The sequence below is a fragment of the Panthera onca genome, chromosome A2 (assembly GCF_046562875.1).
Source record: "Panthera onca isolate mPanOnc1 chromosome A2, mPanOnc1 haplotype 2, whole genome shotgun sequence".
Lineage (NCBI taxonomy): Eukaryota > Metazoa > Chordata > Mammalia > Carnivora > Felidae > Panthera > Panthera onca.
Genome location: NC_138340.1, coordinates 16,326,435 through 16,394,402, shown reverse-complemented (window position 1 = coordinate 16,394,402; position 67,968 = coordinate 16,326,435). Strand labels below are relative to the sequence as shown.

Sequence of the window (67,968 nt, the reverse complement as noted above, 5' to 3'; positions counted from 1 at the left end):
AGAATGAATGTTCGGGGGGCGCCTGGGTGGCGCAGTCGGTTAAGCGTCCGACTTCAGCCAGGTCACGATCTCGCGGTCCGTGAGTTCGAGCCCCGCGTCAGGCTCTGGGCTGATGGCTCAGAGCCTGGAGCCTGTTTCCGATTCTGTGTCTCCCTCTCTCTCTGCCCCTCCCCCGTTCATGCTCTGTCTCTCTCTGTCCCAAAAATAAATAAAAAATGTTGAAAAAAAAAAATTTGAAAAAAAAAAAAGAATGAATGTTCGGGGCGCCTGGGCGCCTGGGTGGCTCAGTCAGTTGAACGTCCGACCTCAGCTCAGGTCACGATCTCGTGGTCCATGAGTTTGAGCCCCGCGTCGGGCTCTGTGCTGACAGCTCAGAGCCTGAAGCCTGCTTCGGATTCTGTGTCTCCTCCTCTCTCTGCCCCTCCCCTGCTCATGCTCTGTCTCTCTCTGTCAAAAATAAAATAAACATTAAAAAAAAAAAGAATGAATGTTCTTCATTGGTAGTTGTAAAAAAAAATCATCATACCACTATCAGGTCAATGTTATCCGGTGTCACAGCTAAATATCCTATATTTTTGCTTAACTTTGCCTCTATAAGCTATCAGCTTTTTTTTTTTTTTTTTTTTAAACGTTTATTTATTTTTGAGACAGAGCGTGAGCAAGGGAGGGGCAGAGAGAGAGGGAGACCGAATCTGAAACAGGCTCCAGGCTCTGAGCTGTAAGCACAGAGCCCCACGCGGGGCTGGAACTCACGGACCGCGAGATCATGACCTGAGCCGAAGTCAGACGCTTAACCCACCGAGCCACCCAGGCGCCCCGCTATCAGCTTCTTAAGAGGAATGTTTCGAAAACTGGTTTCCCAGGAAGTCGGTCAGCTGTTATTTTACCTAGTAAGGGCTTACTGCATATTCTTGGTTATTTCTCTGTCCCGTATGTAATCTTTGCCTTAGATGTCAGGACCTGAAAAAATTGCTATCCCACCTTTCTTTTGCATCAGATTTGTCTGGTATTTCGTTTTCTATCCCTTTATTTTCAACGGATCTGTATTTCTTTGTTTTAAAGTTATGTCTTCAGATAGTACATTTCTGGAGCTCATCATTTTTTGAGCAATGTGAAAGTTCTTCCTTGTCCGATTTGTTGAACCGGTTCGCACTGAATTGCAAATGCTATCGAATTAGGACTCAATACTGCTCTTTGGTGTTGTATTTTCTATTTATGATGCGTAAGCCAGCAGATCTCTATTTTAAGGTCGATAAAAGCGGTGGCATCTAGATTGGTTTTCGGTGAATAACCGGGAGGTGGGAATCTTGGAGGTCTAGCTGGCTGGGAGTTGTGCCCCGGTGGAGGGGGAGGGGGGGTAGAGGGGGGACCCGGGTCCGGCCAACGCGAGGGCAGGGCCGCGGGCCGCCGCGAGGGGGCGCGCGACAGGCTGCGGGCACCAGGATTCCCATGGCGTCCCGCGGGGGCTTTCTGGGCCTCCAGCTCTGCCTCCTGCTCCTCCAGCCTCTGCTCGGTGGGGCCGATGGGCGGCAGGCAGCGAGCAGGCGGGGAGGGGGGCTGGGCTGCTGGCGGGGAGGGGTCGTGGTGAGGGTGCGGGGGTGGGGGGGTGGGGAAGCATAGACGAAGGGGGAAGGGTAGGCTAGGGGTGCGCTCAGGCCAGCTCCTGTGTCACTGGTCTTCCCCAGGTAAGGATTACCGCCCCAGCCAGGGTCCTGCGTTGACCTCAGGAAGCCCAGAGACGCCGTCGCCTCCAGGGCTCCTGGAATCCTCGATGCCAGTATCCACCTCAACCCCTGGGCCTCCAACACTCACAGTGGGAGAGGCTGCAGAGTCCACCCAGACCACTGGATCCCAAACGTTCTCTCCTCAAGGTACTGCTTCTGTACAGGTTGGCACAGGCCTGCCTGGGAGGCCAGAAGGGAATGCTGCTTGGCTGGGTAGACCGCGGGGTCACAGTCTATCTTGGAGGGTTTGCGAGAAAACCTGGCTCTGCCCCCGGAGGCATCCGGAGGGGGTGGTAAGGGACAACGGCTGCACTTCCAGTACTTTCTCTCTCTCTCTCTCTTTAATGTTTATTTATTTTTGGGAGAGAGAGAGAGAGAGAGAGAGAGAGACAGAGCATGAGTGGGGGAGGGGCAGAGAGAGGAGGAGACACAGAATCCCAAGCAGGCTCCAGGCTCTGAGCTGTCAGCACAGAGCCCGATGTGGAGCTCGAACCCACAAACCGTGAGATCATGACCTGAGCCGAAATTGGACACCTTAACCAACTGAGCCACCCGGGTGCCCCATCCAGTCCCTTCTCTTTAGTGAGCCAACCAGGATGCGGCCACAGGTCTATGAGGATAGTTGGGGGAATGGCGGCCCCCAGGAGGAAGTGGCCCTGGCACGTGAGCCTGCAGATCAATAACAAACACATATGCGGAGGCTCCCTCATTGCCAGCCGGTGGGTGCTGACCGCTGCCCACTGCGTCACTGGGTGAGTGTCCGGGCCCCGCGCTTGGGGCCCCTGGTCAGGCTCTGTGACCTGGAGCCAGTCTTGTCCCCCTCCCTGAGCTTCTTCCTCTTCCTCGTCTGGAAAGGAAGTCCCAGCCCCCTACTTTTTATTCAGCCTGGAATGAGGCCCTGGGAATTAGCCTTTCCACCAAGTTCCCACACGCTGCTCTGGTAGTGCTGGGACCTCCTTTGGAGAACCACTGGAGACAGCGGTTAGGGTCTGGGGCCGGGGTGTGGTTTGCAGGCAGGCCGGTGCCTGACGGCTGGCTTAGGAGACAAGGGCCAGGCTGGGAAGAACCTGGAAGGCGTGGGAGGGGATCGACGTGAAGGGCATCTTCCCACAGCCATGAGGACTATACAGTACGGCTGGGAGACAAATCGTTATATCCTAATTCCAAAACGACACTGGTGGTTCCAGTTGAAGACATCGTTTGCCACCGCTTTTTTGACGATACAACTTTGAGGCACGACATTGCCCTTGCTCTGCTGGCCTTTGCTGTGAATTACTCCTCCTACATCCAGCCTGTGTGCCTCCCTGAGAAGTCTTTCCAAGCAGAAACTGGGACGGAGTGCTGGGTGACTGGCTGGGGCCGACCGGAAGAAGGTGAGACTGATGGGGTGGGGGGGCAGCTGAGGGGGCACCCTGGTGCCCTGGGGGTGGCCCACAAGCCAGAGGGAGGGACAGGGAGGCTGGTTCTTTCCCAGGAGGACATACTGCCGGGGTAGCATCCGAACTGCGTTAAGAATGGGTTGGAGGGGCACCTGGGTGGCTCAGTCGGTTGGGCGGCCGACTTCAGCTCAGGTCATGATCTTGCGGTCCGTGAGTTCGAGCCCCGCGTCGGGATCTGTGCTGACAGCTCGGAGCCTGGAGCCTGTTTCAGATTCTGTGTCTCGCTCTCTCTCTGCCCCTCCCCCGCTCATGCTCTGTCTCTCTCTGTCTCAAAAATAAATAAGCGTTAAAAAAAAAAATTAAAAAAAAAAAAAAAGAATGGGTTGGAATGTTAGCACCCGGAGGCTCCGGGGCCCGGGTACCAGAGATGGTGGGTTCTCTCCAGCACGGATTTCAACTCTAGGGGGACGAGCTGTCCCTCCGGGAAAGTACCTGCTGTGGCCATGGGACAGTACCTACTGCCCCAACGTCCTCTGAGGAGGCACTGAGTGTGAGCGCCCCGAGCCAGAGCCAGAGCGGGTTTGGGGGGCTCTCTCCGCTCATGCAGACCCTGACTTGTCTCCTCGTAGTTTTAGCACCGATGTCAGTTCTTCTGCAGGAGACAGAGCAACACATTCTTCACCACAAGAAATGCAACTGGATATTGCAGACACAGTTAGGAACGTTTCGCAGCATGGTGAGAAAAGGGATGATCTGTGCCTATCGAGCAGAGAAGAAGGGTATCTGTAAGGTCAGTTCATGGCTCCACTGTGGCCCCTGCAGTGAGCATGTCCCCTCCCAGTTTCCTCGTTCGCAAGCGGCACGGCCTCCTCCTCCCTCGTGGCTCCCCTGAGCTGGCCTGGCCTGTTCCATCAGAGGGGAGCAGTCCCTGCTGGCCTGGGGGCACCGCCACAGTGTGGGGAAGCTGGGGCAGGTAACGCTAATACCAGAAGTTCCTTTAATTGAGTTCCTCCTCTGTGGCACTTACGGTGTGAGCCAGTGTGGGTATTGACCCCCAATAGCTCTGTGAAGCCACATCATAACCCCGCGGCATAGACGTCGTAGCGATTATACAGATGAGGTGAGGTCCAAAGATGTCAGCTCCAGGTTCCCCCGTGGGTGCTTGCAGGACTCCTAGAGGATGAGTGTTTGGGTTTCTTGGAAAGAGAACAGCATTGTAGGGAGAGGGATCAGCATGTGGAGCAGCTCAGAGGTCCCAGGGAACGTGTCACATTTAAGGGAACGTTTTCCAGGTCTGGACCAAATGAGGTGGCAAATGTGGCCAGAGAAGAGGGTTGGAGTCAGAGTACGCGTGGCCTGGGGTGCTGGTCCAAGTTTCTAGACGCCGTCTGGGCAGGACTGTGGGCTAGACGTTTGTTTCCATCATCTAGGCGATGGTGCTGAGTCCCGAGCGGGATGTGGGAGGGTGAGGGGGTGAAGGAGGTGTGTCCAACATTGAATCATGAGCTCTGGGTGACTGAGTGCCGTTGAGGGAGGGGGCTCGGGAGAGGTTAGGAGGGCTGTCTGTTTCTGTCTGAGCTGGTTGGTGCGGGTCCACCAGAGCGGGTCTGGGAAGGACGTGCGGTGCTCTGGGTGAGGTGGGGGGGTATATGGAATGTCTGAGACTGTCTGGACACAGGGAAGTGATGCATGCATGGTGTTGGATATGTGGGTTTAAGGTCGGGGAATTTCAGGTTACAGGTGAGGATTATGGGATCCCCCCCCACACAGGGTCGATATTCAAAATATTTCACATCCTTTGAGGCCCAGGACCGAGCAATCAGAGTAGACACCAACCTTAGAGCTGGAGGAGGACTCTGGAGGCTGTGCCAGGAGATGCCCCTTTGGTGGCTGGGTCATGGGAGGCTTGGAGAGGATCATGGGGGTGCTCAGGGTCAGTTGAGGAATAGGGGTATTCAAAGAGAATTCAATATATTACCAGCACTGTTGCTGTACTGGGGCCTACTGGCTGTACATCCCTGAGCACCTGGGAAGGAGGAGGATTTCTCAGAGGATGTTAAACGTTTCACTTAGCTTTCGACTCTCAAATGTTCCCAGAAGCCAAGGGCTGGTGCAGGCTCAGGGGAGGTCGTGGGGAAGCCCCATGCGTGCCCATCTCCCCGGGCCCTGCAGTGTAATCTTAAGCCAGTTCTGATGTTCATTCTCTTCTATCCCTGTGTTTTGTTTTGTTTTGTTTTTTCTTTCTCCAGGGAGATTCTGGAGGCCCCCTGGTCTGTGAATTTAATGAAACATGGGTCCAGGTGGGGATTGTGAGCTGGGGCATTGGCTGTGGTCGCAGAAATTTTCCTGCAGTTTATACAGAAGTTAGTTTCTATAGGGACTGGGTCACTGATCTCTTGAGTCAGGCTTGCTCTTGGGACTCAGCAGGCTTTTTCATACTTCTGTGCCTGGTGCTGCCCCTGGGCATCCTGGTGGCCCCATGATCACCCCTGCCCACTCCCCTCCTGTTTCTGACTCTTAACACTGGGCCTGTCCTCCAACCTCCCCCTCCTCCTCATTGCCCTTTCCTCCAATGCTGGTTGGGATCCACTGACCCCGTAGAGAGCTACCCAGTAGAGAGTGGCAGTAAGCCCGGAGCCCTGAAAGTGTCCCAGCCTGAAGCCCCAGTCACCTGCCTCGGCCACACCCACACCTTGGCTGTGCTCTGCCTGCTGGGAAGGAGGCAGCCGACCTGCCACGTGGAGCCCGGTGCTTCCCTGACGCCTTGGAGAGCTTCTACCAAAGAAGAGACCTCGTGAGCAGTGAGACAGCATTCGACCTGGCTGTGGCCTCAGGCTTTCACCTGAGCGTGAGCTTGGTGATTGTGCAGGCGGTGTCACCACGGCCCTGCTGAGGTCTGAGGCCTGGGGGTTCCACATCTGACCCAGGTGTCTGGGACTGGGCGAAGTTCCCCCCTACCCAGTGCAGATCCACCTGGATCCTGCTGGGGCAGCCCCGCGATGGGGCCCCCTTTCTTGAGTACCCAGTGGCCACATCCAGGCTCACCCCAAGTCGTGCGGAGACATTAAGGAGTGTGGAGATCTTAGATGTCAATGAATAAACATTTGCAATGCATTCTTATTTGTTCTGAAGTTCCGGTCTCCTGAACGTTGTGGGGTTGCCTATGACATGCTCTGTAGAGAACTAGTTTCCCACGTGGCAAAGAAACTACTCGTGGTTTTCATGGAGCCCTTGAGGGAGCCGTAAGTCCCCACCTGCTCGGGTGGGAGTCCTCTGCATGGTTTTAGCTCGCTGGGTCCTGCTCCCTGGACTCAGTATGTTTGCCCGGAGCTTCGTAGCTTAATTACCAGCCCCTGGAGCTCAGAAGAGAGGATCACAAGAGACCAAAACTGGAAGCAAGAATGAAGTTAGAACATGAGAAATATTCCTTCTCTTCTGCCTCTTCCACTTGCTGCTATCGCTGCCCATTTTATTAACAAGCATTTGTACTCTCAGAGGGAGGAAGGCAAGGGAGATTCGGTGTGGGAGGCACTGGTTCATTACCCTTATTCTCTGGTCCGGTGTCCCAGCATCTCTCTGTCTGTGTCTGGCTTCTGATCAACTCCTCCCAGTCTCCTGTCCCCTGTCCTTCCAGGGGTCAATGTTTTAGATCCCATATATCCGTGGGCTCAGAGGGCAGTCCGTGTCAATCCTATATGTTGTGGGAGGAAGGCTGGGGTTGGGACCGAGCTTATTAATAAGTATTGAACCATCGGCTTTAAGAAGCCACTGAATATAAGTGGGTTAACCCAATAAATTTAACTTCTTCCTAAGACATCCTAATCAAGTGTTCTTGGTCTGCAGGTATCTTTCCCCCCATCTTAAGGCTCCACTCAGCCTTGTGGTTCATGCTTTAACTGCATCAGATTTCCCCGGAGAGCTTGTTCAAATGCAGATCGCTGGTTCCACTCCTAGAGTTCGTAGTCCTGTAGGTGTGGGGTGGGGCCTGAGAACGACATCTCTAACAAGTTCCAAGCACTGCCTCTGCTGCTCTGGAGAACACTGCTGTCATTAACAGGAGGAGAGAAGGCAGCCTCCTCTTGACTGCCTTGACATGTAAGTGACACACATCACTTCTACTCACCTGCTAGTCATGGGAACTCATTATGTGGACCCCCTTAGATACCAGGCAGGGGAATGTGGTCCCCGGAGCTGGACCCCTCCCCCCATCCCCCAACTAGACAAGAGAAGGTGGAATCTTGGTGGTCAGGTCCCAATCTCTGTCACACCCAGCGGATGTAGAGACCATATCCTTCTGGAAAAATGCTCTGTGAAGGCCCAAGGCCCGGTATACGCCATCATCTCTTTCAAGACCATCCCCTTGGTGGTCTGTGGAAGAGGAGGCATGTATTTCCTTCTCACGACTTCCCCAAGAGTCCTTGTTCCAGTAATAGGTCCAGCTCAAACACCACTTTCCTAAAGACGCCTTCCCGGGTTGCCTAGCCTTAATGTTCCTTTCTTGTGCTTTCTGTATCTTTTCAGACTCTCAAATCAATATAAATTGTCAGCCTTTCGAACGCACCGAGCCCGGGGAGGGGACCAAGGGTGCGGTCAGAGGCTGGGCGACCAGGTGGCCTCACAGGTCCTGGGAATTCGGGCGGGCCTTCACTACCCAGACTGGGGGGGACGCTGTCACCAGCTTAAAGCAATTGGGAGTGTTTTCATGGGCTTGGCCACCCGGGGGGCAATCACAGATCAGGGGCTCCGAGGTCATTTTCGAGGAAGAGGCACGAGGTGTGCCAGCGCAGATGCCGGAAACGCGCCCGTGGGCGTCGGGGAAGGCTTGGCGCGTTGTCACGTGCTGGGGGCCCCATCACATGACTGGACCCCCGTCACGTGCTGGGGGTGCCCTCGTGCGTCAGGGGCGCCCTCACGTGTCGGACTCGCGGTGCCGCGTGCCTGGGCCTGCAGGTGGCACCTCCCGGGCCTCATGGCCGCCTCGCCGCCACCCAGCTGCGCTGGAGCCTCGGGGCCCTGGGGCCTGAGCCGCCGCCTCCTCCTGCTGCTGCTGCTGCCGCTGCTGAACTCGGGTGAGGCCGCGCCTCCTCCGCGGCCGTGCGTTCCGTGTGTCCGTGTGTCTTCTGCCACCTCCCCCCGCCCCCCAGTCCCCGCTCTGCCCCTCCCAGCACCCCCCCGCCCTTGAGGGTGGCCCCTCGGCGTGGCCCGCTCTTTGGCTACCTGGGACTCTGTGGACCCCGCCTCCCCACGGTCACCCGCCCTCCACCGCCACCCCTCAGGATGGCGCCAGCCTCCTGCCGCCCTGGCCTCCCTCAGGTGCCACCCGACCTGCCGCCTCCTGGGGACCTGCAGGGCGGAGGACCCCCTGCATTTCCTCTCTCCCCATGCGCAGCCACTTCCTCCCCAGCCCACGCGGGCCTGGTGGCCGAGACCGAGCTGCCCTCCCGGGCGTGGTCGGGCCTCCCCGACCCCAGGCCGCTGCGCAGGCGCTGCAGGCCAGAGGCGCGTGGTCTCCGCGCGCTGAAACCGGGATGCCACGCCCCCTCTTCGCCCCCGGCCCACTCCTCCCGTTGGTGCCCCTCTTGTCCTCCGAAGACGCAGGCCCCCAGGTGCTGTCCTCCTTGAGTGCCTCTAGCCCCCAGGGGCCCCTCCGAACCCCACTATTCAGCACCCCCCCACCCTTTCTTTATCAATCAGAGATACACCTCCTGTTCAAGGTCAGGATGCTGACCCTGCTCTGGACCGCAGGCCCTCTCCGCGCTGCGCTGCTCGGTCATTTTCTTGGAGGTCTCCAACCTCTCCCTCCCTGTCTGCCGAGCTGCCTCTCCCCGCGCCTTCCCCTCACTGCCAGGTTTCTCCAAGTAACAGTTTCCACTTGGTGCTGCCTTCACTGCTTCCTCGCTTCTCCCGTAATCCGTAGCCGTTCCGGCCATGCCTCTGTCCTTGTCCCTGACTTTTCTACCACTTCCTCCGTCCTCACTTTTTCCAGTCCCTTGGTTTCTCCAGCCATAACTCCTGATTCTTCTCTGCCTCAGGGTAACTCCCTTGCTCCCAACTCCTTGGGGTCCAAAGCTGAGGCTCTCATCTGACTACAAACTGGGTTCTCTTATTCTCTTCTCCTCAACTCGGTGGATAGGAGGCATTGTTCCCTAAAATCCGAAAGTGGGGGTTACCCAAGACCTAGCCATCTGCCCGCACCCCACATCCAGCTCACCATGCGTGTTCTCACTGCCACTTCCTCATTTAGACTGCCTCTTTTCTTGCCTGTGTCCTGCGGAGCCTCTGGTGGGATCACACTGCCTGGTCGGTCATCTTCCTACTTTACTCTTCACAATAGAAGCCTGACCATGTCACCCTTCCTCTGGCCTCCCTCCTCCCACAGGGTCTCTTTGCTTCTCGGCCTGGCTTCTGAGCCTCCCCCCCTCCGTGACTGACCCCGACTTTCCTGCATGGCATCATTTCTTGTCATCATAGAGCCTTGTCCTTTATCCTCTGGAGGCTCTGGCACACACCGTGGTGTTTCTTTCGCACGGAATGTCATTGTCACTTTTCCGTTTTACCTTCTTTTCATCTTTAAGACCTGGCACAATCACCCTTCTTCTCAGAAGCGTCCTCGTCCACCACTTCTTCTGGGCTCCCCTGACACCTGTGACCTGGTCCCTGCATTGATCGCACACAGGCGACTGTGTGTGTTTACTCCTGTCTCCCCTGCTGGACAGGGTGTTCCTAGAGGGCAAATACAGCCGGTATCTGTTGGAGACACTCTGTCCCCTCCCTGGCCTCGGGCTCCAGGCTGGGAATGGAATGAGGGGGGAGGGAATATTTGGCGAATGAACAAATTAACCGATTCATGACCTCTTGCTTCGTTTCTGTTCCCCCTTTTCTCCTCCAGGTTATAAAGAAAACAATTCCATACCAGGTGGGGAGGGTGAGCCCCTGCGCCAGGAAAACCTCAGCTCCTGGGAGGGTGTGTTCTGAAGAGGGTCACACAGATAGTGTTTCTGGGTGTGTGGGAAGCAGGAATTTAGTCTGACCTGTGTGCTTTCCGAAGGGCCTTTTTCCTTAGACTGCAGGGATGGCGGGCTGGGTTGCTCCTGCTGTTCAAGGCCTTCTGTTGTCACGGGTCCTCCCTGATTTGTTACGAATTGTTCAGTTGCTGAAGTTACCTCTTCCTGCTTCTGTCCATGCCCCGCTGCCATCCTCCCCTTCCCCGTCCTTCCAGCCTTTCCTGCATGTCCAGTGCGTATCTCTGCTTGTGCGTATCCTCGTCAAAATACACATTGTGGTTTTGTGCGCATGTATTTTTAACTTACGTTAAATGGTGTTTCTCTAGATCCCTTTCTGTTTCCTCCAACTTATGGAACACCGTGCGAATACAAATAGGTCAAGGAACACACGCATCATTTTTTCAGAATCAGTTGAGGGTAACATACACGGTGACTCCTTGTCTCTAAATACGTAGGTGTGTATTTTCTAAGAATATTCCTTTACGTAGCCGTAGTATCAACTTATCTACTTATTACTTATCAACCACTTATCAACTTCACACATTTACATGGATACCATACTTTTATCTATTGTCCGTAATCTCATTTGGTCAGCCCTCTGCATTCCTATCAGCCATTTGTGAACAGACCTACTAGATGCAGCTTTTGTCTGTTTTTGCCCATCTCTAACAGATGAAAAATGGCTTCTTGATTTAATTGACATTTTTCTCATTAGTAAGGAGTTTCAGCATGCCTCAATGTGCTTTTGGCCTCTCGAGTTTCTTCTTCTAATAAATCGCCCTTACCCTTGGCATATTGCCTGTTGTTCTTTTTTTCTTGTTGATTTCCTAGAGTTCCATGTATGTTCCTAATGAAAGTCTTGTGCTGATTTTAGGTAATTGCAAACATTGCCTCCCAGTCTGTCATTAACTTGATTAATCAAAGTAATCAGTTTGATGCTTTATGGATTTTTTAAAAATGTTGATTTATGTTTGAGAGAGAGAGAGTGCGAGCCAGGGAGAGGCAGAGAGAGAAAGGAGACAGAGAATCTGAAGCGGGCTCTGCACTGACAGCAGAGAGCCCGACGTGGGGCTCAAACCTACGAACCGTGAGAGCATGACCTGAGCCAAAGTCGGATGCTTAACCGACTGAGCCACCCAGGCGCCCCTGTGGACTGTGTTTTGAAGTTTTGTTGAAGGAGCCCTTTCCCACCCCATGTCACACAGTTCATCATTAACTTTACATTTTCACTTTTTAGGTCTTCGAAGCTGGTAGGAAAGAATCCAGTTTTGTTTTTCTTACTTTCTTTATAGTGAGTCAGTTTTCCCAGCACCGTCTACTCAACATGCATCTTCCACCCACCGATGGTGGTGGCTCCTTTATTTCCATTAAATTCCTATGTTCCCAGAACAACCTCAGGCTCTCTGTTCTTTTCCATTGCTTCCATCTGTCAGTCCTTGTCAATACCACACTATTTTTGTTATTATGGTTTTGGTGTGTGTCTAGATATCTGCTAGGACAAGTGTCCCTTTATGTTCTACTCTCTCAGAGACTGAGCTATTCATGGACCTTTGTTTTTCTATGTCAGTTGTAGAGTGTAAAGTTTCCTAAAATCCTAACTTGGAAAATGACTTTATAGATTAACATTGGGAAGAATGACATCTGAAATGTCTAGTTGTTTATGTAAAAGCAAGGTCTGGCTCCCTTCCTGGCTTCTGACAGTATAGTGTCATTTTGTATGTGTTCCTTAATGTTATATGGTGTTTGCTATAGGTTTGTGGCATCTAACTTTTGTTAAGGATTTTCTTTCCGTTCCTACTTTGCTAAGTAACAGGTGGTGTTTGGGTTTTTTTTTTTTTTTTTTAGTCATTAGTATGTGTTGAGTTTTTCAAATGTTTTTTTCTGCGTCTACTGAGAAAAGCATGGGATCTTTCTCTTGAGAGAAAAAGAACTGTTTATGTGGAGAATGCTCTAAGGGCTCTTCCATTGTGGGACCACCCTTGCACTCCTGGGACAATCACTACATGATTGTGATGCGTTTTTTCAAAATACAGCGTTGAGTAATATTTTATTTATAATTTTTGCGTCTGTGTTCACTCATACGGTCGTACAACTTGATTGTTGGAAGGACGTGTAAACTGAGGCCGTGTAAGCTGTGAGTGGGGGCTCCGTGGGCTCCATGTGGAGGCTCTTTCTTGAATGGCCTGTGTACAGATTTCTGACACAGAAGTCAGGAGCTTTTCTTAGCTCTGAGTAGTGTGGGGGCAGAGGCCTTTTGCATCTGAGAGATACAGCAAGCTTATGGCCTTTTGGAAACATGGCCTCGGGACTTCTTCCAGATCCAAGAGAATGTATTTCTTGTCCTGGGGCATTTTCTATGCTTCTCCCTTGTTTTGAGGTTCCCAGCTAATCTCTCCCTGTTGTCTCAGTATCTCTGTCTCTCCTGTGATGTCTTTATGTCTCTGGCTTGAAGCCTTTTATCTCTGTCATTGTCATTTTTTTGTCTAGCGCAGTGCCTTTCTCTCACCCTGTCTCCCCATCTTTGAAATGAGAACAAGACCCTGAATTTACAGCTTTGTGCAAATTGTCCCGGGGTGGGGTGGGGGGGCATCTCAGTCTCGGGTATCCTCATTCTCCAATATGTGGTCACCGTGTCTCCCCGGCACACTTGTTCCTGAAGTTTGTGGCAGACCCTGGTGGTCGGAAGATTTGGACATGACCCGACATTGGCCCTGGGAGGTGAGCCTCCGGCTGGAAAATGAACACATATGTGGAGGGGCCCTCATTGATCTCAGCTGGGTGGTGACTGCTGCCCACTGCATCCAAGGGTGAGTGTGGCCCCTGTGTCCACGGCCTGGAGACCCAGGGCTGCCATGGGCCCAGCCCATCCTCCTCATTTCCTCTGTGAAACAATGTGGGAGTTGGGAGGTGAAGGGGGAGTAGGAAGGGATATCCGGAATGGGGAAGAGTCCTGCTCAAGGTCTCACAGGGCACCAGGGGCTGAGTTGAGGCAGGAGCGCAAAGCAGCCATGACTGCATCCTGAGCAAGGTGACAGGAAAACCCAGCATACACTCCCCTGCCCACCCCCCCAGTCCTCAGACACCTCCCCCCCCTCCATGCACACAAGAACATACACGTATAGCAACACTTGCACGCTTGCATACACCATACATAGATGAGGCCGGCTTGAATCAACTTGAACAGGGAATGAGGAGGCAGCAGCATCCCTGGCCCTGATGGCCTCCAGGCTGGATTAGCAAGATGGAAAGAGCAGAGCACATCGGGCAGGGCTTCTGCTGAGGGAGAGGGTCTTCGGCGGAGGTAGGAGCACTGCGTTGTTTGGAAACCTGACGTCGACTGGCTGAGGCCGTGTGTCTCCCGTAGCACCAAAGAGTACTCCGTGATTCTCGGCACCCCCAAGCTGAAGCCCGTGGACTTCCCGAAGGGCGTCTCAATCCCCGTGAAGGACATCATCATGCACCCCAAGTACTGGGGCCGGACCTTCATCATGGGTGATCTTGCCCTTCTCCAGCTTCAGACTCCCGCCATCTTCGGCAAGTACGTGCAGCCCATCTGCCTGCCAGAGGCCAGCTACAACCTGAAGGTTGGGACGCAGTGCTGGGTGACTGGCTGGGGCCAGGTGAAGCAGCGCTTCTCAGGTGAGCACGATGGGTTGAGGGTGGGGTGTGGAACCACAGAGGGCGTGCTGCCTTCCTTCTGGGGCCTCGGCTGCTAGACCCTTTCACGGTGCCTCTCAGGAAGCTTGTGGCTGCCACCTCTGGGCAGTTGTTGGATGTGTTAGGACGGTCCTCACGGTTTACACTGCTGGGCCTGCTGTGGGCACTAAGGCAGGTCTAGTGACGCCTGCGCTGGGCACGATCTTTTGTGTCTTACAGAAGCTCGGAGTCAGGGAATCATAAATGTACTCACTCACTCATTCATTCACCTGACGAGCCTCGAGCGTCTGGCGCACCCCAGCCCCCTTGCGTTGGGAACACGAGCCCTACCTGCGGGGCGTCGTAACTGAGTGTGGGGGTGGGGGCGCAGGCTGGCAAGGAAGGAGGCCAAGACTTGGTCAGGTGATCTCGAGATCCAGCCGGGAGGGATCTGGGAGGAGCATCTGAGAAGCCTGAAGGAGGAGCGACTATTAATCAGGTGACAGAGGGCACAGCCGGTGCCAAGCTCAGAGGCTGGAGAGAAGCAGTGTGGGGTTGGGGTCTCCAGCTGTAAGTGGTTGCATTGAAACTTGGGTTGTGGCCTGCTCGGTTCAGAAGCAGCTGCTGCCCAGAGAGAGGGATCCTGAAAGCCTCCGAGGGTGAGGGGCTTGCCAGACATGGTCCGTGCTGCAGGGAGACAGACAGGTGAAGGCGGGCACGGGGGTGTGAAGGGATGTGGCTCAGCCGAGTGTCAGAAATGGCGGTGAGAGGACACTGGGGAGAGGCCAGGGCTGAGTGGAGTCAGAAGTTCTTTCTCACCCCACTGGGCTCCTCCACAGCCAACTCCACGCTGACCCCAGAGCTGCAGGAAGCCGAGGTGTTTATCATGGACACCAAGAGGTGCAACCGGATTTACCGCAAGAAGTCCCTCATCCCCCACCTTGTCCCCCTCGTCCTGGGGAACATGATCTGTGCCACCAATTATGGAGAAAACTTGTGCTCTGTGAGTTTCTGGGCGGTTCTGGCAGCTCTTCTCTTGGCAGTGACTCCCAGGGTGGGGGCAGGGGAAGTTCCCGGGGAGGGGTTTGCTGGGCTTTTCCCTCTCTGTCAGCATCACCAGGCAATGCTCTGCTCCCATCCCCTGTGACTTTGACTTTGCCTGATAACCCTGGGATGGGTCCACAACTGAGGAGCTGAAGGAGGAGGGCCCCATGTAGTGAGGACCTCAAGGAGCGAAAGAATCTTCCAGGCAGAACTCAGGGTGGGCATTCTGGGTCCTCTGGGGTCCTGGGTCCCCACGGGGCCCAGGGCTTCCATTGTTCCTCTCTCTTTGCCTAGGGGGATTCTGGGGGTCCGTTGGCTTGCGAAGTCGAGGGCAAATGGATTCTGGCTGGGGTGTTGTCCTGGGAAAAGGCTTGTGCCAAAGCGCAGAATCCTGGCGTGTACACCCGTGTCACCAAATACAGCAAATGGATCAAGCAGCAAATAAGTAATGGGGCTCTCTCAGGCCCCCAAACCTCTGCCTGGCTTCTACTCCTGTTCTGGCTGCTGCAGCCCCAGATGGGCCCCTGATCTCTCTTCTCTCTTCTCCCTGCTTTGCCTGTGCTTTATGGGTCCAGGTCAAAGTTAGACCCAGTTCCTGTGTCGGTATTCAACAAGAGTCAAGGTGGGGAGAGTGGCCCCCGGGAGGATGGGGCCCTGCTTTGGCCTCCCCATGGGGAGGGATGCGGTGGATGACTAGGCCTTGGGTGACCAGGAAAAGGGACGTGTGGCCTGGAAGAGCTCTGGAATTGGGGACCAGGATAGCCGGGATTAAATTTGTGCAAATGTGAGCTGGCTCTGTTCTTTTTTTTCTGGGCGACCCTGGGAGGTTAGGGTGGGTGGGAGGGCAGGGCCTCCGAGAATTCATTCTGCCAGCAGACTCCCCATAGTGGAGGCAGATGGTTTTTGCTATATCACTAGTCCAGGGCCGTAGAGAAAGGGCCTGGGCCTCAGGCCTCAGTTTCCTCATCTGTAAAGTGGGCCGGCTGGAAGGGGGCAGCCGAAGCATGCCCTGTAGGCTGACAGTAGGAAGGACCCACATAAAGTGCTCCAAATATAGCTTGCTTTCTTTTTTTAAAAATGGCACAAAAAACTGATTATAAAAATTTAGGATTAAGGTTAGGGTTAGGGTTACATGTTTTTTTTGCTTTTAAAAATTTCTTTAAAGATTGTTTACAAGTAATATCTGAATACATTCTTATTGTGATTTACTGAAAGTGTTCAGAAATACATATAAAGAATCCCTCCTCTCAGCCACCCATGCCGCTGTCTTTCCCAGGAGTAATTTCTGCTGACATCCTTCAATAAAATGTCTTTATGATTTTTAAAAAATAAATGAGATCTTATATATGTATTATTAATAGCCTACACTAAAAAATTACACACCTTAAAACACTTTCTATGTCAATACCTAGGGCTATTCATAATTTTATGTTCCTGCCTGGGTTCTGTGCGGGTGTGACATACGTTATTTAACCAGCACCGAATTTTAGGCTGTCCTGACTTGTCAGCATGATGGTGGTGCTGCCATTAACACCCTCCTGCGTGTGCGTGTGCGTGGTGGGGGTGGGGGATGGTATGCTCTGAAACATTTCTGCAGCTGTCTTCCCGAGGGGCTCAGGGGAGGATGGTCATCAAAGAAAACACAAATTTAATAATTTTGGATGAGTACTACCAGATGTATTCCTCCCCAAAGCTGAGCCTGTTTACATTCATACCTACAGTACAGGAGGGTGAATATTTCCCCTCTTGCCAAAAATGGATGTTATTAACCTTTTAAAAATGTGCCCATCCAATGATAGAAAGTTGTATCATTGCTGCTTTTTTTATTTAAAAAAATTTTTAAAAAGTTTATTTACTTTTGAGTGACAGAGAGAGACATGGCATGAGTGGGGGAGGGGTAGAGAGAGAGAGAGGGAGACACAGAATCCGAAGCAGGCTCCAGGCTCTGAGCTGTCAGCACGGAGCCCGACGTGGGGCTTGAACTCACGAGGTGTGAGATCATGAGCCGAAGTCGGACGCTCAGCCAACTGAGTCACCCAGGCGCCTGTATCATTGCTGTTTTAATTTGGATTTTCTTGATTGGAAAAATATCTTTTCATGTGTTTGCTCATAAAAAGATATACTTTTTCTCTAGTAAATCCTCTACTCATATACTTGGCCTATTTTTAAGATTGGGTTGCTTTTCTTTTTCTTATGAAAGGGTTTGTCTTTTCTGAATACTGAGCCCTGCTCAGTTATTTTACAAATATTGTCTTGTCTTCTGGAAATATGTGGAGTAGATGGAATTATGGACTTTTTCCATAAAGACCTTTAAAATTATTATGGAGTCAAATCTGTCAGTCTTTACTTCTTTATGGATTTTGCACCTAGCTGAAGGTGGCCTTCTCCATCTCTAGATTGTAAGAGCTATCTTCCCATATTTCTCCTATTATTTTGATAAATTTATTTTTTTGTGTGTATAACTCTGTAATCCACTTGAAATTTCTGTTTATGTGTGGTGTGAGGTGGGGACCTGACTCTGTTTCCAACTGGAGAGCCAGTTCCATTGATACTATTTCTTGTAGAGTCTGTCTTTTCCCTGCTGATTTGAAAATCTGCATTCACAATAAGGAAGTCTTAATCTCTTCGTGGTATGTTTTTGAAACCTCTGTTATTTTCCCAGTGATCTGTTTGTCCCTAGGGTAGTGCTGTACTGTTTCAAATAGCTTTATGTTATGTTTTGTGAAATGGTAGCAAAAGCTCCCCCTTTTTTAAAAAAAATACTGCCTAATCTACAGTTTATCTTCCGTGTGTACTTTACAATCAGTTTGTCAATTTCCATTAGAGGTGCTGTTGGTATTTGAATCAAAATTAAACACACAGGCTAATACTGGGAGAACTATCATTTTCACAATGTTGAGTTCCTAACCAGGGATGTGGTATATGTCTCCATTCATTCAGCTCTTCTACTCCAGGATGTCTGGAAACATACTGAGTTTGGTTTTTACAAATTTTGGTTATGTTTATTGTGGGTGATATCTTTTCCCATTATATATTTTAAAAAAATATTTGAGAGAGAGAGTGAGCACGCGCATGAGCAGGGGAGGGACAGAGAGAAGAAGAGAGACTCCCAAGCAGGCTTCTCACTGTCAGTGCAGAGCCTGATGCAAGGCTCGAACTCATGGACTGTGAAATTGTGACCTGAGCCAAAATCAAGAGCTGGAGGCTTAACTGACTGAGCCACCCAGGCGCCCTTATTTTTTTCTGACTTTATATGTTAGGTATTTTAAAGCCATTTATTTATTTACTTATTTAAAGTTTTTTGGTTTTTTTTTGAGAGAGAGAGAGAGAGAGAAAGTGGGGGAGGGGCAGAGAGAGAGGGAGATAGAATCCCAAGCAGGTTCTGCACCGATAGAATTCCAAGCAGGTTCTGCACCGATAGAATTCCGAGCAGGTTCTGCACCGATAGAATTCCAAGCAGGTTCTGCACTGTCAGCGCAGAGGCCCATGTGGGGCTCAAACTTGTGAACTGCAAAATCATGGCCTGAGCTGAAATCGAGTCAGACGCTTAATGGACTGAACCACCCAGGTGCCCCTAAAGCTGTTGATTAAAAAAAAAAAAAAAATAGTGATCTTGATTCCTGGTCATCTTGCCAAACTGACTTACTTAATTCAACACTTTCTCTGTTGATTTCTTTTGCCTTATTTTTGGCTAATCAAATTACCTAAAATGGTGACAGCTACGTCTTGTCCTTTTTGAAAATTGTACCATTTATTTCATCATCTCTGCCTGTGACCCTCAACACAGTGTGAAATAGCCACTATGTGGGGGGTAGGGGATATGTGTGTATCTCAGTCTTCGTCTGTTTCACAGATAGTTACTAGTCTGTTTCACAGAGACTTCTCTGTGTCCGGCACTGTTTGGGGCCCTGCGGATGCAGTAATGAACTATTAAGATGATTATATGGTTTCTCTTATTTAATTTGTTCTCATAATGAAATTCATTACCAGATCTTAGTAGATTTCTTAGGTAAATTCCATAACACATTGTGAATTCAATTTGCTGGAATCTTGTTTAGAAGTTCTTCCCCAATGTTGGACTGGTCTACACCTTTCCTTTCTGTTGTACTGTTTCTTCAAGTTTGGTGTCATTGCTGTGCTAGCCTCTTAAAACATGTTGAGAAGCTTTCTGGTATTTTCCTATGTCCCAGAGAAGTGTCTGTAACAGCAACATTATCTATTCCTTAGGTCTGATAAATTGTGCACATAAAACTCACTGGGCCTAATAGCTTTTTAAAGGACAAACGGATCTTTGACTCTTTAAAAACTATCTTGCATAGTTATTGGCTGAGTTGGGTTTCTCATTTCCTTTTGCATAAATTTTAGTATAATCACTTACTTTAGCTTAGATTCTTTTTTTTTTTTTTAACTTAGATTCTTACATTTCAAACTGATGTATAAAATTTGAACCTATGGCTTCTTTCCCATTTCTAACATTTATATATGTACTCTTGACCTTTTCTTAATACTTAAAGATTACAATTGCCAGCTTATTGTGTTTCGTAGGTGTTTTTAGAAATCCATCTGGCATACCTTATTACTTAGCTTCATGGTATCCATCCGTCCCTCATATTACCCCACGTCCTGGTCAGCGGCCCACCCCCTCTGCTGTGCTGCTCATGTTCTTTAGGGGAAAGCTATCACACTCCCAGCTCCCAGAAGGAGTGGCTCATTGGTCTGATCGAGTTAGCATAGTGCAGTGCCCCCGCCACCTGACCCCAGTTGGGTCACCCAGCCAGCGTAAGGCATGGTTAGAAGAGGGGCATGCACACTCTTTCTGTGAATGTGGATGACGAAGCAGAAGGATGTGGGCTGTTGACAACCGTTTTTTTTTAAGTTTTAATTTAAATTGCAGTGAGTTAGCATACAGTGTAATATTAGTTGTAGGTGTGCGATATAGTGATTCAGCACTTCTGTACATCACCTGGCCAACTGTTTTTCAACAAAAGAACCAACTCAGGATGAAGCCACCTCCAATGAGGAGAGGAGACAAATTTTAAGCCTCTTAGTTGGGGACTCCTGAATGGTACACACTAACTTTGGGTTTTAGTGCTCAAATCTGCTGCCACTTTTTATTTCATTAAAGCTCTTTTAGCTTTAGTAATTCTAACTGTCTACTCCTGGGGGACTTTTTTACTGTCCTTTTTCTAACCTCTTGAGTGGTGTGCTTAGTCAGTTATTACAGACTTCTTTGATTTCTGATATTTTCACTTAACTGTGTGAAATCTCCTCTGACTCTCACTTTGACCATATTTCACAGGATTTGGTAGGTACTGACCTCACTGATTCATTTCTATATTGTTTCTAATTTCACGCGACATACATTTTTAAGGAAGATTTTATCCAAACTTTATTATGTAATGTTTGTTTCATGCAGTTGTAACATATTTCTTCTTTTATGTGGAAGTAATTCTTGGGGCACCTGGGTGGCTCATTCAGTTGAGCATCCGACTCTTGGTTTTGGCTCAGGTCATGGTCTTAGAGTTTGTGAGATCGAGCTCTGTGGCAGGCTCCGTGCTGAGCGTGGAACCCGCTTGGGAAACTCGCTCTCCCTCTCTCTCTGCACCTCCCTGCTCAAAATAAATAGATAAACTTTAAAAAGAATGATTATTTTTTGTATAGAATTTATTTCAAAATATTTTGCAACCTGGACTTTCCACCATATCCTATTAATCTGAAAAAGCGATGGTTTGTTATAATTGGGGATTACACAGGGAACAATTAGGCAAAACTTATCAGTAAATATCGTTGCTAACCCTCATGCTATACTTCTTATTTAATGCAAGGTGTACATAGAAGGGTGCTCTTTAATTTCCTGATGGATTGTTTGGGGGAGGATGGGGACTTCCTTTCTTCTCCGCTATTAAAACTTATATCACAATGTGGATTTAATTACTGTTGTGTTTTGGAACTTATTGGGGTTTTATTTGTGCCTAGTATTTGGTCAGTTTTTGGTGAGTGTTTCATGTGTGTTTGAAATGAAAGCATTGTGTCTTTTGAAACAATGTTCTAGCCGTAACTGCCTGAATCAGATTTGTTGATTGTATTATTCAGATCCTCTCAACACTTCAGATATCTTATGTCTATATAATCCGTTGATTTCTGAGAGGTTTACCACAAGAGTTAAGATTTCTTTAGGGGCTCCTGGGTGGCTCAGTCGGTTGAGCCTCCGACTTCGGCTCAGGTCATGATATCGCGGTCTGTGAGCTCGAGCCCCGCGTTGGGCTCTGTGCTGACAGCTCGGAGCCTGGAGCCTGCTTCCGATTCTGTGTCTCCCTCTCTCTCTGCCCCTCCCCCGCTCATGCTCTGTCTCTCTCTCTGTCAAAAATAAATAAACATTAAAAAAAAAGACTTCTTTTTCAGTTCTAGTAATTCTTGCTTTCTCTTTCAAAGCTATGTTGCTAAGAGAGCAAAGTACATGTTCACTGTACCATTGTGGTGGCTTATACCCTATCCATATAAAATGTGCCTTTGATGGTATTTGCTTTTTCAAAGATCTGGATCACAGCATCCATTCCTAACTCTGCTGTTCTAACTGATGAGGGGATATATAATTTTATGTTCTGTATATGTTTCCTAAAGGTTTTCCTTGGATTTATTTTAGACCTCTTGTAGTTTCTTGGTTTGAGCATTTAATTCACTTTCATTCTTTGTTATTCAATAATAAATACCTTTAAGATTGTGGATTTGCCTTGAACACACCCAGTAAGTTTTTAACGCATTGCTCTAATTACTAACATTTTTCTAAAGAGTTTATAGAATGTTATTTCTTCAAAATAAGTTAACGAAGTTTATTTTTAAAAACTTCAGATAAGTTGCTCACTCTTGTTACTAAATCTTTGTTTCATTGATTGCATCATGGTATAAAAGTGTGGCCCAGAGTGTTCAGCTTTTAGGGAAGTTATTGTGGTGTTCTTAGTAGCCTAGTGTGCGGTTGATTTTTATAGAAATTCCATCCCCCAAAGACGGAATTGGAGAAGGCTGTCCCCTACAGGTGAGGTTTTTCAGTTTGTCACATATCGCTGATTGACTTTGCTTTCTAGGTTTGATGCAATGTGATCAGTGGACAGAACTCTACGGTGTTACGTAGTCATTGGCATTTTCATCTTTTCCCAACACAAAGTAACTTTCTTTTTCTGTTTGAAGCTTTTGTCCTGAATCACATTTGTTTGTTTCTTTCTTTCCTTCTTTCCTTCCTCCTGCCTTTCCTCCTTTTTTAGCTTCACACCCAGTGTGGAGCCCAACGTGGGGCTTGAACAACCTTGAGATCAAGACCTGAGCTGAGATCGAGAGTCAGACGCTTAACTGACTGAGCCACCCAGGCACCCCCTGAATCACATTTCTAGAGATAAACGTTGCCATTTCTATTTTCACTTGTATATACTCACTATATTTCTGCCTGTCTTTTTGCTTTCAACTGCTTCGTGTCAGTATGTTTTAGGTGGGTCCCTGATAAGTAGCACATGAGTAGACTTTTTTCCTACCCATTGTAAGAATCTTTTACTTTTAAAAGTAGAGGGTTGTATTCACATTGATAATGATGATAGATATGATGGTCTTCATTGAACTGTCTTATTTTGTTTCATTGATCCCCCCAGAGTATTATTTTCCACAAAGGCAGAAGAGTAGATAGGGTTTTTCTTCTCCGGATTTTCTTTTCTTTCTTTCTTCTTTTTTCCCCCCCTCTCCCTCCTACTCCCTGTTTCCCCCTAGGGTAAATCTGATTATAGGGATAATCATTTCCTTGATTTTCTGCCATGTGTCTCTGTTTTTGGTTTCATACAGTATGTACCTTTTTGTGTCCGACTTCTTTCCCTCAGCAGTACGTTGATGGGATTGGCCGTGTTGCTGCGTGTGGTGGTCCACTTTCGTTTGGGTGAGTAATTGTGAGCCTCCATCCCGCCTTTTTTTTTTTTTTAATTAAAAAAATTGTTTTTGACATTTATTTATTTTTGAGAGAGCATGAGCAAGGAGGGAGGGGCAGAGAGAGAGGGAGACACAGAATGGGAAGCAGGCTCCAGGCTCTGAGCTGTCAGCACATGGGACCTGACATGGGGCTCGAACCCACGAACTGTCAGGTGCTTAACCGACTGAGCCACCCAGGCGCCTCTTCCATCCCACCTTTGGTGGCTGTTGGGTAGTTTCCGGTTGGGGCTCTATTCAGCAGCACTGCCGTGAGCCATCTCTTGGATCTTTCCTGCTGTATCTGTGCATGCCTGTTTGGAGGGCACACAAGCAGAAGGGGACGTGCAGGTTGTGGGGCACATACTTTGCTTTACTATATGATCCCGGAGTGGGGACACCAGTGGCCTGGACCATCCCCCTCCCCCAGCAGTGTTGGGAGCAGCTTCGTTACCCTGAGTCCTCGGCAGCAGTGGTGATGGGGTGCGGCAGAAGGGAGTGGTCCTAAAGGACAGTGTGAAGAGCATGGGAACACTGGGGAGGGACCTCAGTGGGGTGGTGGGAAGGGGACCCAAGTCATTTATTCTGATGACTCATGAAGACCCAGGCCTACAAGCTGCTTCCTCTTAAGAAGCCACCTTCCAAGGCCTCAAACACTGGGCCTCCCTCTACCCAGGAGCTATTTTCTTGAAAATGCAGAACCTGGGGGAAAAAGGAAAACTCCAGTTCCATTTAGCCACCCACAGCAGGAACTAGCCATCCCCTTCTCAGTGCCTCAGTTTCCACACCTCCTTGGTGCCCTGAAGAAGGTTTCATGAAGGAGATTGGACTGGGCACTGGGATCCACAGGTGCTGTCATGGGCTCAGGATTGGGCATAGAGGGGCAGCATCAAGACCAAGGCTGAGCCCGGGGGGTACTGTTGTGGGCCAGATGGCAGGTGCTCTCATGGGCTCAGGGTACCAGAAGCATCATTCCAGGGAGGTGCCTAGCAGCAGCCTCCGTTGTGGTCCCAGCGGGACCTTGCCATGACCGCACTATCTCCTTCTCAGGATCCTGCCGCTGCCTTAGCTGGGTGAGCCCCAAACCCTGGGGCAGAGACCCAGTCCCTGCTACCGTGAATAAACGAACCGTGAGTTCTAGAATTCTCACACAGTAGAGATGCTCTGCCCCACCCTGCCCCCACGTCCTATTATGAGGGCCAGTGTAGGTCAGGCACCTGCTAGCCATGGCATGTGGGCCAGGAGATCTTCAGAGCCTCACATCTCCATTTTCTTCTGCCAAACTTGGAAATTCCCTCTTTTCAGAAGGTAGGGCTTTTGGGACATGGGAGAGGGGCAGGGGAGGGGGTGTCTTTGCCTGGGTTCTGTCCTCCTTTCTGAATTGGCCCATATCCTGATGGGCACATCCTCACCAGACTGCACAGTGTACCAACTTAGGGGCCCAGATAGTGTCGAAGCACTTCCAGTTGGCAAGGGTGACCATGAACACGAGGGAAGAGTCTTGTTAGAAATCGGGGAACAAGCTAACAGACGGGGATCAGATGAGCTTGTTTGGGAGGTGCAATCTAGGAGAACCAGGACTTAGGATGACAATGTGTGAGGTATGAGTGACTGTTCACCCTCTGTAAGGTCTCAACACCCTGTGAGGTGGCCTTTACCAGTGTCTCCATTTCACAACGGGAAACCAAGGCCCAGGGGACTTAGGTGGCTTGTGGAGCCAGGGTTCAATACTGGTTTTCAGTAGACTCTAGCCACTGAGTGTTCCCTGTGTGTGTGATGGTGTCTATGGCGAGGTTGATCCCTGACACCTCACACCCCCAAATAATCCATCATGGCTCCCCTCTGACTGAACCGCTGTCCTTGGTGCTGGCACCTGATGCTGGCATCTCCAGGCTGAATCCTGCAAATCCTTTGTAAGGAGGTGGGAGTCTGTGTTTTGGATGTGAGCTCTGAGGAGTGTTGTTCCCCGAGCCCGGGGAACACACTGAGGGTGTGGAGTGTAGCGGCGAAGCCCAACCCCGCCCCCTAGGACTGTCACTTTTTAGGTGGTGAGGCTCATTCTGCAGGACCTTGGCTCCATGGGGCCCTCAGCTTTGTGAGAAAGGAGAGGGCAAGCCTCTGGAACTCCTCTTCCCTCCCAAAGTGGAACAGCCCCCATCGGGGCAGGCTGTAATCCGAATCACAAGGTAGCCACGGACCTACCACAGCATGTGAGAAGAGCTGGAAATGCGGCTCCCCCTTGGGGGGAAATGGAAAATAGGACAGCAAGCCATTGGATAGGGACATGGGCAAGAATGGAGCCTTGAGAAAGCAAGGCAGGACAAAACTCAGTGGAGATGTGGGGGCCCTTGGGGAAGACCCTGGCTGAGGGTAAAGGTATTTATCCGTGGAAGTCTGTGGCAAGGGAGCTGACCATCTACACCTGATGGTACCAGGAGCCCTGGGACATAGCAGAATGAGCCAAAACATCAATGATGTGTGTGGAGGGGTTTCTGTGAGGCAGGGCACACCAGATGTTTCCACTAATGTGTCGGGGTCATCATAGGCTATTAACCTTGTCTGTTTATCAGTGGACCCCTCCACCGCCGTCGTGGACCCTCCCTAGGCAAGGACAGGCCTTGGTTACTGCTGCTGAGTCCCTGATGCCCTGCTTGGCATTGCACACTGAGCTGCTGAGGGAAACAGACTTTCTGGAATCATGCCAGCTTCTGACGTCGTAAACACATGTCTAGCTTTGCCTCCATGAGGATCTGTGACTGCATGTTAGCAGCTTGTTGGCCAGTCCAACCTTGACAGCAGGCTACATACAAAAAACCCTTTTTATTTGTCTTTAATCTTGGTCTCCAACCTTTGCTGCAGAATCTCTCCCTCTCCTGTCCTCGATGTTCAGTTATTAAATACCAGTCCGAGATGGTCCAGTTCAAGATCTCAGTCTTAAACCAGTTCAGTGCAGCTCCTTCTTCTCCCACTCCTGCTGTTGGGGGTGGGGCGGGGCAAGGAGGGGGTTGACAAGCATCTCTACTCACTTTCTCATATGGTCACAGAGAGCACACCTCGGGGAGGTGACCTGCGAAGGCAGGCGCTGGAGTTGTACCAGGCGACATCACTGTCCATTGCTTTCTGACCACAGCCGTAAGCCGTCCTGCTCACTTGTGCCCCATCACTTATCCTTTGACTGGCAACTCGCTCCTCGGATGAGTCTCCTCCTCCACTGCCCTAGCCATCTGCTTGTGTAAACGAGTGGGCAGAGAGAAACCCTGGGGGTGGTGGCTGTCCAGTTCCCATTGTGTGGGGGACTGCTTTAACATGTGGGGCATCTGTTGCCTCTAGGCCTTTGTCATTTGCAGGGCTGTATGCGAAGCCCTTCCCCACGTGTGTGGTGGCCAGAATGTGGCTCTCTCTTCCTCGATAGTCTGCTGCCGTGTGCAGTGGTCTTGAGAGTCTGCACAGGCCTGGCATGGCCCCCTTTCTACTTTTTCCTTAGAGCCCTGGTTCCAGGCCTGTGGTCACACCAACATCGCCTGCAAGATGGTGAAGGGGAAGCTGGTAGAGGTAGGCAAGTGGCCATGGCAGGTGAGCATCCTGTTTCTGGGCACGTACATCTGCAGCGGCTCCCTCATCCACCATCAGTGGGTCCTCACGGCCGCACACTGCCTAGAGAGGTCAGTCGGGGTGGCCAGCCGTTCCCGGGGGCTTTGCTTTCTGGCGTGGGGGGTGGTGCCCAGTAGATCTGGGGATCTGGGAGTAGGGGTCTGGCTGGGTTACCCTGTGCTCAGTCTGTGTGTCTGCAACCACGTATGGCCTCACTGCTGGCAATCTGCCTCCTACCTATGGCCCTGTAGATCCAAGGACCCCAAAAAGTACTCCGTGAGGGTGGGAGTCCAGCAGGTCTCAGGAAACGGCACTTGGCTCCTGCTCACTCGCATCGTGATCCACGAGGATTTCCACAACCTCCTATCCCGGGACATTGCCCTCCTGAAGCTGAGGGACCCCATCTCCTGGTCCCCCCTCATCCAGCCTGTCTGCCTACCCAACACCAAATTCAAGCTCTCGCTCGGGACCATGTGCTGGGTGATCGGGTGGGGACATAAAAATGAACAAGGTGAGTAAAGGCAGGCAGAGGTCCCAAGACTGCAGCCTCTTCGGAACACAGCTCTGACGTGGGCTCGTTTGTTCATTCCCTTCTTCACTCGTTCAGTCCCTCAGCGAACATTCCCGAGCACTTACGCACGCTACACACTATCCTGACCTTTGCTGATAGGAAGAGATCCATAGTGCTCTAGTGTAAAGGACGCACATGGGCTACGTGGGCCTCAGTTCCCAGAGTTAAATCCAGTGCCAACCCCTCACCTTGCAGCATGGCAGGGAAATTAATCCTGGGCCACTAATGGGATTCCCTGTCTACAAGTGGCACATGGGCCATGATCTCGGGAAGTATTGAGGCACTGGACAGCCATCATACATACTTGTTACCTCAAGGCACCAATAATTCCTGGTTGGTGCCACCCTAGAGTCCTAGAATCGAGGAGTGTTTGTGGGATCCTGCCCTCCAGGGGATGGCACATTTTGGGCTCCTGGGTCTTGACACCTTGGCAGGTAGCCGTGGAGCAGGGTTTCACCCTTGTTGAAACCTGAACTATTGCAGTAGTCTCTCCTGGTCCTCATTCAGGGCTTAGATGCTGCTCTGAGCCCCCTGGGAGGCTTTTGCTTGGTCTTTCTAAGGAGTTTGAGTGTTTCAAAAGTCAGGCTGTGGGATGGGGCCTTTATAAATTACCATCCCGGGACAGTAGCCCTGTCTCGCAACCCTAGTGAATGTGGACAACTTCAAGACGGAGATGTGTCAAATAGTTGAAGGGATGATGAGGCAGGATCTCTCTGTCTCTTCAGAAACCTCAAGTACCCCCTACAGTCTTCAGGAGGTGGCTGTCAGGATCATTAGCAACGGTATCTGCCGTCAGCAGTACCAGTTTCTCTTCTTGAAGAAAGAGAAGAAGTTCATTGGGAAGGACATGCTGTGTGCCTCCTCAGAATTGGGCATGGACTCTTGTCAGGTGCGGGGTGTGTGGCCCACGGGAGGGAGGGGACTTTCAGGGATCGCGTCTGCCTTCTCACACGGCACTGGGTGACCTGAGGAAGATCTCCTTTCCTTGGCCTTCAGTTTCCAAGTCTGTAAAATAGGGTGAAAAAACTCCTTGTGCCTGTCCACAATAATGGTAATAATGGCAATGCTCTTCAGGTCTCTTGGACATTTCTGAACATCAGTCACATGCCCAGATGTGGGCCCGGTGCTGGCAGAACTGGTTTTCATAAATGGCATCGTTCCGTAAGCGTGTGTCTGTCTCTCGCATCTTCGGTTCAACATTGTTTTTGAGATTTATCCCTATTGAAAAGTGCAGCTCTCATTCATTAATTGACATCTCGAGCTAGGATATTCTCTTGTGACCATGGCACAATTTCTACACTCTATTGTTTATAGCATTGAGGTGGTTTTCAGGGATTTTTTCATATCACAAACCGCTGCTCTGAATATTCTTACACACATCTCCCTACTTACGTGTTCCAGAATTTCTCGACAGGATGTGTCCTGCAGGGAACTGGGGGGGTCATAGGCTGTGCATGCCTTCATCTTTAATAGTTTTTGCTGGGGCACTGGAGGGCTCAGTTGGTGGAGCATCTGACTCTTGATTCAGCTCAGATCATGATCTCATGGTTCATGAGTTCGATCCCCACATCAGGCTCTGCGCTGACAGCATGGAGCCTGCTTGGGATTCTCTCTCTCTCTCTCTCTCTCTCTGTGCCCATTCCCTGCTGTCTCTCTCTCAATAGAAAAAAAATATTAAGGGGCGCCTGAGTGGCTCAGTCGGCTGAGCGTCTGACTTCGGCTCAGGTCATGATCTCGCGGCTTGTGGGTTCGAGCCCCGCGTCGGGCTCTGTGCTGACAGCTCAGAGCCTGGAGCCTGCTTCGGATTCTGTGTCTCCCTCTCTCTCTGCCCCTAACCTACTTGCATTCTGTCCCTGTCTCTCTCAAAAAAATAAATCAAACATTAAAAAAATTAAAATTGTTACTGCCAATTGTTTTCCAAAGGGATCGTGTTAGTCCATATTCTTACATCAGTGTTTGAGAATTCTGTTCCATATTGTTGGCAACATTTTTGGTATTGTCAGACTATAAAACGTTTTCCATCCTGTTAGATGAGAAACAGAGCAATAGTATCCCGTTGTGGTTGCAGCGTGTGTCCCCAGTGACCAGTGCAGCTATGCGTCGCTTCCTGTGTGCATTCTCCATTCGTGATTCTTCTTCTATGAATCACTTACTCAGCTGTTCTGCACATTTTCTATTGTTTGCCTTTTTCTTTTTATTATATTTTATATTTTGGATCTTGGTTCTGTGTTCCTTGTGTATATGGCCGATATCTTGTCCCGGTTTTTAAATTTATCTTTTCATTATGTTTACACTGTCCTTTGCTGAGCAGCAGTTTAGATTTTATTGAAGTCAAGACCAGATGGACTTAATATACAGAAAAAAATATATATATGGAACATTCCATCAAAAAACAAAAGACGGCAGCATGCACTTCCTTTTCACGTGCACATACAACATTCTCCAGGAGAGCTTGATCACATGTTAGGCCACAAAGCAAGTTTCAGTGAATTCAAGAAGACTGAAACCCTATCAAGCATCTTTTCTGACCACAACAGTATGAAACTAGAGATCAGTGACAAGAAACAAAACAAAACCAGAACTGGAGAAAACAGAAACGCGGAGGCTAAACAACACGCCGCCAAATAAATAACAGGTCAATGAAGAAATCAAAGAGGAAATTAAAAAATACCTCGAGACAAATGAAAATGGAAATACAATGGTTCAAAATCTTTGAGATGCAGCAAAAGCAGTTTTTTAAAAATTTATTAAGTGTTTAATTTTAATTCCAGTATGGTTAACATACAGTGTTATATTAGTTTCAGGTGTACAATATAGTGATTCAACCATTTCATACATCATGACTCAGTGCTCATTATGATAAGTGTACTCTTAATCCCCTTTATCTGTTCCACCCACCCCCCACCCACCTCCCCTCTGACATGTTTTATTTTAAATGAATACCCTCAGTTAAAGTTACCGCTTTTTTCCAACAAGAACATTTTTTCTACTTGAAGCATATTTCAGAATATATGGTTCTAAAAGATAAATATAAAACATTCCACCCAACAAAAATAGAATACACATTTTCCTCAAGTACACATAGAAGAATCCTCTGGTTAAATCCCACAAAAAGAGACATAATAAATATTACAAATTTAAGAAGACTGAAGTCATACCAAGGATAGTTTCCAACCACAGTGGTATAAAACTAAAGATCAACAACGGTAAAACGAAGCTGGAAAATCTACAATGTGTATATTAAATATTTAATATGTAAATATTAACACACTACTGCACAAGCAATGGGCCAAATAAGAAATAAAATGGCAAATTAAAATATGTCTCAAAAGAAAGGAAAATACAATATTTCAAAACCTATGGGATGCAGCAAAAGCAGATGTTAGAGTGAAATTTATGCTATAAATGCTCGTATAAAGAGGAAAAGTTCAAATAAACAACATTACACCACAAGGAACCAGAAAAAGAAGAAACAGCTGAGATTTAGTAGAGGAAGGAGATACCAAAAAAATCAGAAATAAATAGAGACCAGAATAAACAATAACACTGAAAGTAATGAGCAGTTTTTCCAAAAAAAAATAAACAAAATTGGCAATGCTTTAAAAAGCAGTTCTAAGAGGCAAGTTTATAGTAATGCAGGCCTACATCAAGAAACAAAATCTGAGATGATCTAACTTTACACCTGAAGGAACGAGAATAAGAACAAAGGAAGGAATAAGAACAAAGTAGAAGGAAATAATAAATATTGGAGTGATATAAATAAAATAGAGACTGAAGAAACAATAGAAAAGATCAATGAAACTAAGAGCTGGCTCTTTGAAAATGTAAAATTGATAAACTTTAGCTAGACTTATCAAGGAAATGAGAGAAGACTCAAAATCAGAAATGAAAGAGAAGTTCAACCAACACCACAGAAATACAAAGAAAATGGGTAAATTCCTAGAAACATACAATCTTCCAAGAATGAGTCAGGAAGAAAAAAAAAATTGGAACAGGCTGATTACTAGTAGTGAAAGTGAATCAGTAATCAAAAAACTCCCAACAAACAAAAGTCCAGAACCAGATGGCTTCACAGATGAATTCTATCAAACATTTAAAGAAGAGTTAATACCTATCTTTCTTAAAGTATTCCAAAAAATTGAGGAGGAAAGAACGGTTCCAAATTTATTCTACAAGGCCAGCACTACCCTGATACTAAAACCAGACAAAGACACTATAAAAAAAAGAAAATTACAGACCAATAGCCCTGATGAAAATAGAAGCAAAAATCCTCAACAAAATCTTAGCAAACTGAATTCAATAATACAGGAAAAGGATCATTCACCTGATCAAGTGGATTTGTTCCAGGGATGCAAACATGTTCAGTATCTGCGAATCAATCAACATGATATACCACATTAATGAATGAAGGATAAAAATCATATGATCATCTCAACAGATGTAGAAAAAGCATTTGACAAAATTCAACATCCATTCATGGTAAAAACTCTTAGCAAAGTGTGTATAGAGGGAAGATACCTTAACATAATAGAGACCATATATGACAAACCCACAGCACATCATACTCAGTGGTGAGAAGCAGAAAGCTTTTCCTCTAAGGTCAGGAATGACAAGGATGTTCACTTGCCAATTTTATTTATTTATTTTTTATTTTTAAAAATTTCACCTGGTTTTTACTTTATCTTGCTGCTTTTATGCAACAGAGTACTGAAGATTAGCCACAGCAATCAGACAAACAAAAGAAATAAAAGGCATCCAAATTAGTAAGGAAAAAGTAAAACTGTCACTATATGCAGATGATATGATACTACATATAGAAACTCCTAACGACTCCATCAAAAAACTGTTAGAGCTAATAAAGAAATTCAGTAAAGTTACAGGATACAAAATATAAAGAAATATGTTCCATTTCTACACACTAAAAATGAAGTAGCAGAAGGAAATTAAGAGAACAGCTCCATTTATCATTGCATCAAAAAGAATAAAATACCTAGGAATAGATTTAACCAAAGGTAAAAGACTTGTACTCTGAAAACTATAAGACACTGATGAAAGAAACTGAAAATAACACAGATAAATGGAAAGATATACCATGCTCATGGACTGGGAGAATTAATCATTAAAATGTCCATACTATCCAAAGCAATCTACAGATCTGATGCAATCCCTATCAAAATACCAATAGTAATTTTTGCAGAATTAGAATAAAAAATACTAAAATTTGTATAAAACCACAAAAGATCCAGAATGGACAAAGCAGTCTTGAGAAAGAAGACAAAACTGGAGGTATCACAATCCCAGATTTCAGGCTATACTACAAAGCTAGATTAATCAAAAGAATATGGTACTGAAACAAAAATAGATACAAATCAATAGTTAATCAAAGGAGGCAAGAATATACCATGGGGAAGACTGTCCCTTCAATAAATAATGTTGGGAAAACCAAACAGCTACATGCAAAAGAATGAAACTTGACCACTTTCTTACAACATACACAAAAATGAGCCCCAAATGGATTAAAGATCTAAAGGTAAGACCCCAAGCCATAAAACTCCTAAAAGAAAACATAGGCAGTAAACTCTTGCACATCAGTCTTAGCAGTTTGTTGTTGAATCTGCCCCCTCAGGCTAAGCCAACAAAAGCAAAACAAAATTAAGGCAATTGGGACTACATCAAACTAAAAAAGCTTCTCACAGCAAAGGAAAACATCAACAAAATGATAAGGCAACCTACTGAATGTGAGAAGGTATTTGCAAATGATATTTTTGAGAAAGGGTTGGTATCCAAAATATGTAAAGAACTCATACAACTCAACACCAAAAACCAAAACCAAAAACCCACCCAAAAAAACCCTCCAAAAAACTCAGTCTGATTTAAAAATGAGCAGAAGACCTGAATAGACATTTTTTTCCAAAGAAGACATACAGATGGCTAACAGACACATGAAAAGATGCTCAACATCACTCATCATCAGGGAAATACAAGTCAAAACCACGATGAGATACCGCCTCACACGTGTCAGAATGGCTAAAATCAACAACATAAGAAACAACAGGTGTCGGCAAGGATGTGGAGAAAGCGGAACCCTCTTGCACCATTGGTGGGAATGCAAACTGGTGCAGCCACTGTGGAAATAAGTATGGAGTTTCCTCAAGAAGTTAAAAATAGAACTGCTCTATGATTCATTAATTCTCCTGCTGGGCATTTATCTGAAGATAGTGAAAACACTAATTTGAAAAGACATATGCCTCCCTATGTTTATTGCAGCATTACTTACAATAGCCGAGATACGGAAGCAGCCCAAGTGTCCATCCATAGATGAATAGATAAAGAAGACATCCAGTGTAGTTTTGGACTTTTTAATTTTCTTTTAAAGCTTATTTTGAGAGAAAGAGAGCACGTGTGAGTGGGGGAGGGGCAGAGAGAGAAGGAGAGAGAGAATCCCAAGCTGGCTCTGCACTGTCAGCATGGAGCCCTATGCCGGGCTCGAACTCACAGACCTTGAGACCATGACCTGAGCCAAAATCCAGAGCCTCACATTTAACTGACGGAGCCACCCAGGCGCCCCTTACTTTTTTCTTTTCTAATGAAAGCATTTAAGGCTACACATTCCCCTCTTAGTAAATGCTTTAGCCTAATGCCACATATTTTAATATGTAGCATTTTTACTGTTATCCGGCTCTAAATATTTTCTATAATTCCCATTCTTATTTCATTTTGACCCACGACTTATTTAGAAGTGTGTTTTTTTGATTTTCAAATACATGTGTACTTATTTGTTTTGTTAATGATTTCCAACCCAATTTCTGTGTGGTCATAAAATAGGCTTTATGGCGATACCAGTTATATGGAATATGTTGTAACTTGCCTGGCAGCCTGGTATGCAGTTAAGTTTTAAACATTTATTTCATTATTATCTATTTCTATTAATTTTTCTTCTGCTTCCCTTGGGCTTGATTTGGTTTTCTTTTTCTGTCTTCTTGGACAAAAGGATTTACCCTTTCTAGTTTTGCATTTGACGTATTTAAAACCATAAAATCATCTTTTTAAAAAAATTTTATTTGAGAGAGAGAGAGAGAGAGAGAGAGAGAGAGAGAGAGAAAGGGACAGAGAGGGAGAGAGAGAATCCCAAGTAGGCTCCACACTGCCTGTGCAGAGCCTGGCACGGGACTTGATCTTATGATCATGACCTGAGCCGAAATCGAGAGTTGGACGCTTAACTGAGCCACCCAGGTGCCCAAAACTTATCTTTTAATTAAACGTTGGTTTCATCTCTTAAATTCTGTACTGTTGTGATTCAATTATCACTACCTTATTTAAGAATATATACATATAGTGTGATTTGAAAGGAAATGGGTGCATTGCCTTTAAAAAGTAGTACATAAATGCAAAATTTAGAAAATGAGACTCTCCTATAATCAAACTCTCCAGAAATTTCCACCCTAAGTTATTTAGCTTCTATCCTTAACATTTCTTTTCTATACATATATGAAACCCTAAATAAGTTTTAGGGTTGTTTTCTAGTTTTTATTTATTTCTAACTTTTTTAATATTTATTTTTGAGAGAGACAGAGACAGAGAGCAAGCGGGGGAGGGGCAAAGACACACACACACACACACACACACACACACACGCGCGCGCGCGCGCGCACAGAATCTGAAGTAGGCTCCAGGCTCTGAGCTGTAAGCACAGAGGCCAACACGGGACTCAAACCCACAAACCGTGAGATCATGACCCGAGCGAAGCTGGACGCTTAGCCAACTGAGCCACCCAGGCGCCCCTCTAGTTTTTATTTTTAATGAAAGATTGTATTATAATTTTATTCAACTTTTTTACTTTCACTTGAAATAGACCTTGGACTGTCTTGGACTATCTATATAAATGCCTTCCATTCTCGCTGAATACTGAATAGTAATTCTTTCATATTGCTGTGTCTTGATCTATTTAACCATTCTACTGATAGACATCTGAACTCATTTCAATATTTTTCTGCCATGCTAGAGTAAAAATCTTTGTTCATAGATCTTTGCACATTTGTTCAAGTATTTCTCTAAAATAAATTTTTAGAAGTGTAATTACAAGAGCAGTTGTATGCACATTTAACATTTTAAGAGATACAGACAAATTAGCCTCCTCAAATATTTTGACCCATTTACACTAATACCAACAGTATATGAGTGCCCTTTTCTCTACGTCATCATCAGCATTAGGCATTATTTTTATTTTAACTTTTGTTCCTCTGGGAGACTAAAACTTTTACTTTTGCTTTAATTTCCATGAAATCGAGCAATTTTGTAAATTGCCGGTGCAACAGGATATTAAATAGGAAGTTTCAGTGAAGTCATCAAAATACAGTATGTATCAGGGTTCAAAGATAGTTGTGTGACATTCCACTATGTGTACATACCAAAGGGTCAAGAGAGTAGAGTGGGAGGTGATTTTATGAGGAGGATTTCTCTGGAAAGAGCTGCTCCTGTGTGCTCACCCTTCTCCCTTTAAGGGATGGGGGTGGGGTGTCGGATCTCCTGGGAGGGGTTTCAACAAGATCACTCAGGGAGTGTGATATGTGCCCACTCAGGGGCGGAGTCAGCTGTCAATCTGCTCAAGACCCAGAGAGCAGGAAGTACCTGGGGGATAAGCTGGTTTTCTTGCTTCCCCACCCTCCAGCTTTAACTTCGGCAGGTTCAGGAAACAGGTTAGCAAGATGGGGTTGGAGCCGTTGCTGAAGGGAAGGAACAGGAAGGGAGGGGGGGAGAGGGGAGCGAATCTGGCTTCCTCCTTCCCAGGCGTCCAAAAGCCTTAGACAGCAGTGGGGAAAAGTTCTTACTTTAAATCAAGTCTGGCGTTGTAATTATTGTGTGGGAACGCATATTCTGATTTCTGAACTGAGATATGTTTATGTGACAGTGTCCTCATAGCGCCTATGATTACATTAATCACAGGGAGCAAAACCTGGTTCTGCCCAAGTGTTTACCCAGGGTCAGAGAAAGAACTCACCTTCTAAATCAATTGTAAAATGACAAAGGGAGTCTAGATAAAGATGCTTGCTGTGTTCAGTGTACCATTTACACTTTTCCCTGCCATTGGCTCATGATTTTCTATTAAACTACTTTTGTTTTTATTGATTTGTAAACACTCTGGATATTATATGCTGTAGTAATTATCAGGAAGGAGCATCATGTCTTTTCAACTTAATTTAAAATGGTGTATATATATATGTGTGTATCTATACACACACACACACACACATACATACATACATATACACATACACGTATGGGGAAAGATTATAAAACAAATATGGTACAACATGAACAATTAGTAAATCTGGGTAAAAATATTATACTTGCAACTTCTCTGTGAGTCTCAAATTATTTCAAAATAAAAAAGTTATTAAAAACTTTGGGAACTGGAAATTTTAACCATTTATAACATGGTTCACAATATTTTGCCCTATTTGTCCATCATTTGCCTTTTTTCAGTGTGGATTTTTTTTTCCATAGAGTCATTTAAAATTTTATCATTATTTCCCTTGATGATAGTGATTTTTGTGCTAGGCCTAGAAGTACCTTTCCCACCGTAAGATAAATTATTCACTCATACGTGTTCTCAATTCTTTTCTTTAAATATTTTAATTTTGTTTCATCTGGAAGGTCGAGAGAAGGCATCCATTTTATTTTTCTCTAAACATAGCCAGTTATGTAAATTATCTTTTATTGAATGCTTTTAATGTGTTTTGGGGCAATGAATAGAAATGCCCCCTTTAGGGGAGGCCGGCAGGCTCAGAAGAGTGTGTGACTATTTTTTTTATTTTTTAATTTTTAATGCGTATTTATTTTTGAGAGAGAAAGGGAGACAGAGCGTGAACGGGGGACAGAGCGTGAGCAGGGAGGGGCAGAGAGAGAGGGAGACACAGAATCTGTGTCAGCACAGAGCCTAAGAGCCCGATGTGGGTCTCGAACTCACAAACCATGAGATCGTGACCTGAGCCGAAGTCAGATGCTCAACCGACTGAGCCACCCAGGTGCCCCGAGCATCCACCTCTTGATTTCAGCTCAGGGTCGTGGGATTGAGCCCTGTATCCGGCCCTGCACTGAGCCCTGGGTGTGGAGCCTGCCTGGAATTCTCTTTCTCCCTCTGCCCTTCTCCCTGGCTCACACTTGCTCTCTCTCTCTAGAATATAAAACAAAGTTCCTTTTTTAAAAAAAGCACAGTGTCTCCTGGAAGACAGACTAATTGTTCTGAAATATAGTTCTTACAATGTAGTAGACAAGAAAAATAAGAAGTACACATGTTGAAAAGAAGGAGGTAAATTGATTACTGTTTATAGATGATGGTCTCTGGACCTACAAAATTAAAGAGAATCAACTAGATCCAGAAAGGATGATTGTTACAAGGTAAATACACACACACACACACATACACACACACACACTATATATATATATATACACACACACACACATTTGTAAATATATATATTTACCTTGTATATATATACATGTATTTGTATATGCATATACATATATATTGTGTATATATATATTACCTTATAATATATTTACCTTGTGTACATATATACATATATATATATAGTATGTGTATACATAAATATATAGAAATATAATGTATATATATAAATATGTGTGTATAAATGTATATATATTTAAGCAGAAAATATAATGAAAGAAAACATATTGCTCACAGCAGAGATACAAAACACATAAGCATATACTTAAGCAGCATCAGGCAGTAACTATATGCAGAAAGCTGTAAACCCCTCGCTCTAGACAGAAAGAAATAGAACAAAATAGTCTATTTCCCCTAAGTTAATCTATTAATTTCCACCAACATTGCCACATGATTTTCTTTTTGACATTATTCTAAAATTGTTCAGTTGGAATGAACGTGGGAGAACAGCCAGGCAAATTCTTTGAAAGGAGGATAATGAAGGAGGACTTGCCTTACCACATACAAAAGAAAAACAAGAATTCAAAAGCTACAATAATTTAAGAGTGGTGTTGGCAAAGGAATGAGACTGCAAGAGGCAGAAACAGACCAAAACAAGATGGGAATGTAGGATATAATAAAGGGGCATTTCTTTTCTCTCTCTCTTTTTTTTTTAAGGTTTTTTTTTTAATTATTTTTTTATTATTATTATTTTTTTATATATATTTTTTTATTTATTTTATTTTTTTTTTTTAATTTTTTTTTCAACGTTTTTTATTTATTTTTGGGACAGAGAAAGACAGAGCATGAACGGGGGAGGGGCAGAGAGAGAGGGAGACACAGAATCGGAAACAGGCTCCAGGCTCAGAGCCATCAGCCCAGAGCCTGACGCGGGGCTCGAACTCACAGACCGCGAGATCGTGACCTGGCTGAAGTCGGACGCCCAACCGACTGCGCCACCCAGGCGCCCCTTTTATTTGTTTATTTATTTTTTAAAATTTTTATTATTATTTTTTTTAACATTTATTTATTTTTGAGACAGAGAGAGACAGAGCATGAACAGGGGAGGGTCAGAGAGAGGGAGACACAGAATCTGAAACAGGCACCAGGCTCTGAGCTGTCAGCACAGAGCCTGACGCGGGGCTTGAACTCACGGAGTGCGAGATCATGACCTGAGGTGAAGTCGGCCGCCCAACCGACTGAGCCACCCAGGCGCCCCTAAGGTTTTATTTTTTAAGTGGTCTCTATAGTCACTGTGGGGCTCCGACTCACAACCCTGAGATCAAGAGTCGCACACTCTTGGGGCACCTGGGTGGCTCAGTCAGTTAAGCATCCGACTTCGGCTCAGGTCATGATCTCACGGTTTGTGAGTTCAAGCCCCGCATCAGGCGCTCGGGCTCTGTGCTGACAGAGATTCTGTGTCTCCCTCTCTGCCCCTCCCCCGTTCATGCTCCATCTCTCTCTCTCTCTCTTCAAAAATAAATCAACATTAAAAAAATAAAAATAAAATAGAGTTGGATGCTCAACCGACTGAGCCACCCAGGCATCCCGTATGCCATTTTGTTTTAAGTTTGTTTCTTGTTCAACAGCATAAACCTGGATGCTGTTTTTGTTGGTACATCTGGGAGAATATCCTTTAATCCATTTACCAAAAAGAATGTTGCGTTTTGTTCCCCCACCTTGCATTTTGGGTTGATTTTGTTTTCCACTCCACCTTTCTGCTGTTGGTTTGCAATTTGTCATGTCTCAATTTCAGTCTGCTACCGGTCACCTTGCATTTTCCATGCTCATGTTTAACATTTAATATTAATATATGAACACCCAGAGTTCACTGGCATCTTCAGCTTCCTCCTCAGCAGGATGAGACCTTCCTTTCATTTTCACTTTCTTCACTTCCCTCCCCAGACTCATCCTCTTGTTGAAAAGGGTGAACTGAACTCTTCTGTTCTACCTAAGAGTTTTTAGTTGACTCTCTGGGGCTTTCCAGGCCTACACTCCTATGAGCTGCCATTAGCAATGATTTTGCCTCTTTTATTTCCACGATATTTATTTTTTTCATTGCCTTGGGCACTTCTCCTCTGAACGACCTGGAATGGAGCTGTGTTTTTTCTTGTTGCCGACCTTCTTGGACGCGCTTCTCACACTTGATCGTGAAGCGTGGTGCTCATCTGGCATATCGTCTTTCAGGGAGAGAGCCACTCCTTTCTGTTCCGCTATGGCATTTTTACTTCAGGAATGAGTGCCCTGCTTCCTAAAATGTGTTTTCTGTAGCTGTCAGGATGACTCCATGCTCTGATGGGATGTGCTGAGTCAGCTCCATGAACAGATTCCCTCAGGTCTGTGTCCCCTGCGTGCAGGATCGCCCTCCCCCGCTCATGGTGTACTTTTTTTTCCTTCATAGGTCAGATTCAGATTTATAATGTCTTGTTTTAGAACGTGTTTCATTTGTTCCTTCATCCAACAGACACCCCGTGCTGGGCCCCGGGCCAGGCACAGGACAGTGTGGGTGCAGGGCCCAGGAAGGGTACTGACCTGGGAAGGGAGTGTCCCGTGGGGCACCATCCACACAGCACGACCCACACGGCCTTTGTGTTTTGTCTTCTTCCTCCAGTGAGGCTGGGCTCCTTTTAAAGGCGTGTTGAGAAAGGCACCCTCTGTATCAAGGCATAGAATCAAGACTACGCTTCCCTTGAAAAATATTAGTCCGTGTTCTGGAACATTTGAAACAACATAAATTACCTGCTCCTTGAATGCCGGGGAGAAGTTACCCAGGAAACCACGTGGGCCTGTTTTCCTTTGAGGGGTAGTTTCTGGACAGTATTTCAAGTTGTTTTGCCCATGGTTATTGGACTTACATGATTTGCATTTTCTTAGAAATTACTCATTTCATCCAGAATTTAAATACGTAAAGAGGAAGTTACATTCTTCAGATTCTGAGGGAGTGTATTTTCCCTGGATGCAGTTCTAGCCTCTTTTCTACTCATGCCACAAAGCATTTGCATCTCCTTCTCTTTCTGTTTTTCTTGGAAAGATTTACAAGGTGCTAATCAATTTTGTTGTTTAAAAAAATTTTTTTTAGTGTTTATTTTTTGAGAGAGAGTCAGAGCGTGGGCAGGGGAGGGGCAGAGAGAGAGGGAGACACGGAATCTGAAGCAGGCTCCAGACTCTGAGCTGTCAGCACAGAGCCCGACACGGGGCTCGAACGCACAGACCGCAAGATCATGACCTGAGCCGAAGTCAGACGCTCAACCGACTGAGCCACCCGCCCTCCCCCTATTTTGTTGTTTTTGAAGAACGACCTCTTGATTTAACTTCTCAAGGCTCTGATTTTCTGCTTTCTAATGCATGGATGTTCTCCTTTTTGTCTTTATTAATTCCTTTTCAAGTGTCTTGAGCTGAATGTGCAGGGATACATAATTGATGATAATAATGAATAACTTAGCTTCATTCTTTCTTGTTCGGTAAAAATATTTAGACTGGGACTCTTCCGTGTGCAGTTCAGGCCCCTATCCCCCGGACTTTGCCACATGTGGTATTCTTTTTGCCCTACACAACAATCGTGGGTTTTAATTCTGTTTTTACTTGAACGTTTTTGAAAATTAACTTTTCCTTTGATGGGGTAGTTCCCATTTTGTTATGGGCTCTGGTTTTATTTCATTGTGGTAAGAGAATGTCCATTTTTGAGAATTCTCTCTCTCTCCACTATTCTGAGTTCTCTTTTTCTCTGAGCTCCCAGAGTCCAGTAAATCTCTCTCGGGGAACGGCCCTCATGTTATCATTAGCTTGATTATCAGTGTCTTGATTTTCCCCTTCATCTTTCATATTCTTGCCCTGCAAAGGCACCTACTCAAATCTCTTTCTTACAGCTCTTTAAAGATGTCTGTATCTCTGGAAAATGCATAGTGTTGCTGAATGTGTATTTTAACTTGCATAAATGATATTGTGCTACATACCCCCTCCTGCATTTGTTTGCTGAGGAGTCTCAATTTGTTAGAGAATCCACATGAAATGGTTTTATTTTTTCAAGTCACTCCCCTCCACATGTCCTATGTCAAAGCTTCTTCCCTCCCCCAAACATCATTTGGGGCAGAGTATACAGTTTTCAGTCACTTTTAGTTACTATACACCCTGTCTGATTACAAGTCTCGATTTAAAAATCAATTTGATTTAAACCTTGCCAAGTTCGACCACATCTCCCTCCTCCAGTGCTCCTGGGGGATGAGGGGTTCCCTGCCTTGCCAAACTGTCAGGGAGCTGGCAACTGGAGTGGACACTCTTGTGTCTCCCTCAACTCTTTTTCTACCTCAGCTTTTTTTTTCAACTCTTTTTTTTTAAGTTTATTTATTTTGAGAGAGAGAGAGAGAGCATGAGAGGGCATGTGCACAAGCCGGGCAGGAGAAAGGGAGTGAGAGAATCCCAAGCAGGCTCCACACCAGCGCCGTGGAGCCTGACGTGGGGCTCAATCTCACAAACCATGAAATCATGACCTGAGCCGAAACCAAGAGTCAGACGCTCAACTGACTGAGCCACCCAGGTGCCCCATTTTCCCCCAATTCTATATGCATGATCACTGCTTCCCCATCCCCTCACTTTCAATCTGCATGCATCTTTCAATCTGAAATGAGTCTCTTGTAGGCAGTATACAGATGGCTCTTGTTTTTTTGTCTGTTCCATCACTGAATGTGACAGAGCATTTAGTCCATTTACATTCTAAGTAATTAGTGGTAGCTATGTATGTGTTGCCATTTCGTTAACTTGTTTTATGGTTTTTGTAGTTCTCTGATTTTTTTCTTACTCTCTTCTCTCACAGTTTGCTGGCTTTTAGATATGCTTGGCTTCCTTTCTTTTTGTTTTTTGCATATCTATGACCAGTTTTTGATGTGTGTTTGCCATTAGAGTTGTATGTAACATCTTCTGCATATAGCAGTCTATATGAAGTTGATGGTTACCTAAGTTTGAACCCATTCTTTCTTCTTCTCCCCGCTACCACCCCACATTGTAGGTAGATGGTGTCATACTTTACATCCTTTTATTTTGTGAGTCCCTTGACTGATTTTTATAGATATAGATTTTACTGGTTTTGTGGTTCCTACTTTTCTTACTCCCGCTTATGGTCTTTCCTTTCCACTTAAAGCATCCCCTTTAACATTTTGTATAGGGCTGGCTTGGTGGTCCACCCCCATCAACCTTCAGTTTGTTCTCTGTATTTAAGAGTCTCTGATGGTTTGCCTCCCTCTCTGTTGGTAACTATTTTTTTCTTTCCCTTCCCCCATGGTCTTCTGTTAAGTTTCTCAACTTCCACATGTGAGTGAAATCATATGATATTTGTCTTTCTCTGACTGACTTATTTCACTTAGCATAACACCCTCCAGTTCTATTCATGATGTTGCAAATGGCAAGATTTAATTCTTTTTCATTGCCTAGTGGTAGTCCATTGTATGTATATACCACATCTTCTCCTTTTTTTTTTTAATGTTTACTTATTTTTGAGAGGTATAGAGACAGTGCACGAGCAGGGAACGGGCAGAGAGAGAGGGAGACACAGAATCCGGAGGAGGCTCCAGGCTTCGAGCTGTCAGCACAGAGCCTGACATGGGGCTTGAACTCATGATCCACGTGATCATGACCTGAGACGAAGTTGGATGCTCAACTGACTGAGCCACCCAGGGGCCCCTATACCACATCATTCATTAGTTGATGGACATTTGGGCTCTTTCCATAATTTGGCTATTGTTGATAGCGCTGCTATAAACATTGGGGTGCATGTTCCCCTATGAATCAGCATTCCTGTATCCTTTGGATAGATTCCTAGTGGTGCTATCGTTGGGTTGTAGGGTAATTCTATTTTTAATTTTTTGAGGAACCTCCACACTGTTTTCCAGAGTGACTGCACTAGTTTGCATGCCCACCAACAATGCAAGAGGGTTCCATTTTCTCCACATCCTCATCACCATCTGTTGTTTCCTGAGTCGTTAACTTTAGCCACTCTGACTGGTGTGGGGTGGTATCTCAATGTGGTTTTGATTTGTATTTCCCTGATGATGAGTGATGTTGAGCATCTTTTCATGTGTCTGTTGGCCACTTGTATTTTTCTCTCTCCTGTTCAGCTTGATTGCTTTCCATAATTCTGTACTCCAGGTCACTGATCCATTCTTCTGCTTCCTCTAGTCTACTATTAATTCCCTCTAATGTATTTTTAATTTCATTTATTTGAGTTTTTTATCTCTGATGGATTCTTTTTTGTTTTCTGTCTCTTTGTTGAGGGGGTCACTGGGGTCCTCCAATCTTTTGTCAAGTCCAATGAGTATCTTTATGACCATTACTTTGAATTCTCTATCAGACATATTATCTCTATTTTGTGTAGCTCCCTTCCTGTGATTTTGTCCTCCTGTTCTTTCACTTGGGACATATTCCTCTGTTTCCTCATTTTGTCTGACTCTCTGTCTGTTTCTTTGTGTTAGGAAAGTCAGCTGTGTCTCCTGTTCTTGAAAGTAGCAAACTTATGAAGAAGAGGTCCTGTTGTGCCCTGCACTGCAATATCCCCTGTTCACCAGAACCTGGCACTTCAGGGGTGTCCCCTATGTGTGTTGTGTGCACCCGACTGTTGTGGCTGAGCCATGTTTGCCTTCAGTCTAGTCACCTGCAATGGCCCTCTTTGCCTGTTGTGGGTAGGGTTTGGTCTCTGTGTTGTTAGTGGGTCAGTCTGGGGCTGCCTTCAGCTTGAGTTGAGTCAGTCCAGGCGTTTGCAAGAACTGTGGTAGCACTGAATCGCTGGGTATTTTCCCTGTGTCATCCCCTGAAAACTTTCATCAGTGGGTGGAACCTGCAGTCAGATCAGATGTCTGCCCTCAGTCCACTGCCGGGGCCGCTGATGGACTGGTATGTGTGGTTATCTTCCCCTCTCCCTGGGGCAGGAGTCACCTTGGAGTGGTACTGGCACCCTGCTAGGGTGTGGCACTGCTTTGGATGGTCTCCTGCCAAGGGCGTGTTGGAGGGAGTGTGTCTATAGGAGAATGTGGTGTGGGGTGCCCAATGCCGGCAAGGCCTGTGCTCGTCACTGCAGGAGGATGAGCTGTGGCTGCCTGGGAAAACTGCTGAGGCCAGCTGGGATAGAGGGGGCATGTCCATAGGAGAATGCAGGGGTGAGGTGCGCTGTTTGCAAACTAGGTGGAGAGTGTTCTCAATGAGCTGGTTCCCGCAGGTGTCCATATATCTAGGCTGGGGGGTAGGAGAGGCAGGCGGCACCTGCCAGCCCTTTTGTTCCTGGAGGAGTCTCCCAAAGATCCCTGCCCCTCCAGCACACACTCTGAGATTAGTAAGTACGTCTCCTTTTCATATACCCTAGGTGTTTTTTAAGCTGCTCCTTCTCTGCTGTATCTCCCTGGCTGTTTGTTATGCCATCTCTTTAAGAGCAAAGACTCAGTTTCCTATTACTCTCTGGCTCTCCCAGAGCTGAGCCACTGATTTTTAAAGTTCTATTAAGCTCTACTGCTTGTAAGAACCAACAAAGTTAGGCCCCTCTAGTTTTCAAAGCCAAATGTATGAGGATGATTCATTTTCCCGGTGGGGATCCCCTGTGCCTGGGGTGCCTGGTGTGGGGTCTGCTCCTCTCCCTGCCCTGCACCTGGGGCATCCCTTCCTCCCATAGACAGTATTGCAGGTCAGTTTGGCTCCTGATTGGCTGTCCACCCTTCCTACCCTCTTCAAGGTGACCTTTTCTCTGCATTTAGCTGTGGTGAGTCTGTTCTGCCAGGCTTTGGGTCATTTTCTGGTTTATTTACTCTGATGTGGGTGTTCTCTAGGTGTATCCGTGGGACGAGGTGAGCCCAGGATCCTCCTACTCCCATCACCTTCCCCAGAAATCTCCCAAGTCTCTTTCTCTGCTTGTTACTGTTCAGGGTGTCCTTACATATACTAAATATTGACCTCTAGTTGGTTTTAGACCGAATAAATGCCCTATCTTAATTCATCATCTATCTTCAATGAGATATGGTGTCCTTCACTGAACAGTCATAAATTTGATGTACTTAAGCCCAACACATCTCCCTTCTTCAAGTTTGTAGGTTTTGAGTCTTATGTAATTTTTTAAAAATGTTTATTTTTGAGAGAGAGAGAGAGAGGGAGAGAATGAGTGGGGGAGGGGCAGAGAGAGAGGGAGACACGGAATCCGAAGCAGCTCCAGGCTCTGAGCTGTTGGCACAGAGCCCGACGTGGGGCTCGAACTCACGGACCGTGAGATCATGACCTGAGCCGAAGTCAGATGCTTAACCGACTGAGCTCCCCAGGCGCCCCGAGTTTTGTTTTAAAACATATGCTTCGGGGTGCCGGGTGGCTCGGTCGGTTAAGCGTCCGACTTTGGCTCAGGTCATGATCTCACGGTCCGTGAGTTCGAGCCCCACGTCGGGCTCTGTGCCGACAGCTCAGAGCCTGGAGCCTGCTTCGGATTCCTTGTCTCCCTCTCTCCCTGCCCCTCCCCCACTCATGCTCTGTCTCTTTCACTCTCAAAAATGAATAAATGTTAAAAAATTTAAAAAAACCCATATGCTTCATCTTAAGTCAAAGTCATGATCCTACATGTTTTTAACGAGCTTTACCTTTTTAACTTTTCACATTGAGGGTTTTAATTCCTCTGAGGTTTTGTTATGGCAGGCAGGACCCAAGTTCATTTTTCTTCATCAGTTTCCCCACCATTACAAGAGACCACTTTTCTCAGAACTTTCTGGAACATGTGCCACATCTCCTCACATGCAGACATCAGGCTGGCTCTCCATTGCATGATTGGTCAATTTTCCTATTTTTATGCCAGTGCCACAGTTTCTGTAATCACAGCTTTGAAATATATGTAACTCTCTGCTAGGTCAAATCTACCACCAGCCGGACTTTCCAATTTGCTCTTTTTTCTCAGACCTGTCATGGAATTCATGGCCCAGTGTCCTTCCATATCAACTTTAGAATGCTTTGCACAAGGAGGGGGCTGGTTTGCATTTCAAACCGCTCACTCTGCAAGCAGGAGTATAGGAAAGAAGGTGGTCAAGGGCAACACCTTGGAGGCCTCCCATGAGTTAAGGGAGGACAGAGGTAGAGGACCCGGGGGTTCTGGTCAGAGAGGTCGCAGGAGAAGGGAGGGAGAGGCCAGTGTGGTCCTGAGCCGGGGCCCCGGTGCCGAGCTTTTGTGCCACAGAGCAGGCTCATAGCCATGTGACCAGGGACAGCACTTGCCTAACACAGCTCATGCTAAGCCTGTGGCCCAGGAAGGTGTGAATTTCGGCAGGGCCTGCAGCGAGGCTCTCCCCTCCTGCCGCTTCCCTCACGTCTCCCCCCTCCCCTCCACAGGCTAACTCTGGCAGCCCCCTCGTGTGTCAGGTGAACAACTCCTGGATCCAGGTGGGGGTGGTGAGCTGGAGCTTTCTCTGCAACCGGCGACGCTTCCCAAGCATCTATACCAGCACCCCCCACTTCACCTACTGGATCCAGAAGCAGATCAGTGACATGAGGTTCATCAGCAGGGCCAGCGCTGCCTTCCTGAGCCCGGTCACTGGCCACATCCTGCTGGTGTCCTTGGGCTCCATGTGGCTCCTGTGAGCGGTGTTTCCAGGGCAGGCCCGCCCGGAGGCCACTTCTTCCTCCCTCCGTCTGCCCTCAGGAGAAGTGGAGACCCAGGGGACACGTGACATCAGGGCAGAGCACCCTTGGAGGAGGGTCCAAGAGCTGCTGTGTTCAGAGTTGTTCAATGAAGATGCTCTTGAGTTTTGCGCCACAGAAATCATCATCTTTCTTCTTGACTGTGGCCAGAACCCTCCGGAGCCTCTGCAGCCCCAGGGGGCCTGTCTGTCCTCTCAAGGGGAGCCTTTCCTGAGGGGCTTACTTGTGCTTTGTGCTGGCCATGTTTCCCCTCTCGGGGCTGCGCTCTCCCCTTCTGCCAACTTTGGGGTGGGACTCTGTGACCCCTAAGCCCTGCTTAATCCTGTCGCCACCTCAGCAACTCCCCGGGTCCCCATGGCCCTCCCTGGGGCCTCTGACGAGAGTTTCCCTCGGGCTTTCCTAAGAGAATTTGGCCTCTTCCCAAGAAACTCACAATGACCAGATCTGCATTTATGGACTTTGTTCCAGAACCTGTGAGCCTCTCCCAACCCTTCAGATCCCCCTAAGGGTCTACAGAAGCTGACAGGTTCCTCCTCCCTCCCTGGCAGAGGTGGATGGTGACGGGGGGAGGGGGGTTGGGTGGGGGGTAAGGCAGAGTACTTGCTGGGATGAATCGTGTGAGGTGACTGTGCCCTGAGCTCCCAAGCCGCCTCAGTGACCTCCATCAACGCCCCAGGGAGCCAGAGCCCTGCCTCCGTGCGGAGGTAGGCGTGGGGTCAGCTCAGACCCGGTGGGCCTCAGGTTCAGAGCCCTTGCCCTTTGGGCTCCAAAAGCGTAGCGGGTGTGATTTGCTGTCTTCGCAGAGATTGGGGCACTGAACGGGCAGCCTGAGTGTCACCCAAGACAGCGGGTCCTGGCAAAAGTTAGAATGTCCTGACTTGCTTTCACTGTCACCTAGAATTTCCCAACAGTTTTAAGCCCCCCATAGGATTTCATCACGACACTTTTTAATTGTGTTATCTGTCTGTGTCACAGAGCCATCAAAATGTTCCCCAGGGGCGCCTGGGTGGCTTGGTCGGTTGGGCGTCCGACTTCGGCTCAGGTCATGATCTCACGGTCCAGTGAGTTCGAGCCCCGCATCGGGCTCTGTGCTGACAGCTCAGAGCCTGGAGCCTGTTTCAGATTCTGTGTCTCCCTCTCTCTCTGCCCCTCCCTTGTTCATGCTCTGTCTCTCTCTGTCTCAAAAATAAATAAACGTTAAAAAAAAAATTAAAAAAAAAAAAATGTTCCCCAAATTCCAACCCACCTTCAAGTGGCTTTCTGCTCCCAGAGGCTCTGCTGGTTACCATCACTCTTCCTCTGAGGAGAAACCTCACCTACCTCCTTAGCCGTCTTTCCGAAGTGGATGGATCTATAAGAGAAGAGCATTTGCTGAATGGTCGGGGGGGGGGGGGGGGGGGGTCGCTGCTTAAAATTTTAATCTTCAAAAAATCATTCCTGAAAACCTTTCCATCTGATCAATTGCAGTGCCCCGGGGGCAAAGCCCTACAGTAGTCAGCAGGCTAAGGGGCAGGCGGGTCACTTGAAGACCCTGGAGGCCAGCCCCAGGGGCCGGGTCTCATGTCACCAGTGGAAGGGTGGAAGCAGGCCCCAGCAGGGCAAGTGGGCTGCAGGAGGGAGGAGGTGCAGGAACTGGCTGCGGGTAGCCCGAGGGAGTCCAGAAAGCGCGCGGCCCCGGGGCGCCAGAGGCAGCCCGCGCCCTGGGGCCCTGACACAGTGCGGGTGGAAGGGAGGCCAATCAGTAGGGGGCGCCCGCGGGCCGGGCGGACACGGGGAGCGCCACCGCGGGTGGCCACTGGGGGGCGCCCTCATTCCCCACGCAGCAGACGCCTGCGCGGGATGCCGACTGGGGGCGCCGTCGCGAGAGGAGCACCGCGGCGCAGAAGCGGCTACTCCCCATGGAGCCTCAGTGCAGGACGCGGGCCCGCAGGCAGGGCCCCCAGGGCCGCAGGGCCTCTGCCGTTGTGCTGCTGCTGCTGCTGGTGCTGCTGCTGCTGAGGCCCGCTGGTGAGCCCCGTCCCGCTCCCCGCCCCCCTCCCCCGGGCCCTCCCCGGGCCTCGTCTGACCCCTCTGCGTCCTTCCGCAGGCCGCCTGGCGGACCAGACTCCCGGGACACCCTCCAAGCCTGCTCTGGCCGCCCCTGGCGTCCCCTGTGCACCCACTGCCACCTGCCCCTCAGGCGGGCCTCGCCTTCCTCGCCAGGCCCCCACCGTCCTGTCGCCGCCCTTGACCCTCCAGACCAGCCCTGTTTCTAAAGAAGGCATCAGCTTATTTCCCAGTGAGTACCATGGACTCCCGGGGGGGGGGGGCGGGGGGGGGAGGAGGGTGCGGGGCAGTCTTGAGGACCTCTGACCCATAGGGACGGAGGGCGCGGAGGAGGAAGGGGCAGGGAGGAGTGGGAAGAGACGTTCCTTTTCCAAGGGTTCATTGAGCATCTACCGTGGGCCGGGCCCCCATCCTGGTGAGGTAGGAGGCCAGGAAAGTTGGCGGAGCCTGCGGCGGGCTGCATGTCCCTACGTCCCTGAACTGACCCAGGCTTCCAGCCAAGGACTTAGGGGATCTCCAGGATAGGTTTCAGGGAGCCTTGGGGTGGGAGCCTTGCAGCAGTGGCTCTCCAGCATGTTGAACAGAGACCCGCGGAATCACTCCTTATCCTGGAACTCCCTGCGCACAGTTTAGCTGCCACAGAAAGGCTCTCACACAGGACCCAGTGCGTGCAGACCTCCCCTCTCCTATGTTAGCCTTGGCAAACGCTGGTCCTGGCCCATGCACCCTCATCTCACAATCCACGAATCTCCCTGGAAAAACCCTGGAGGGGGGCTGCTGTGAGGTCGGAGATGTGCGTCTTCAGTTTGAAAACTTTTTCCAAAGTGGCTGCACGCGCTGACACTCGCTCCAGCGGGGAGTGAGCGGTCCGGGGCGGTAATCCTCACCAATACATGGTGTCAGGGACCCTGGAGTTGGCCTGGCAGGTGGGGTGGAGCGGAACCTCACTGTGATGCAAGTCGGCGTTTCCCTGAGGACTCACAGGGCTGAACAGCTTCTGTGTTGGCTGGCTGCTGGGGTTCCCTCCTCGGGATGTGTCTGTTCATGCACGTGGCTCCTTTTTCTCTTGGGTCGTCTGGTTTGTTTTCCTCACTGAGTCACAGGAGGGGTTCCCAGAGGAGGGAGAGGGGTCTGCCTTGGCCAAAGTAGGGGGCGCCAGATGGAAACATGGATGAGTTTCTGGAGGTTCTGGCCAGAGCTCAGGGGCTTGTCGGCCAGGACAAAGGGGCCAGTGCTGCACCAGGCTGGTGGCTGGGAATGCCCTGGGGCCTGGGACCAGAGAGGGGGATTGCTTGGGGAGCACTGAGGCCCTTTGGAGACTGCAGACCTCAGTCCTCACGTGGACAGCATCATAACAGGGTGACCAGTGGGGAAAGAGAACCACCGCATGAGCGTGGGCCAGCAGCCCGAGAGGCGGGAAATCGGGCTGAAGGGAGGGGTGGGAAGGCGACTTGCGATGGGGCTGGAAGGTCCCATCCTGCATCAAACTCTCACCTTCCTCCTCAGCCTGCGGCTCCTCCTTCGAGGAAGACCCCACCCTCAGGGACCCAGAGGCCATGGCTCGACGGTGGCCGTGGATGGTCAGTGTGCGGGCCAATGGCACACATATCTGTGCAGGCACCCTCATTGCCTCCCAGTGGGTGCTGACCGTGGCCCACTGCCTGATCCGGTGAGTCGGGACCTAGGTTGGTGGGTAGAAAGGCGTCTGGAGCCACTGGGGCCCAGTCATTCCTGGCAGCTGGTCCCTCGGCAGCAACTGTGGCCTCTTCAGAACCCCACGGGCCCAGCCTCAGTCCCACTTCAGCTCTTAGCAGGTGGAGGCTGAGTCCTGCAGATTCCTTCTGGGTTCAAGCCGGGTGCTTGCTCCCCTCACCTGGCTCCCCAGTCCTGAGCCTTCATGCCACAGATAGGACGGGGGGGGGGCTTGGAAGCCAGAGGGCAGGCCTCCTTCCTCCTGTCCACAGAAAGGAGCTCCCAATTCTTTTGTTTCACACCCTTTGCTTTACTTACTCATTCCTCCCTCTGTTCGACTCAAAGCCTTTGACGTTCCTCTGGAGCCAGGCCCCGGCCTGGGTGCTGGGGGCAGGGAGGGGACACATCACTCTTCTTGGGGTGCCAGAGAACACAGATGAGAAGACAGGGGAGTCTGGGCAGTGTGGGGACAAGAGAGGGGGCTGCACATGTTCCAGGGGGCCAAGGCAGCAGCCCGGATGCAACATCCATGCTGGCTTCGAGGGCTGACCACGGAAAAGCATGCTCCACGCCTGAAGGCCGAGGTGGAGACTTCAGGGGCATGCCGGGAAAGGAGGCTGGAGGGCGAGGCCGCGGATGCTTGCCTTGATTGAGTGTGTTGGGCCCCTGTCACTTCCAGGGCCCAGCACGGGCTGCCAGACAGAGAGTCCAGAGTTTGGAACCAGAGAAAAATGGTCCACATCCCAGCTCTGCCACTTCCTAACTGTGTAGCCTTGAGCTGTTTGCTGGGCTCCTCTGAGCCTCGGTTTTCCTCTCCACAAAGTCAAGGGTTGTTGTGAAAGCTGGACCACACGGTCTGTGCGCAGGGCCCTGTCCACATCTGTCGTGAGAGAAAGGCCTGGGGGGCTTGAAGCAGGTGGGTGGCCTGCCTGGGTTTGCTCAGAGTACAACAGGGGGGTGGGGGCGGGGGTGGGGTGCCTGGAGCTGATGACAGACCCCCGTCGTGGTTCTCCCAGGAATGATTTTATCTATTCAGTGCGGGCGGGGAGCCCAAGGATTGACCAGATATCTCAGACTACCGCCGACGTGCCGGCACTCCAGGTCATCGTGAACGAGAGGTACCAGTCTCATCGGTACTGGTCCTGGGTGGGCCAGGCCAACAACATTGCCCTTGTCAAGCTTGCATGGGCACTCAAGTACAACACGTACGTCTGGCCCATCTGCCTGCCTAACTTGGACTTCCAGGTGAAGGATCACTCTGTCTGCACTGTGACAGGCTGGGGACTCCCCAGGGTTGATGGTGAGTCAGAGCCTCCCCAGACTGCTTGGGTGGGGAGCGTGTGGGAGAGGACCCAGGTGCAGGCCCGAGTCTGAGACATCTTCTTGTCCGGCTCTCATCTCCTCCCCCTTGGGGGTCTCGGCAGTGAGTGCGCTGTAGCCGTTCAGGCCTTAGAGGCCCCAGAGTGCCCATGAACCCCCCGCCCCAGGCCGGGGCATGTAAACAGGACTTCCTTGAAGGCAGAGGGAGTGGAGAGTAATATCTTGCTGACTGCACGCAGTCGTAGGACATCAGGACTTGAAGCAGGACGTCTTGAAGTGCCATGAACGAGGTTCTGTAAAAAGATCCCCCGACGCCTCACATGGTTGGTTAAGGGCAGTCCGCACCCAAAGGCTGGGAGTCACTCAGAATCCACGTGTGGCTGCCTCCTGCCCCCAGTGGGCCTCAATCCCTTTGTCACCCCAAGGGATGGAGCAAGGCCCGAAGAGCAGGCTGTCGTCCCAGGCCCCCCCAGGGGGCATTTCTTTAGGAGTCTGACGAGTGCCCAGTCCATTTAGGGAGCTCCTCTTTTTCACAAGAGAGGTGCTCTTGCCTGTGGCTTCACCGAGCCAACTTGCCTAAAAAGAGCAGCTCCACCCTGGGGGTGGGGGTGGCTGTGGCTGTTTGTCTTTCCTGCCGTGGCCTGTCTGGGGAACGGCTGGGGATGGTTGGAAGTCTGTCCCCCAGGGGCTCCTGGCTAGAGACAAAGACACACTGGTGAGAGGGAGGAGGGGGAGGAGGAGGAGAGAGAGAAGCACACAGTGCCTGGGGCCCACAGAGGGGGGTCTGGGCTAGTGAGGGCAGAAGAGGCCTTTGGGGAGGGCTTGAGCAAAGCAGGGAGTTGGACCGGAGTGGGGCCGGGCAGGCCTTGGGAGCAGAAGGGTCAGAAGCCAAGCTGCTGAGGCAGGAACGGACCCCGTGGACTAGACTCTGTAGGGGTGAGAGCAGACCCAGCAAGGACAGACTGAGGGCAGCCTGTTCCAAGCTGTCCATGGGGGGCCGTTTGAGAGGTTGGAGGAGCGGCCAGGAGCAGGGAGGAGGGCCGCCAGGCTTGCAGCAGTGAGAGCACCAAGCCTGAGCTGTGGGGGGCCTGCCCCACAGGCATGTGGCCCCAGTTCCGGACCATTCAGGAGAAGGAAGTCACCATCCTGAACAACAAAAAATGCAACCAGTTCTACCACAAGTTTTCCAAAGTCCCCTCTATGGTCCAGATCGTGGACTCCCAGATGGTTTGTGCCGAGGACTCCGACAGGGAACACTTCTGCTATGTGAGTGCTCCTCTTCGTGCTCCCTCACCTCCAAGGGTGCACGGCCAGGAGGGGTGCTGGGGTGCAGGGCAGCGGGGCTGGAAGGGGAAGGGACAGGAGCACGGAGGGAGGGGTGAGAGAGAAGGGGGGGCAGTGGGAAGACGGGGGGTCGGGACCTGGCATGAGAGAGGGGAGATGAACCCCTCTGAGGGAGGGTCTCCTGAGTCTGGATCTCGAGGGCACCCCCTGGGCAGGGTGATGGGGGGCTGTGGGAGAGATGTGCTGTGAGGTCCCTGCTTGTCCTTGAGCTGGGGCAGGTCTCCCTCCAGCCACACCTGGCCCCCCTGACCCTTTTCGTTCCACCACCCCTCCCCACAGGAGAGAAGCGGTGAGCCCCTGGTCTGTCCTCTGGACACCACGTGGTACCTGGTGGGACTGGTGAGCTGGGGCCCAGGTTGCGAAAAGAGCAAGGCCCCGCCCATCTACCTACAGGTCACCTCCTACCGTCACTGGATCTGGGAACACGTCAATGGGCAGGCCCTGCCAGCCCCGTCCAGGGCCCTGCTCCTGGTGCTAGCGCTGCCCCTCAGCCTCCTTGTTGCCCTCTGACACCCTCGTGCCGTCCCCGGGGGGTGCCGTCCTCCCCCTCTGAGCCCAGAATGCTGCAGGTGTAGCTCTCCCAGCCCCGCAAAGTGGGGCAGAGATGAGGTGCTCAATTAAACACTTTTCTTCCACAAGCCTCCTCCTTCCTGGGTGCGCTCGAGTGGGAGGTGAGCAAGCCAGACGGGGGTTTGATGGGGGGACTCCAGACCGTCTCTATTGAAAAGCGCAGAGCCCCCCACCCCCTCCCCGGGTCTGCCTCCATCTCTAGGTTTGGGGTGGCTCTCGCAGAAGGTGGGAGTGTATAGGGACGATACTGGGGTGATGGATGGCCTAGAATGTTCTGTCCGGGCTCAAGCTGGGCTGCCAGGACGCAGAGTGAGGCTGGGGTAAAGGTGCAGCTCTGTCTGGGCCCCGCAGGCGAGTGTGTTCTTTTCTGTGATACTTTCCTTGACTTTGGTGGCTGGAACACACCCTGTCATTGCCCTGAAGCACCGTAGTGAACTCTGATTGTCCAGCCCTGCCCCCTGCCTAGAGACTGGAGCAGGTGCCCACTGGGACCAGACGTTATCTGCCAGCAGCCATGCCTGTCCATAAAAGAGCAGCGGAGGCCCCGGGGCAGAGGCCAGGGAGCAGCTGGCAGGGCAGATGGAGCTCAGGCCTGGACCCCCGAGGCTTTACCAGCTGGTTCTCTGTTTGACTTCAAGTGGCCCCTGCTCCTCTGGGCCTCTGTTGCCTGGGCCACACAGGAGGGTCCTGGCCTGTATGGGTCTAATGACCTTTGCCACAACCTGAACCTGCTGTATGAGAAGCCCGTAAGGCTGGACCCTGAGGGCAGAGTCAGGGTTCCTGCCTGGCGGACTGAGCTCTCAGTGCCCACAGCAGGTCCTCTGCAATTTCTCTGCCCCCTCGCTGCTCCGTGACTCGTGTCTACCTGTAGACTCGTGTCTTCTTGTAGAACAGTGATCCAGCTGTAGGTCAGAATCCAGATTTGACTCCTCCGTGTCCCCAGCACAAGGCTCAGGCCACGGAAGGCCTACTGAAAGCCACAAAGTGGAGGGGAGGGGAGCGGAGAACGGGCGGCTTCCTCCCCCGTTTTAATGCCCAGCAGGCTGCGGCTGTCCCTCTGCCTCTCGGCCGCCACCTCTCCCTCCAGCTCATCCTAACTCAGGCTGGGAGAATAGTCAGGGGAGGGAGCTTCAGCTTGGCCCGTGCCACCCGTCACTGCCATGTCACCCTCCACATAAATGCTTCAGGGATAGGGCGTCCTGAGGGGTCATCTCAGGTCACTCGGGTACGAGAAGGCACTCAGCTTTATTTACAAGTGTCTGCAGGCTGCCGAGGCAGCGAGAGATTTTCCAGCAGCTTCCCCAGCTCAGGAGCCTCTGGTTTCCAGGCTCAGACCTGAGCGCCTCAGCGGAGGTTCGCTGTCATCTGGAAACCCCTCTGAGTGTCCTGTCCCCAAAGATTCAGTCTCTAGGTGACTTGACATCTTGACTCCCTGGATCCCCAAGATGGGGCCCAAGTACCAGCTTTCTTCCCCTCTCCCTTTGGCCTACTGGTCTCAGCCTTCTGCACCCCTGACCCAGCCCTGCAGCTCCCAGCCCTGAGCCCCCAGGCCTTCCGCTCAGGCCCCCAGCAGCCTCCACTCCATTGCAGTTGCTTGGCACAGGGTATCTGCTGGGCTGGAGCCCCTGTTTCTGGGTCTCTCTGTTCACCATCCCGGCCAGCACCCCCACGGGGCCTAGAACAGTTTTCTGGCCACCAGGGCTGCTGTCTAGCCAGGTCTGAGAGCTGAAGCTTCCCCCAGACACCCTCTGCCTCCTTGTGGCTGTTCTGGGCATGGCCTCACACTGCAGCCCATCCAGTTTGGCCATCCCCTTCGGAGAGAGGAAACTGCTTCCCGTCAACCCTGTAGAGCCACTGCTGTTCCTGACGGAAGGGACAGAGGCACGTCCGGGTGGGTGTGATCTGGATCTGCAGGGCAACAGTGGCCAGAGACCACGTTGGCTGAACAGCCACATGGGTGAGGCGACAGGAGCTGAGTCCATGCCGGGAGGCAGGACACCTGAGGCAGTCCTGTCTCTGCCCCTGACAGGCCGTAGCGATGGGGCCTCAGCCACCCCGTCGGAGCTGAGAAGAGGGTGTTCTGCAACCTCTGTGGTCCATGTGTGAGCTTGGAGTCCGAGATGCCTGGAGCCTGGCCTGGACTTGAGCCCCAGGGCTATCCAGCCCCAGCTGCCACCTCCAGGAAGCCCTTCTCATTTTTCTCCTTTCTTCTTCTTGGCCTCATTCTTTTCATCCTCCTCTACCTTGATGGCCACTGTGTCCACGCTATCCTTCTTCTTCTTCTTCTTATCCTCTGTGGGGTAGAGGAAAGGCAGGTAGCGGGAGTGAGGCAGGGTCCTAGGGCCCCCACCAGAGCCTCCCACATCCAGCCCTTCACTTCTTCCTTCCTACCGAACTTCTCCTGCCTGCAGAAGAGCTCCGGGTGTAACTTGCCTCTGGGTCTCTCTCACTCGGGCCCATTTCTGTGCTCTGGTCTCCAGGGACAGGTTTGGGGCAGAGGCAGGGAGCAGGGCCACTCTTGGTGGCAGGACTGAGGGTCTGGCTGGCTCGGCAGGGACAGGCGGTGGTGCGGCTGGGGGCCCCTCCCTGGTCTGCTCACCTCCGGGGATTTCTGTGAGCTCGTTGAGGGGCGGCACAGTCTCCAGTTTGTCCGTGTACATCTTGGCTGCCTTTCGCTGCAGGTACCGGGCTTCGATCTCCTTCCGGGTCCGTGGCACGCGGCAGTTGAAGACACAGCACAGAGTGATAACTGTAGGGACGACAGAGCAGGCCTGGCCGAGGCTGGAGCTCAGACGCCCCAGGAATGGTGCCCACATTGCAGACCTGCCTTCATCTACCTAAATGTGTCTCACCCAAGAGACTCTGGCAGAAGGCTCTGCGTTTGGACAGAACCCCTGTGGGCTCTGGGATTTCCGAGGTCAGCTCAGCAATTTCCAGAGCAGGACTGGCTTCACACGGGGGCCCGCTCTTGGAAGGGCCTCGCGCTTGGCTTAATGCTCTGCCGTCAATGTTCTTAGCAATTTGTGAGCAAGGGGTCTCATACTTTCGTTTTGCCCTGGACCCTAACTCGTGTCATTGGTCTCAGTTTCTGACTCGATTGAGGCCCCTGGAGGGCAGGGCAGAGGACTGCACGGTGACTCACGCTACAGCTACCTGGAGGCTGTCCTGTGTTCCCACCCGGGTCTCTCGGCTCCTAGTAATTCCTAGGTTTTCCTCCCCAGGCTCCTGAGAGGACCTCAGACACTGGAGGACGTAGCTGTGTCCTCCTCAACCCCCCTGAGGACAAGCCTGAGGTCCTCCTGGCCGTGAGAGCCCACGAGAGCCCACGAGAGGGCACAGACCCTGCCCTGGGGCGTTCACCTCCCACAGTTATTCCAGGAGCGGTTTTCCGGCTCAGGGCAGCTGTGCCCACGCGAGCTGGGCCAGGGAACGAAGCTGGACTGTCTAGTGATGGGCAGGGCAGTGCTGGGCTGCCAGGGCCCGGCTGGACTGAGTTTATTTTTCTAAGGCCCCACAGTCTGACCACCTTGGCCCCAGCCTCAGGGGAGGGGACGGGGCTGCTTCCTATTATAAATCAGATGACAAGACATAACTTCCTGGCAGACTCCTGGGGGCAGGACGGCCAAGCGGGACAAGCCAGGCCTATTTTAGGGAAGATGCATCAGACCAGTGTAGCCGGGGCTGGAGCACCCTTTGGAGTCAACTGGTGTGACTCTTTCAGCCAAATATCGTGGCCCCGCTAAGTCTCCCCCAGGTTCACAGAATGAAAAACAAGGAAGGAAGGAAGGAATGCATGCGTGCATGAGATGGCCTCAAAGCCTTTGCTGCTCAGGACAGAACTGGACTCCCGAATGGGTGGGTAGGGGGAGCTAACAGCATCCGGGCACTCTGGGGGGCTGCACGAGGCCCCAGCAGTAGGTCTGTACCTTGCTGTCCAGGGGTAAATGGCAAACCTTTCTTATCCGGAGAGCTGGGTTCTGGTCTTCTCCAGACCCTTGTGTGTAGGCCTATGGCCCTAGTCCTACCACCGGCTTGGGCGGTCTCTTCCAGCCACCCCACCAGGCACGTCCTCTGACCGTGCTTACTCAGGTTCTCCACAGAGGCTGGTCCCAGGCTCTATGAGGCCTCAGCTTTGCAGGGAGCTCAGCCATTGGCAGCTGGAGCAGGGCCCACACACCGCCCCTTGCCTGCCCCACCCAGCCTGGCCCAGTCACTTCTCTTCAACGAAGGGAAAAAAACAACGCGTTTTGGATCGAGTCCCAGGGCCCAGGCAGGGGCTTGGAATGTGAGTCCCCAGGCTGGAAGGACCTCCAGAGGCACCCCCACCCAACCCCAGCCCCTCTGCACGAGGTTCTGGGCCCAAGCAGCCGGGAAAGCAGGAAAGAGGTTTCCTCTCCAGGAGATGCCATCCCTACTCCCCAGGGCCCTGCATGGAGCCTTGCATGGAAGGTAACAAGTGGTGCCCTGCTGCTCAGAAGACTTTGGGACTCTCCCTTCCTCTCCCTTCCTCTTTCCTAGGAAGCAGGGTGAGGAGTAGGGGCTGGTGTGTGTGCTTCATGTCCAAGCCCCTCTTCGGGTCTGTCACTGCAACTTTCTTGTGTGGCCCTGGGCACCTCCACTGTCCGGGGCCCAGCAGAGTCTGGAGAGGCCGTTCTGTGTTTAGAGGCCCCTCAGTGCCTTCACCCCTGCTCCGTGGAGTGCCCCGGAGCTGCTCCCTGGACACGCACCCTGCACTGCTCCTTATGGGCAGATGCTCTTGGTGCTGCGGGTTGGGGGGCACGGTTTCCTCTCTGAGCACCTGGGCTGGGGCTGTAACCACAACGGTGTCAGTAGGGCCTCCAGAGAGACGCCTGACTGATTCTCACCTTGGCTAGGAATGAAATGTAGCCCCTTGGTCAGATCCTGCTCCCACCCCAGTCATGAAGAAATGGTGGTGGGGGTGTGCGTGGAGACTTTCCCACAAGGAGGGCCTTTCTGGTGCCAGGAGAAACAGATGCAAATCAGATGTCCCTGTCTCCCTCGGAGTCCTCACATCTGGGTGGGCCCTCTGCTGTGGCGCTGCCCTCCAGGGGACCTCATCCTGAGCCAGCTCCAGCTCGAACTTATCTGACCTGGGGGGCACGCAGTAAAAGTCCTCTAGGGGTCACCTGAGACCTTGTGTGGAGGCCATTCCGTCTCTGCTCTGCCCGCACCATGCCCTCTGCCTGGAATTCTTGGGGGGGCAGCCTACCCAGCCAAACCGCATGCGTCCCCGCACGCATCCGCAGTGGAGAGGACCCTCCTCTGTGAAGCTTGTGCAGGGCGAGGGGGTTTTCTGTCCCTTCGTTGCCCGCATCTCCCCCAAACCTCTGACGTGTAGGAACCTTCGTCAGACTCTGCTTTGCACCCTGGTGGTCTCCCTATCCACCGACATTTCTCTGCCCTCTTTCTCCAACTCCAGACCCCTGCTCTGGAAGGGCCGAAGGGGGCACGCCAAGCCCATCTCTGTTGCGAGCTGGAGTCAAGCAACTCAGTCCCAGGAGAGGAAGGGGTCCCTTGCTCTTAATGGAGGTGGGTGCGAGTCGTTCCAGGGGGACGGGATCTGACAAGGCAGGGTTTGCAGCCTGGGAGCCACATCTGCCGGGTGTCTGGGGAGCCTCCAGGCTGGGCTGCGGCCAAGGATGGCCTTGCTGGGGCTTCTGGGTGTGGGCCCTTTAAGCCTGGCCAAACTGCAGGAGAAGCATCAGGAGGCCAGCGATAGGGAAAAATGACACGTCCTCATCCTGGTTCAGTGGAGTCCCCTGTAATTACCGTAATTGCCATGTGGCTGTGTCCCAGTTGGGCAGAATACTTCAGGTCACCACCAGCCTGTCAGCCCTCCACAGGGACTTTGTGTAGATCAGGAGGTGCCAGAAACCACAGTGGGCCTCCTGCGGGCGACTGGCCTGCTTGTACTGCCCGGAATTGCTGCTCTGAGCCCCTGGGGGTGGTGCCGGGGGGGGGGGGTGCAGGGGGTGGAGTGGGGTGGGAGAGGGCGGGGAGCAGCTACTCACTGATGGACAACACGAAGAGCGAGAAGATGCCCACTACGTGCCAGAGGCGCATGTCCCAGAACACCACGGTCTCCTTGGTCAATGGGGGAGGCTTGGGCTTGGGCGGGGCTGTGCTGGGCTGCAGGTCAGGAGAGAGAAGAATGAGCCAGGCAGAGGCCGGGGGCTGGGGCTGGGCTGAGAGAGGCCCAGGTTTCAGCAAGGACTCAGCCCAAGTGTTTCGGAATCTCCTAGAATCTAGAGTCTTAGACATTCACAGTCAACGTCCTAGACCTTGGGAAGTTCCGGATTTAGAGCAAGGGAAGAAAGCAGCTCCAGAACCATGGAGCCAGGGACCTGGGGTACAAGGGTACTTGGGATGCTTGAGGACACCAAGGCCTGAAGGGGCAAAGGTGGATGGCTTGTCCCAATGAGGTTCAAGGCCCCTTCGGCAGCCTGCTGGTCTCCTCCTGCTCCAGTCCTGGGCCCCCGCAGGCAGATGGGGTCTCAGGACCAAGGCCAGAGACAAGGCAAGGCCTGTGCTGCCCTGGGGGACTTTGCTCTCAAGCACCCTCGGTGTGGGGTGGGTTGTGGAGCTGGACTCAGGGCCCGTGGCTCGGCTGTCTGGCCAGGACGCCCACCAGGTGACCTCAACAGTCACCTATCCTGCCAGAGTCACCTCTTCTGACCAGAAGGATAGGCCAGAGTCTCCTGGGACAGGACCAGATAAATTGTCTGCAATGAGGCAGCGACACCTAGAGGCCGAAAGCTATAAGCATGACTGAAACAAGCCTGTGCAGAGCTTAGCAGGCCACCTCCCACCTTCCCAGTGGGACACAGCCCTGCCCTGGGTGTCTAGGGACACGGCCCTGCCCTGGGGGTCTAGGGGACACGGCCCTGCCCTGGGGTACTAAGGGGACACAGCCCTGCCCTGGGGGTCTAGGGGAACAAGGCCCTGCCCTGGGGGACATAGCCCTGTCCTGGTGGTTCTAGGCAGGACCTGACCCCTGACCCTGACCTAAGGGGCCGAGAGGGATATGACCCTATCTCTGTCACCAAGTTTGGCTGAGGGATGGAGGGGGAGGCGGTTAGTGCTCAGAGGGAGAGAGGACCCTGGGGCATCTGTGGAATTCATTGTCTCCTGATTAACTGAATATGGACCGACCTGAGGAGTCCTTTCTGGCTCTCTGGGAAGGAAAGGCAACTCACAACTCAACCATCCGTCCAGTCTTTCCCCTGGTACATGAGCATGGATTGGCACCTACCACAAATTCCTCATCTAATGAACACCACCCTTCGGCATGTTTGGGGACACTCAGAGAGGATCAGCAACCTGTCCCAGGTAATGCAGGGCATCTCTGTGCTTGGGACTGATACATGATTCCTCAGCTTTTTTCTCTTAACCAGGGTAAACTGGGGTGGGAGACATCTTTCCTCTAGGCCTCAGTTTCTCCATCTGTAAGTTAAACGTGGGGTGGTTCCAAGGTTCTCTGGGAAGCTCTCTCTACCCAAGTAGAGTGGGAAAATTGACAAGAAGATAACCCTCCTCAGCATCACCCCAGGGGCCTGGATCCGTTTGCAGGGTCAGACACATGTGTGTGGGGTCAGGCACATCTGGGGGTTCAGGGCTCATGTGTGTGGGTTGGAGCGCTTAGGGTTTGGGCACATAGTTGTGGGTACAGGGCACACGTGTGGTTGGAGTACGAGCGTGTGGTCAGACATATGTCTGTAGAGTCAGGGCTGGGGTCCTAAGGCTCAGTGTGTCTGGCCTGGCTGGGCTATATGGCTGGAAGACTCTGAGGTCCAGAGAAGAGATCTTGGATTCTGAGCCCGGGGAAGCTGAGAGCCCACTTCTGACACCTTGTTCCAGCCTTGTTCTGGGTGGAATTGAGCTTACAATCTCTCCCTGATAGGGATCTCAGGTAGAGGGTAACACATAAGAGTGGGGCACCTCCTCGTGGTGGGCACTGCTGGGGGGTCTGAACTCTAAAGCTTGGGAGCTCCGGCCTCCATCAGATGGAGGATGATGGCTGCAGGGATCGTGGTGGGCGGTACCGTGGACTCAGCCCTGCCCATCTCTCTGGTGCTTCCCTGGGTCCCCTGGGCTCAGGCTGTAGGCAGATGGCAGGCAGATGGACTCCAAATGCAATTTTCCTTGATGAGCCGGGAGAAGATGTGCTCCTGGGGGCTGAGGGGAAGAGTCCTTGGCTCAGAAGTGATGCAACACCCACCCTCAGCCTTCTGCCACACCCAGGCCAGCTCAGCTCTGCACTGGAAGCCTCAGGGCAGCCACTAAGGGGCCCAGGTACACTCTGTGGGGCTCAAGCCAGCCTGGCTCCCCTTACAGGGACACTGGAGCTGACATCCGACTCCAGCCCAGCATTTTGATCACACCCCCTGGTCTGCAGCAGGGACAGGCTAGTATCGAGGTATAGGGCTCTGTCTTCATGTCTCTCGGATCCTCAGGTTCAGGGCTGTGTCTTCTTAGACCCTCAGGATAAGGCTCTGTCCTCCCTCTCCATCCTGTCTCCTGGCACCTGCCCCCGAGGGCTCTCCTGGGCACCTTGCTGACTCCTGCCTTTCTGTCTCTCTGGCCTCTCCTCTCTGCTTCTGCCTGCACAGGTTCTAACCCCCACTCCTCCCTGGCCCTGCCTCTTGGGCCTTCTTCCTCCGGCCTTGTGTTTCAGAATTCTGGGTCTGGTCTGCCTCTTTGGCTCCCCTTCTCAGCTCAGCAAGAATGGGGTACGGAGGGGCCAGGGAAGCTGCAGGTGGCCCCGACTCTTGCCTTCCCCGCCCTGCCTGGCCCCAGCTGAGCTCCCGAACCCCCCCGGCTGTCCTCCTTCCCTCTTGCTGGGCGGCACGGCAGCTCCCCGCAGTTCTCTCAGCCATGCGCCCTCTCCCAACTTACCCTCCTCCTTCCACACCAGGACCCATCACAACTCTCCCCTGCTCAGAGACCTTTGCCAACTCTCCATTATCACCAGGACCAAGTAAGACCCCTGAGTGAGTCCCTGGGTCCTGGCCTGCCTGCCTCTCCCCTCCAGGGCCAAGTGCTCCACATGGAGTTGAACTCAACACACGGCTGCTCTGTAAAGGGTCTCCTCCTCTTCCTGCCTCTACCCTCCAGCTCGGAAAGCCCTCGCCTGCTTCCTAAGGCTATGTCTCCCCCATTAGTCAGGGGACCCTGAAGGATCTCTGGAGGCAGAAGCTCTTTCCTCTGGCAGACCCTAGGATCAGGGACTAGATCTCCCTTATCAGACTAGATAGAGGTCACTGAAACCAAAGATCATGCCTCTCCCTACACCCCCCCACACCCCGCCCTCATTAGGGCAAAGGCAAGAGGATAAGGGCTGTGTCCCCCAGCGACTGAGCAAGGCTGTATCCCCAGTCAGACCTGGAATCCTTATGATCAGGGTGAGTCTCCCCCACCCGACTAATGTTCCTGAAGTCAGGGGCTGTGCCCTCCCATTAGACCAGGGACCCTAAGATTGGGGGCTGAGTCTCCACCTGGAGCCTGGAAGCCCTCGGGGCAGGGCTGTCACCCCATTAATCCAGGTCCCCTAGGGCAGGAGGAAGGGAAAAAGGCAGCTCCCAAGGCAGAAGGGCGTCCCCAGCCCTCTGCCACGCGGCCACAACCTCCCCGAGCCCCTCGCGTCGGCCCGCCTCACCTCCACCAGCTGCCCGGCGACCCCCGCGAGGCAGAGCCCCAGCGCAACGCCGCCCAGAGCCCACAGGGGCCCCACGCCTCGCCGCTGCCCGGCCATCTTCGCGCCCCGCGGCTCCGGGCGGGCGAGGCCGCAGGTGGGGGGAGCCAGCGACGCGGGGGGCCGGGCGCGGTTGGCCCGGTGACTGCCCCGCCAGGCAGCCGGCGCTGGCGGTGACGATCTGGTCGCAGGCCGCGAGTGGGCATCATTTATTCATCGTCGGTGTCTGGTTCCCTGCCGCCCGCCCCCACATCACCGCGGATGGAGGGCCCGCCCCCCTCCCGGTGGATCCGAGTCCGGGTCTCCCTCCCCTAACCCGATCCAGCCGGGCAGAGAGGAGTGAGAGTGACAGGCTGGGGTCAGGTCCTTGAACAACAGGCCCCAGCTCCCCTGCCCGACTTGGGCCTCAGTTTCTCCATCTGGGGCAAGGGGAGGAGTTAGAATCTGCTGATCTGGGAGGCCCTTCCCAGTCTGACGTTCTGAATTTGAAAAACCCTGCTGGACCCAGGCTGGTGGGGGGGATGGGGGTGGGGGGGCGGGGGACGGTATGGCAGGCAGGTTGCCATAGTGACAGGCGCTCAGGGATGTCCTGGGCTTTCTGGGCTGGCTTCCTGCCCAGAAATGGCTCTGGTCACTCTGGACACCAGAGCTAGAGTGGGGGATGGGGACCAGGGGATGGTATGGTCAGAGTTGCTAGTTCCGGGTGCTATGGAAGGTTCCTGAAGAAGCCAGCACCTGCTGCCCCACGGGACTGGGACGACTCCCCCTGGAAGGGCTGGAGGACCATTTTCTGACTCTGGCCGACCTTGAGCCTCTGCCCCAGTCTGATCCCCAATTCTTACTCCAGTCTGAGCCATGATCCTGGCCTCGCACTGAGCCTGGCCCACATGTACTCTGGTCCTGACCCCAGGATGAGCCTTGACAACCCAGGGATGGAGCAATGGAGGGTCTGAGAAGCTGTGGAGACCCAGAGGGCTTTGGAGGAGGATGAAAAGGAGGAGGAGGAGGAGGAGGAGGAGGAGGAGGAGGAGGAGGAGAAGGAAGTCTGGGGTGGGGAGACTCCTCTGGTCCATCCTTTCTCTCACTTCTCCTTCCACCCCTCCCTCCCTCCCTTCCTTCTTCCCTCCCTTCCTCCCTCTCTCCTTCCTCCCTCCCTTCCTCCCTTCCTCCCTCCCTCCCTTCCTTCCTCCCACCCTCCCTCCCTCCCTTCCTCCCTCCCTCCTTCCCTTCCTTCCTCCCTCCCTCCCTTCCTCCCTCCCTTCCTTCCTTCCTTCCTTCCTTCCTTCCTTCCTCCCACCCTTCCTTCCTTCCTTCCTTCCTTCCTTCCTTCCTTCCTTCCGGACCCTGTAGATTCAGATCCTCATAGGGCTCCTGCCTGGAGGTGCAGCAGATGGGCAAGGGCCAAGGTGAGAGCTACAGCAGAGAGCAGAGGGCCAGCCATGGACACCCACAGGTGACAGGGGTGGGAGATCACAGGCAGGCAGGGAAACAAGAAAGCCACTGGCAAAGGACAGCTGGCCTGAGGGATCCTCAACAGTAAGTGGCAAAGTCTGGGGTCTCAGTGGGCTGGGCCACCCCATCCTCCCCAGGCTTGCCCTAGCCAGGCAAACAGGGATTCTATTAAAGCCCAAATGACTTGCTGAAGCTTCCGCTTCCTCATGCCTCTGTCATGGGCCAGGCTAGGGAAAGCCGCACTGACCAGCCAGGGAGGTCACCCTTGGGACACAGGGTCAGAGAGGCCTTGGCTGGACTGGGCTGAGGTTAGTGGGCCTGACAGTGGCCGTGGGCAAGCTGTTACCCCTCTCTGCTTTGAACTTCTCGTCTACGGAATGGAGAGGGCAAGACTTTCATCAAAGGGCTGTTAGGAGGATTATATTGAACTAAGGATTATGGAGTGCTGAGTTGCTAGCTTTCCCTGCTAGCAAAAATGATTTAAATTTCCTTTTTCGCTCTCTGAAGGCGGCGAAAGTTGACCGAACAAAACTGAAGTTATTATCCCCAATAGCACGAAGAAATTTTAAGAAATGAAACTTTCAAATTAGGTTTCCTATAGATTTGTAGCTTTAAACTTTATAACTTCTAAAGGTACTGAAGCTTAAAACTAAGACTCCTGGGGCATGATCATATCGACAGCTTTCAGACCTCAGATTGAACCTCTCTGAGCTTCAATCCCTCATCTGTAAAATGGGTATAACTATGGTATCACAGCACCTGCGCATCACAAGCCTTCAGGAAATGCTAGTCGTTGTGATTGTTGTGGGTATTGTCTCAATTCCCTGTTGTCAAACATTGGTGTTTTTTCCAGTTCTCCAAAAGGTGAAATACCACGGTGAGCGAAACATCCTTGAAGATAAAGCCTTTTCCATCTTCGAAGGCTTTTCTTCCTCTCCTCTGTGGACTTATGAGGAATTGAGGGCCAGAGAGGGGTTGTGCCCTGCATAAGGTCACACAGGAACTGGGGCCTCAAACTCAGTCTGTGGCCCCTAACCCAGGCCTCTGTCCCCTGTCCAGTACTTTCTCTATTTCTTTTTTTTTTTTTTAATTTTTTCATGTTTATTTATTTTTGAGAGAAAGAGAGAAGAGCGTGAGCAGGGGAAGGGCAGAGAGAGAGGGAGACACAGCATCCAAAGCAGGCTCCAGGCTCTGAGCTGTCAGCACAGAGCCCAATGCGGGGCTCGAACTCACCAACTGTGAGATCGTGACCTGAGCGGAAGTCGGATGCTCAACAGACGGAGCCACCCAGGTGCCCCGCTTTTTCTATTTCTTATGAGGTCCCTGATTTCTCCTGCACCCTACTACCAGTAAGGCCCATCAGGTCTGGGGTGGCAGAGCTCTAGGTGCCCAGATTCCCCAGCCTCGTTCCCCTGGAAGACAGTGTCCCCTCCATGCATGGTGGCATGAATGCTTGGCCTGCGGAACCCTGTTTGTCCCTCGGGTGCTATTTTTAGCTCCTGTGGGTTTCCTGTAGGGGCCCGGTCCAGTCTCTAGGACCGCTGGGTTGGAAGCCATGGGCAGTGCAGTCGACAGTGGCCAGGGGAACCTGTGGACACTTCTCTCCTGGAGCCAGAAATGCCAGGGCTCAAGGCTCAGCTCTGGGGAAGCAGAGGGTCGGGAGTAGGTATCTTCCCAGCCACGGAGCCAGGCCGGGATCCAGGACATCTTGGACTTGGCCTGGGCTGAGAGTGGGGGCTGGGCTGTCTAGGCCTGAGACACGGTGGCTGGGGCCTGCTGGGAGCTGGCAATCTCTGACCTTGTTGGCCCCAGGCCTGGCCCAGAATAGCTCTGGGGCTGGGCCGGGCCTGGTGAGACCTGTGTGTACAGAAGCATGCGCTCGTGTCCCAGGCTCTCGTGTGCACAGGAGTGCATGCACACTCTGCACTTGCCTCTCTGTGTGTCTGTGAGTCTTAGTGTGTGTTCCATGGAGCAGTATGTAAGTCCGTGTCCACGTGGATGTGCACGGCGTCTGCCCGTGCCCACGTACAGGGCTGCCTCCTGGGCTGTGCAACTTGGAAGTCCTGCCAGTGTGTTCATAGTAGATGGGTCTGTGTGGCACAAATAAATGTACACGCCGCACATTCCTGTGACCGTGGAATCACATACGTGTGCGGGGCATGCGAGAGTGGGGTGGGTGTGTGTGTGCACATCTGCGGTGGGATTGGGCAAGGGCCCTTGGCTGTGTGGGCGGGTGGACCCAGTGGAGGCTGTCCTTTGGGCACTACTAGGGGCTTAGGGATTACTTGGCCCTGGCCGAGAGAGAGAGGGAGCAAGGCCTGGCGGGTCTTGCCCCACTTGGCAGATAGTAAAACCGGGCTTGGCAATGCTGGTGAGGTCACCCACTCTGGGGGTCGGTGGGGGGGGGGGTAAGGGAAGATGTCCCCCAGCTTTCTGATTCCCCTAGATGTGGCCGAACAGGAAGGCTGAGCTGTGGGGAGGAAGCTGAGGGGGCCCTTCCCTTCCTGCTTGAGCCCAGCCAGCGCTGCCCGCCCTCAGCTGTAGGTACAGATGAGGACACTGAGGTCCGAAGAGGGGACGGGCTGCTGCTGAGACACCACTCACTGAATCTGCTTCCTCCTGCTCAGGGCTCTGTCCTGCCTGCCTTGCTCGCCACACCCTCCTGGACAACCTTGCTCTCTCTATGTGGCCATATCTACTCTCCAGCCCTTGGCCCTTCCCCCCAAGCCCCAGAAACCCCTTGCTTGACCACACCCACGTGCCAGAGGACCCACAGACCCACCAAGACCCTGCTCATCTGAGAAGGATCCCCTTGAACTGCCATGTGCCCCCTCCACTGGGGATCTTTCT

General features: G+C 50.9%; 5 protein-coding genes across 9 annotated transcripts; 4 read left to right on the top strand and 1 right to left on the bottom strand.

Moving 5' to 3' along the window:
- The first annotated feature begins 1,434 nt into the window (after positions 1-1,434).
- On the top strand, positions 1,435-6,220 carry LOC132674480 (serine protease 44-like). Its single transcript, XM_078443145.2, has 6 exons — positions 1,435-1,513; positions 1,686-1,871; positions 2,308-2,476; positions 2,838-3,097; positions 3,733-3,839; positions 5,353-6,220. The coding sequence occupies exons 1-6, from the start codon at positions 1,450-1,452 to the stop codon at positions 5,584-5,586; spliced, it is 1,020 nt and encodes a 339-aa protein (XP_078299271.2). The 5' UTR covers positions 1,435-1,449; the 3' UTR covers positions 5,587-6,220.
- Positions 6,221-7,617: 1,397 nt separating this feature from the next.
- Positions 7,618-15,575, top strand: LOC132675577 (serine protease 45-like). 5 transcript variants are annotated; one of them, XM_060627891.3, is made up of 6 exons: positions 7,618-8,172; positions 9,993-10,067; positions 12,767-12,914; positions 13,472-13,746; positions 14,583-14,746; positions 15,082-15,575. In XM_060627891.3, exons 1-6 carry the CDS (start codon positions 7,806-7,808, stop codon positions 15,313-15,315), a joined length of 1,263 nt encoding a protein of 420 aa, XP_060483874.3. In that variant the 5' UTR covers positions 7,618-7,805; the 3' UTR covers positions 15,316-15,575. The 5 variants fall into 5 exon arrangements, with proteins under 5 accessions (XP_060483874.3, XP_078299263.2, XP_078299264.2 ...); XM_078443137.2 differs by having other exon boundaries at positions 7,624-8,172; positions 9,993-10,019; XM_078443139.2 differs by lacking the exon at positions 7,618-8,172 and adding an exon at positions 8,633-8,709 and having other exon boundaries at positions 9,993-10,019.
- Positions 15,576-23,074: 7,499 nt separating this feature from the next.
- On the top strand, positions 23,075-47,091 carry LOC132678491 (putative serine protease 46). The gene is made up of 5 exons (XM_060630846.3): positions 23,075-24,036; positions 26,213-26,390; positions 26,571-26,830; positions 27,616-27,779; positions 46,674-47,091. Exons 1-5 carry the CDS (start codon positions 23,955-23,957, stop codon positions 46,920-46,922), a joined length of 933 nt encoding a protein of 310 aa, XP_060486829.2. The 5' UTR covers positions 23,075-23,954; the 3' UTR covers positions 46,923-47,091.
- A 1,406-nt stretch (positions 47,092-48,497) lies between these two features.
- Positions 48,498-54,022, top strand: PRSS50 (serine protease 50). Its single transcript, XM_060630845.3, has 6 exons — positions 48,498-48,989; positions 49,069-49,260; positions 50,535-50,697; positions 51,737-52,020; positions 53,140-53,306; positions 53,664-54,022. Exons 1-6 carry the CDS (start codon positions 48,881-48,883, stop codon positions 53,892-53,894), a joined length of 1,146 nt encoding a protein of 381 aa, XP_060486828.3. The 5' UTR covers positions 48,498-48,880; the 3' UTR covers positions 53,895-54,022.
- A 1,158-nt stretch (positions 54,023-55,180) lies between these two features.
- On the bottom strand, positions 55,181-63,964 carry TMIE (transmembrane inner ear). The gene is made up of 4 exons (XM_060630844.3): positions 63,631-63,964; positions 59,987-60,104; positions 56,554-56,703; positions 55,181-56,247 (listed from the first exon to the last, which is right to left on the bottom strand). Exons 1-4 carry the CDS (start codon positions 63,724-63,726, stop codon positions 56,147-56,149), a joined length of 465 nt encoding a protein of 154 aa, XP_060486827.3. The 5' UTR covers positions 63,727-63,964; the 3' UTR covers positions 55,181-56,146.
- Positions 63,965-67,968: the final 4,004 nt, after the last annotated feature.

Excerpts from the sequence above, each read along its gene's own strand:
- TMIE (XM_060630844.3), bottom strand. The coding sequence starts at position 63,726 with ATGGCCGGGCAGCGGCGAGGCGTGGGGCCCCTGTGGGCTCTGGGCGGC. Across the intron at positions 60,105-63,630 it reads TCGCCGGGCAGCTGGTGGAG|CCCAGCACAGCCCCGCCCAA; the intron begins GTGAGGCGGGCC and ends CCTGACCTGCAG. Across the intron at positions 56,248-56,553 it reads GCTCACAGAAATCCCCGGAG|AGGATAAGAAGAAGAAGAAG; the intron begins GTGAGCAGACCA and ends TCTACCCCACAG.
- LOC132675577 (XM_060627891.3), top strand. The coding sequence starts at position 7,806 with ATGGGCTTGGCCACCCGGGGGGCAATCACAGATCAGGGGCTCCGAGGT. Across the intron at positions 12,915-13,471 it reads GCTGCCCACTGCATCCAAGG|CACCAAAGAGTACTCCGTGA; the intron begins GTGAGTGTGGCC and ends TGTCTCCCGTAG. Across the intron at positions 14,747-15,081 it reads ATGGAGAAAACTTGTGCTCT|GGGGATTCTGGGGGTCCGTT; the intron begins GTGAGTTTCTGG and ends CTCTTTGCCTAG.
- LOC132674480 (XM_078443145.2), top strand. The coding sequence starts at position 1,450 with ATGGCGTCCCGCGGGGGCTTTCTGGGCCTCCAGCTCTGCCTCCTGCTC. Across the intron at positions 1,514-1,685 it reads GCTCCTCCAGCCTCTGCTCG|GTAAGGATTACCGCCCCAGC; the intron begins GTGGGGCCGATG and ends GGTCTTCCCCAG. Across the intron at positions 3,840-5,352 it reads TAGGAACGTTTCGCAGCATG|GGAGATTCTGGAGGCCCCCT; the intron begins GTGAGAAAAGGG and ends TTCTTTCTCCAG.
- PRSS50 (XM_060630845.3), top strand. The coding sequence starts at position 48,881 with ATGGAGCCTCAGTGCAGGACGCGGGCCCGCAGGCAGGGCCCCCAGGGC. Across the intron at positions 48,990-49,068 it reads GCTGCTGCTGAGGCCCGCTG|GCCGCCTGGCGGACCAGACT; the intron begins GTGAGCCCCGTC and ends GTCCTTCCGCAG. Across the intron at positions 53,307-53,663 it reads ACAGGGAACACTTCTGCTAT|GAGAGAAGCGGTGAGCCCCT; the intron begins GTGAGTGCTCCT and ends CCCTCCCCACAG.
- LOC132678491 (XM_060630846.3), top strand. The coding sequence starts at position 23,955 with ATGGCATGTGGGCCAGGAGATCTTCAGAGCCTCACATCTCCATTTTCT. Across the intron at positions 26,831-27,615 it reads GGGACATAAAAATGAACAAG|AAACCTCAAGTACCCCCTAC; the intron begins GTGAGTAAAGGC and ends CTGTCTCTTCAG. Across the intron at positions 27,780-46,673 it reads TGGGCATGGACTCTTGTCAG|GCTAACTCTGGCAGCCCCCT; the intron begins GTGCGGGGTGTG and ends TCCCCTCCACAG.